Source organism: Engraulis encrasicolus, chromosome 3 (genome assembly GCF_034702125.1).
Source record: "Engraulis encrasicolus isolate BLACKSEA-1 chromosome 3, IST_EnEncr_1.0, whole genome shotgun sequence".
Taxonomy (NCBI): domain Eukaryota; kingdom Metazoa; phylum Chordata; class Actinopteri; order Clupeiformes; family Engraulidae; genus Engraulis; species Engraulis encrasicolus.
The window spans coordinates 46,326,052-46,388,382 of NC_085859.1; the positions used below are offsets into that span (position 1 = coordinate 46,326,052).

At 40.6% G+C, this 62,331-nt stretch overlaps 1 long non-coding RNA gene across 1 annotated transcript; it reads left to right on the forward strand.

The window, feature by feature from the left end:
• The first annotated feature begins 35,570 nt into the window (after positions 1 to 35,570).
• Positions 35,571 to 37,851, forward strand: LOC134445461 (uncharacterized). Its single transcript, XR_010034264.1, has 2 exons — positions 35,571 to 36,264; positions 37,392 to 37,851. It is a non-coding gene; the product is annotated as an uncharacterized LOC134445461 (long non-coding RNA).
• The last annotated feature ends 24,480 nt before the right edge of the window (positions 37,852 to 62,331 follow it).

Here is a 62,331-nt window from a genome sequence, read left to right on the forward strand (position 1 = left end):
AAGCCCGCCTGGGAAACAGGCCCAGAACTACTGTGCTGCAATAACTAAAGCATCACATTGCATACAACCTTACAGCCCTGACACAAACAGCTTGTCAGGGGAAGGATATTTACTCTTTGCCTTTGGACATAATTCATGCTCTAGGATGACCTTAACAGTCGAGTTTCGTTACCCACAGAGAAAGAAGACTTACAATGGGCGGTTTGCTGAGCAGACAGACATTTTGAAGGGGGAGAAGACATATTGGATGGCTGATAGAGGCGGTGGTGTCTCACAAGCCTAGAATAAGATGACCTTAAGCTGTTTACCCGTCTTTTTTTTTAGTAAAAGCTGGACATGGCATTTTTTCTATCAAGAGAGCGTTTGCTTACATGGCACAAAGGGCTTGAATCCTTGACACAGGCAAGACAGTCGGGCCAACAGGAAATGGACATACAGAGAGAGAGAGAGAGGGGGGGGGGGGGTGTTGAATGCTGGAAAATGCACTCAAGAAAAGTTACAAAATTTTACCTTAACATTTGAGCATTTTAAATAATTCAGAAAACATTACAGTCATTTGCTTCTACAGTACATGGACACAGATTCTGCAGCAGAGGTCTGAGCAATGGTTGCGAGGGAAGAGACATGAAAGAGCTTTAACTGGAAGCTGAGTCTCCGGTGTGCAGATTTTCATTTGGTCTGTTCTCGAGATATGAGGACACGTAGCCATTTGCTAACTAATTATTTTGGTAGAGCTCCATCTCACATAAAGTCCATGAAATTCTTGGCCTCGTAGAGCTTTATGGTTCTTACAAGAAAAACTCATTTGGCAGAAGAATACTAAACGGCGCTGATGTATAATTCAAAAAGGACAAAACCCTATTCTTAGACTTGTATATCACACGCCATAATCCATTTGAATCTTTATCGGTTGAGTTTGCTGTAGCATCTTTAAGATTCTTCCATGAACAGAATCTGTAAGACGCATTTAATGTCTGTTTTTCCCTTATTGGCTTCATACCTGCAGCCCCAGTGTCTGTGAGGCAACCAAACACACAGCAACCGATAATCGAGCCATTCTTCATCTTTGCAACCAAAATTGCTATCTGTGGTAGCAGTGGCAGACCTTTGCAACTAAAGGAGCATTATTGTCTTTTTGGCATGAGCTCATGTGAAATATTTATCTCACCAGGAGCCAAGTTTTAATGCCCTGCTTTAGTGCCGGAAGACCACGCACTCAGTCAAGTAAACACTATAAGCCTTTCATCACGACGTCGTACACACATGCTTGTACACACACAGAGTACAATTCTTTTGCAGCTTACCCTTACACTTCTTGCAGAGACAAATATGTGAGGATGCTGGTTGAAGTCAGGGATATTCGCTTACTCTATATGACAACATTAAAATTATGTTGCAGTAGTTTTAATTTACATAAAAATTCTACTGGATTTAATTGTCAACATTTAAATTTTACTGTAACACTACATTCCTCTCTCTCTCTCTCTCTCTCTCTATCCCTGTCTCTGTCTCTGTCTCTCTCTCTCTCTCTCTCTCTCTCTCTCTCTCTCTCTCTCTCTCTCTCTCTCTCTCTCTCTCCGTCTGTCCCTCCCTCTGGGTCCTGCAACTTCACTTCAGGAAAATATAATATATGTCATTAATTAATAGATAGGCCCATTACCTATACAATCACCTTTCAGAGAGGTGCATACATCTCCTTTACAGTCTTTCTCCATGGCTTAGATAGGGAGACGACATGCTTGTTAGTATTTTCTCTCCCTCTCTCTTTGCACGTGTGCATGATTTGTGTTCATGCTATGATATGCTATTCAGTGTGTGTGTGTTTGAGAGATCGGGAGATGAAGTGTGCATGCCGGTCCATCAGTGTGGGAGTCAGTCAGTGTGTGTGTGTGTGTATGTGTGTGTGTGTGTGTGTGTGTGTGTGTAGGCCTACGCTGTAAAAGTAGTTTACTATAATACTGTGGACTAAATCTCCCCCCTGTCTGATTGGAGTTTCCTATTATGTGTGTGAGCCAATCTATCACAGCAGTCCACTGTGGAGGAGGCACTGAGAGAGAGGAGAGGGCGGGGCTGGACTGGCACACACACACACACACACACACACACACACACACACACACACACACACACACACACACACACACACACACACACAAACGACCTGGTGATTTTTACCATAGACCAGGGACGTTAAACTCAGGCCCGGGGGGCAATCTGGTCTGCAGAGTCATCTTATTCTGCTCACGAGATCATTTTAAATAAGTATTTCAGTTGGCCCACATACTGTATACCATTAATGTATAGCATAACAAGACTTGAATAGGATATTCAGTGTGTCATTGGAATATGAGCACACATATCACACTCCTATGCAGCACTATTTTATGTGCAGACACATTTGAACTACCATATGTGATGGGAAAGAGTGAAATTTACTATGAGCATTGTGCAGGCACGCACAAATTTAGTCTATTTTTTTTAAATACATTTTGAGTTCGGCCCTCGACTTCGTTCCACATTTTGATTTTGGCCCGCAATCATTTTGAGTTTGACACCCCTGCCATAGACCAGCTCCTCACACAGCCCCGCTGATTTTCTATGATATCGTCATTGGCTCATGCAACTGTCTGTTAATGACAGACCAATGGGCTGCCCCGTCTTATTAGTGGACCAGTCTCTAAGGAAACAAAAACCCAACAGCATCAGCCCTTGAGGACTGTGGGCCCACCGGGGAAAATGCCCTGTATGCCAGATGACCAGTCCAGGGCCTGGGGAGAGTAGAGGAAGGGCGGCAGGCTTGTGAGATACTAGGTAGGGCAGGGCGGGGAGATGGTGACAAAGAGGCCAGTTGTCCCCGGGACAGGGTAAGGAGGGGGCCCAGACTTCGGCACTTATTGCATTGTATGCAAAGGGTGGGGGGTCCTTCATTCAGATGACTTGGTCCTGGGCCAGTTTCCGGATCTAGTTCCACCCGCCGCCGTTGCTTTTCTTCAGAATAGAACACATGCCGTCTCCTCTATTCTGTGTCAATGGTGGGGGGCCCTTTCAGATGACTTGGTCCTGGGCCCTGGGTCACAGCTGTCAGTGGCCCTGATTTAGGAATAGGCAGGGTAGGGCTGGGCAGGAGGATGGAGGCGACAGGAGGATGGAGGAAGCAGGAGGATGGAGGATGGAGGAGGCAGGAGGATGGAGGCGGCGGCGTTGTTTCACAGCAGGAGTCTCACTCCCTCTGGCCATCATTTGTCTGCCCAGCATTCACCACATACTGCCTGCCTGCCGGTGTGTGTGTGTGTGTGTGTGTGTGTGTGTGTGTGTGTGTGTGTGTGTGTGTGTGTGTGTGCGTGTGTGTGCGTGCGTGCATGTGTGTGTGCGTGCGTGCGTGCGTGAGTGTGTGTGTGTGTGTGTATGTGAGAGTGACAGTGAGAGTGAGAGTGAGTGTGTATGTGAGAGTGAGAGTGATTGTGTGTGTGTGTGTGTGTGTGTGTGTGTGTGTGTGTGTGTGTGTGTGTGTGTGTGTGTGTGTGTGTGTCTGTGTCTGTGTGTGTGTGTGTGTGCGCGTGTGTGTGTGTGTGTGTCCTTGTGTGTGTGTGTCTGTGCGTATGAATGCTGCATGTGGTGGCTGCAGTTGGAGCCTAGCCTCAGGGCCCAACCCAGCCGGTCTCCACTGGTGGTGCCTTGCCCTCCGGTCACAGAGACCGCTTGTTTACCTGGAAGGTTTATTTTAGGAACCATACCGTATCTCCTCCACATTTAGGAACCATACCGTATCTCACCCACATTTAGGAACCATACAGTATCTCACCTACATTTACATGTATACATAGTATGTATCTCCTCCACATTTAGGAATCATACAGTATCATCTCCTCCATGTTTAGGAACAAAAGGAACTCCCCTACATTCAGGACATTTTCTATATCGCCATATCACCATATCACCATATCGCCATATTGCCATATTGCCATTGTATCATTGAACCATTGTCCTCTCCATTTAGGAGGATCAGGAAGCACGCTCAACACCTTGTAGTCTAACGCTCTACACTGGGTGCTTAACTTTGTCAATGAATTAACTCAAATCTCAAAAATAAATGAATAAAGAAGCACTGTATTATTTTTGAGAGTTGTCTTCTCCATTTAGGAACCATGTCTCCTCCATGTTTAGGTATCACAGTATCTTCTTCATGTTTAGGAACAGAACTCCCCACATTTAGGAAACTGCCATATTGCTATCGTATCGTGTCAGTGGGTCTGAGTCACCAAGGTCCCTCGTATGAGGAGGCCCTAGAGACAGTCCGATTTTTCACATCAATATATAATCATACTCATATCATATATGGGGCTCCATGGGAGCTGGCTGTGCATAGGACCCAGAATTTGATGCTGTTGGTGGTTGTTGAATACCACACATTGTGACCACCACAGTTGAATAATTAATTTCTGAAATAATTTTGTTATTCTGTTGTGAAATACCCACATGGGTATCTTTGCTTTCGCAGGTCTGAGCAGCACTGGCGTAGTAGGGTAAAGTAGTCTGGTCAATGTTATCTATTGGGAGCCGGGCGCTGTATCTTTCAAAGAAATGTTTGTTTTCTGTTTCAACCCGTGTAGGCCCTGGCCGGTGTTATTTGAAAAATTGGTGAAGAGAACTCTGTTTTCACAGACACTTTTAACTTACAATAAACAAGTTGCATTTTTGTAACTGAACCTGAGGAATTCTACCACCGTCTATTGCATCACACTGCTGCCACTGCCCAATGTTTTCAAATCTCTGTGGAATGAATGTGCTCGTAACAGTGTGTGTAACAATGTGTGTAACAGTCACCCTTCTCAGTTGTTCCCTTAGAAAAATGCAGTTCAATGTGCTATAAAAAATGAAAGTGAAGAAATCAAGAAAACAAGAAACAGAGAACGAAAACAGTGAATAATTAGAATCAAATAAAAAAGCTTTAAAAGCATTAGAATTAAGTTGATAAAGCACCAAAATTAATTCAGGATTTCATAGACTGGGTGTGTCAGTGCCTACTTTTGAAGCCAGCATGACATTAATTTTATGGTGCATCCTTGATGAACAATTAATGGATATGGAATTCATCCATTGATGTTATTAAGGATTTGAAACAAATGTAATGATGTTATTAAAATAGTTCACTCATTCCACTCATTCCACATGTTCACTCAAAGGTTATCTTAAACTTACAGTTAAATGAGCGGAAAACAAGTCCCCCGCCCCCATTAACCTGAGTCTGCTCCCATGATCATTTCAATTATTGTGAACAGTTCAATAAAGACGCCTTTGCACACCTCTGTAGTTGGGCAGGTGCGTAGGATGTTATCCCAGCCGGGTTGTCAGTCAAGTGAAAAGAAATCCCGCACACTGTCCATTCCACCAACAAACTTTAATACAACGTTTCGGTCATCCGACCTTCTTCAGGTAAAGTTATTATAAAATTATTGTGAACAGGACATCTTTTTCTTTTTCCAACAAATTGTATATATTTTTTATTTTGCCTTTGTTCTCCATGCTTGTCTTTCTGTTCTCGTAGTAATTCCATTTGATAGGTATTCCTGTCATGAGCCATGCCGAGTTCACTTTGTCAGCCATTATCCGGCTACTTCTGACTTCGAGTCTTCAGAGTCAGTTAATGAGACACAGACGCAGGCTGAGGAGTATCAGGAATCCAGTGAAAATCAATAAGACAGGGACCACAAGCCGAGCTGAGTGTTCTCTCGCTCTGCAAAACAACCACTCCACTCAATCCACACTCCCCACTCCACCTGAAAGCCCCTGACTAGTTGTCTGTCTATATCCGAGAATGTGTTAGCAGCCAGATAATAGGAAAACTCTTTTTGATTCTGCAAGAAATGAATAAGTCATTTAGGGGGCACGAACGCAAAAGCTAAAGGCTATCCTTGCATCAGGAGAAGAAGCGTAGGCTGATCTGACTGCAAAAATAAATAAAAAACTTCAGGCACATATAGCAAAACAATGCACTGCAATGAAGAGGTTGTGCCGAATATTACTGGGGTATATTCTATGCACTGTGCGATGGGAGGAATGTGTGAGAATGGAGGATGAGGAGGACCTGGCTGTCAGAGTAAATAAAATATCATCTGCATGATGCATATGGGGTTCAGACTTGGGCCATATTCTATTCCTTTCTTTGCATGAGCACACAATCTGTTCATCTCAGGAGTGTGCATACTAGCGCCCAGCCTTAGATACAACATAAATTATAAATACTGTATTATATACGGTAAAAAAAATGCTCTGTTAAGTGTCAAAGACTCTGTGACCAAATACCATCTAGTGTTAAATTGACTCTCTAAGTGTTGAAAGAGAACTCAGCATTTTTTTACTGTGTTATAACTGTCTGCAATATCTTACAAAATGTTACCTAATGATTACCAAAAAAAGCCACAAGAGTTTGGATGTAGAACTGACACACGCTGACACAGATTTGTCTATCAAGAGCATCATGTTGGCGATGATGATTATAAGCATTTATTTGTTCCAGGGTTATGCTCACCACGTTAGTCGGCACTTCCGTGATGCAACTTCATGCTTCACATGTAGCCCTCTGGCGAAGCGGCTTATGTAACCACCTAAACATCCTTGTTTGGAGTGGGAGGGGCCATGTTTTATTAATGATACGCGTTAGCAGGGAAACTGACAGAGGGGGACAAACGGGTCAGTTGTCCGGGCCCAGAGAGAGAAGGGGCCCAGAAATGGGTCCCAATTACATCAGGTGGGGGCCCCGTTCAGAGGAGTTTGCCCGTGCCCGGGAAAACCTGTCAGCCGCTCTGCACGTTAGGTCAGAGTTGGCTTGGATTCCTTGGGAGCTGATGTACTGTAAAGGGCACTGGAGTCAAGCAAGCTCGCACCAAACATGGCAAACCTCAAGTTAGAGCGCTGGCCTTTAGATCAGAGGGTTGCAGGCTCAAGTCCCACCCTTACCTAACCAGAACCTTCATACATGGCTGGCTTGAGCAAGGCACGTGTTCCCACTGCTCCAGAGCTTGTAACTAATACCCTGTACCTAAATAACTGTAAGTTGCTTTGGATAAAGTAAAGCGTCTGCTAAGTGTAAAATAATGTAATGTAATGTAGAGGAGGAGGTCCCTGTGGTGGTGACACATCTCTGTTAACACTTAACATCCCAGGCACCCACATGAATATTTCACAAATAGCAGTTAAAAATGTATCAATGCTACAACGTTTATCCAGAAGGAAACAGCACAGAGTGGCTACGTTTACATGACGATTGAAATTCAGAATTAATAATTCAGAATTAAATAGTTCCGTTGAGACTACTTTGATCTTTCATCTAATTCCGAATTTTGAAGTGTTTACATGACATTTTCAGAGCGGAATAAAGCTTTAAAGTGACTTAATTCTGAATTGAATGTCTCATGTAAACAAGGCCAGTGTTTTATCTAGAAGAGAACAGCTGTTCAGGCTGTGAAAGTAAGAAGTCAGTAATATGAAGATGAAGGATGCCTCGTCATTGTTGTTGCTGTTGTTTTTGTTGTTGTTAATCTCCGTTACATCACATGTTGCTATTTTAAATTTTAAAAATACAGATTTCAAGGTGACTTTATTCAGTATCTCTCTAAATACTTTTCAGGTAAACATCCCAGTATATATTTCACTAATACATGCAGGTGAATCCCAATATAGGGATCACAAATTTCACAGAGGGTTTGGCTAAAAACCTACAACCCAATTGTTCATGCAGCAGCCAGCGATACAATTAGAATTTTATTTAAATCTCCCGAAAGCAATAATACGGCACGACTTGGAAGGGCAACAGTAAAGAGGATCACCTGCTCTCATCCCCCATTCATGACTAATCCGCACCAACAATATAAATGTTATTACTCACGCGCATAAACATCAACTGCCTGACATTCAGATCACTGTAAGAGAAATCCTTGAACCTATTTAATGTCCCCCCCCCCATCTAAACTTTCCACTTTACTTAGGAGAGAGAGAGAGAGAGAGAACGGAAATTCAACAACTGACTTGGAGAGCATGTTGATGCTACACAGCGATCATCACCTTGGAAAAGCTGAAGGCAATATCAAGGTCATGATGGTCCTGAGCGAATAAACAAGTCACTCACAGAAATCATGAAGGACAATGTTGAGCCCCTTGAAAAATGGTCCTTTCCTGCAAGCCTCTCCTCCAACCCTTGTATCTATTTTCTTACTGTGTGGGTGATGGGGGAGTTGCTGCTATTAAGGAAGTTCAAAAACTCTATTCACTTCCACTCAAGCTCCAAGGCTGAGGAGAAAAATAAAATTGGAGACAAAAAAGTACACAAACTGCAGCGTGGGTTTGGGAAAGAGGATCATTGTGCAGGCTCTTCTATGATGATTTAGAAAAGGGCTACAGTAAGACGGATGTTCGTGGTAACAGTAATGTAAGACCAATGTTTGTCCTAACTCCTTTTCAAAGGCATCTCTATATCCAGATATCAAGGCCAACATTTGCTATATGCAGTTTGGTCAGGCCCTCTATTATGTGTGCACACAATGCATTTTCCTTTGCATCCCAGTTTACATTCTGTATTTGTATAGGCTACAGTAACCTGGCTCCCAACAGATGACAGGATTCCGCCAGGGCTGGACTGGCCATCTGGCATAGCGGGCATAAAATAGGGGTCCACTAGGGTGCGGGGCCCACCGGTGAGTCAGATCTGTGCTGCTAATTAGAAGGGGCCCCTTTAAGCCAGAAGTGCCCGGGCCCTATTTCTCCCCCAGACCAGCCCTGGATACTGGAAACACGTAGATCTGGTCGAGGTTAAGGGTACAATGTGTGCACCAAAGCTTTGCCTTTATGATTGAAAACTGGAAATGAATGTGTACCTAACGTAGTCTATCTAGTGCTGCAGAATTCATCGGGGGTGGTGGAAGTCGTGCTGAGGGGAGAGAGAGAGAGAGAGAGAGAGAGAGAGAGAGAGAGAGAGAGAGAGAGAGAGAGAGAGAGAGAGAGAGAGAGAGAGAGAGAGAGAGAGAATGCTCCGGGACAACAGATGAAATTTAGCAACTACTCTGACATATTTATATTGATGTTTTTTTGTTGTTGCTAATATATAGATTCATTTGAATTGTCCAAATCCAATTAATGTAATGAAATGGGAGTACCAGGAGAGAGAGAGAGAGAGAGAGAGAGAGAGAGAGAGAGAGAGAGAGAGAGAGAGAGAGAGAGAGAGAGAGAGAGAGAGAGAGAGAGAGAGATGAAGATGAAGACTGCTCTTGTGGTCTTTTTAAAAAACTACTCTGTAAAAACTGTTGTATGCAGAAAATGATAATTGCTACCATTATTTGTTTCCTTCAGTTGTTCTAACAGGCGGTCCATGAGAAATCTCAGCACCTGTTTCGTTGTCACCTCTTTGTTCTTTAGGTTTCCTTCCTTGTTTTGCAGTCAAGCCCCCTCAGCGTAGGAGCTAATTGAAAATCACAAAATAAGCATTACGATACACAAGGAATTTTTGTATGACTTAGAAACAGACTCCTTGTGCATTTTCTGTTGGTGAACCCCTGTATGTGTCATCATACTACCAGCCTGCGCTATCTTGTACATGCCGATTCATGTGGGCAGATCGAGAGATGTAAAACACACAGAATAAATGCATAGGGGCTAATTGAAAATCACAGATAAACATAATGATACACGAGGATTTTTTATACGTATGAAAAAGATTCATTGTGCATATTTTGATGATGAACCCCTATATTTGTCATCTTGTACATGCCGACATGTGGGCGGGTTGAGAGATGTAAAACACTCGGAAAATTAAAAAAAACTAACACTGACTTACTAAGGCTGTAACGATACACCCAACCCACGATTCGGTTTGTATCACGATATATGACCCACGGTTCGATACGCCCCACGATTTTATTATTTTTTTTAAAGGAAAAAAAAGAAGAAAATAAATTATAGGCCTATATAGTCTATATAGGCCTACATGCTTTCTTTTTGCATTTAGGCCTACCTGCCTACATTAATTTTGTAGGTGTACTAAATGATGTTGCAGATATAGGCTACCACTGCAACCTGTTCCCCAGGTGTTGACATCAAAGCACAACACAGAGAAATAAGGGATATTAGTTCACCAAGGAAAAGTAGGCTTCTTATTAATAGCCTTAGATCATATCATGCTGAGATGCTGACCGTGTGTGAGAGAGACAGAGACGGAGAGAGAAGGGTCAGGGTTCCAGTAGGTAGCCTACTGTTTCACATTATCAAACATTATGCAATTAATATCCAAACATTAACTGAAAACAACAGTGGTCATATTTCGTTTGGAAACATGTTGTATACAGTTACTTAAAAAATGCAACACTTAATTTTGATGTTTAATATTCTTGTAACATTTTTGATCGTGCAGCAGCGCGCGCACGCTTATACAAACAAATCTCTAAATGAACCTCAGTTAGCCTATGTTCTCACGATGCAACACGCACCTTGTCCTTTGTTTGGTTTTGTGATTTGACATTTTGTCAAGAGCGGGAATGGATGCAGGCTGAAATGGAGCATGTTTTCGCTAGGCAGGCGGTCAATGCTGGGAATAAATAATGCTCCCTATTAATATCCACATCGACCTCAACATTCGCCCGACTTCAGACACTTCCCTTACAGAGCGTGGCTAATGAATTTGGGCAGGCGGAGCATCTCGCTCTCTCGCTCTCTTTCTCTCTCTCCTCTCAATGTCTCTCTCTCCACTCAACAGCATCGGGGCATGCATGAATCTAAACACCTTCACACGTTTGATAAAGCCTTCTTGGTCTGTTGTTCATTTCTGTGCTTTACCTTCCGACGTTTCCAAGTTTTTCGTCTCGCGGAGGTTGCTCAGGCAATTGACAACAAATGCACGTGCTGGTTGGACGGAACATTTTATAAGAGAGGGGTGAATGGAAGTGTTACTCGCACATGTGCGCCCCTTTTCTACTTGTCTTTTTAAAGCGCATATGCAAACATTCGCCTGTATCCTGCTGTTTTCTAGACTGAGGGTAACAACAGAGATTTTGTTAGGGAAGAACTTTGGTAACAACTTTTAAAGGGCGCATCGCGATTCTGCGAGGAAGGTTCGCGATAGGGGTTCGTGGGTCTGCGTACCGCGATCCCTCGGTTCGATGCAATATCGTTACAGCCTTATCACATACCATTTGCATAAAACTCGAAGACATTCTTGACATGCTTATGTTTGCAATACAATTGAAAACCCATTTCAGGGCATCATACTAGTATCCTGTGACATATTGTTCACAAAAAAACTAACACTGATTTATCAATTTGCATAAAACTAGAAGACAAAATGTATCCTTGTCATGCTTACGTTCACAATACAAATGAAACAGCCATTTTAGGCCGGCAAACGCTTTGTCAGTTACCAGCGCGGGCATGTGACATGGTCCGAATTATTGGACTTCACAACGATTTTGTGTAATGGTCCTTACTGAGTCGTTTATTACTTCAGTAAACACGAAGGGCCTCTTATTGCCACTAAATTCACTTGTCATCATGGCTACAGTTTGTTGGGTAATGAATTCCAATCTCTCCTTCTGTTTTACTGGAATGATATTCAGCAAATTAATATTCATTTTCATTGGATCAATTTTCTCTCAGGACAGGAGAGGGATTATTGTAATTGGCTGTCTTTTCACACATGCACACAGCGATTGGTGGTTTATAACAGAATGTTGAGTGGCTGCACATGGGCAAGTAGTGGCTACTGTGTGTAGGCTACTGTTCACTATCAACAAAACTTTTGCGGGATTTGCAGTAGACCATATGAAGCAGGATAGGAGCAAAATCAGGCACAACCAGGCCTTCAACTTAGAGCATAGTGCATTTGTGCACACACACAAACACACACACAGACACGCACACACACACACACACACACACACACACACACACACACACACACACACACACACACACACACACACACACACACACACACACACACACACACATTTATAAATGTGCAACTGTCTCTATAATTGTTCAAGAGAGTCCTTGTGCACAAGCCCTCAGCAACACAGGTACAGGTGTGAAAACTTGATCAAAAGTTCAGAAAACACAGCACACAGCATACTGTTCTTTTTTTCTTATTGTATTTCTTGGAGCGAACAACGCGTTTCACCTAGTGCATCATCAATTGTATTATTAGTACAAACAGAAAAGCACAGATCATTTTGGAAACTACTGTAATGTCATCTTAAAAGTGTCATGGTGATAAGTGGCTAAACCAGGGGTGTCAAACTCAAATTGACCAAGGGCCAAAATCTAAATCTGGGATGAAGTTGCGGGCCGAATTCATTTTAAAATACACTACTATTATGCAACAGTAGACTTAAAGCTAGGCAAATAACACATTCCCATCATACTATCGTATACTTCTAGTGCTAGTATGTGCTTACATTCTGGACCCACTCATAATTACTGTGATGCACGAAATGTTGCCTTCAAGTCATATTTTTTCTAGATAAATGGTGTATGTGGGCCAATTGCAATACACATTTGAAAAATGATCTCGAGGGCCAAATAAAATGGCTCCGCGGGCCAAATTTGGCCCCCGGGCCTGAGTTTGACATCCCTGGGCTAAACATACAGCCCAAAAACGTTAAGGACACCTCAATCTGTGAGTATGATGACGCCTTCAGAAGTTGGAATAAAAAAATGTTTATTAAGTTCGAAAACAGGTATTAGTCTTAAAATCTAATCTCTGAGCTGTCAGGGTCTCCATCTGCCTCTCGAATCTCCGCTAACCAATTAAAAAATCCACATCTGCTCACATCAGCAAATCATGAGCTCATCCATCTTAACTGTCGATCTCATCTAGTGTTATCCATCACCGGTTATCTGACTGCCTGTGCAGATTAATTATTATCATGCCTTGTGGAGCCAATTTAGCAAAGAACTGAATTTTTGGTGGATGACAAAAAAAAGTCTGATTGGCAGAATGTGAAGGTTAAACATCATGGCTGGCGTTGACACATGAGGGCAAAGTTTTCAAATAAGTTTTTTAATCTTTTTTATCTTTCGTTGTTGACAAAAGTAAAGCAATGACTGTGAGCATTGATAGTCCATTAAATCATGGCCATTGTCCTCCTATATGAGATCCTATATATCTCGTAAGGAGCATTATACACCCGGACCAGATTTTATGGACCAAAGTTAGTGACACTCACAACTCATATCCTGGGAGAGGGCTGAGGCTGAGACAGAGGAGGTACCTGTAGGGGAGCAGAGAAAAAGAGAGACACAGATAAAGTCTGTTTGATATCTCATAGGCTATACAGCCACATGCACCAGAGGAACCAATAGTTGCATTGTCTCATGTACTGTATTGTCATGGTGTAGTGGTGTATGGTGGAGTGATTTTTTATGGAGGATCATGGGGGCAATTACTAACGGTTCAAATGTAATGTTAAATTGATTGATTGACTGATTGATTGACTGATTGATTGATTAATTAATTGATCGATTGAGCAACATGATTAATACTGGGAACTCACATTGTCAAATTTTGAATTTCATGACCTTCATTTCATGTTTGTTGTATACATAAACATGGTTCGGGAGGAGGCCTGCAATTGATTGACAGTGGCCATTATTTGCTCCCACCTTCACAGAGATTTAAATCCCTCTCCCTTTCACCTGTCATGCTTTCTGAATTGCCCCCCCCTACTTCTCTGTTTAACTAGAGCACCCTGCTACATTCCTCTATACACATACAGTAGGGGGTAGAAGTGGCTCTCATCTCGCATGATCTCCACGTACTGTTAAGTATCCCGGGACCGAGGCTGGCTATGCCACAAATGCCTGTTGCACACCAAGCACTCAAGGGCAAAGTAGTGAATCATAGTTTTAAATTGGGATCCATCTCATGACAACACCACAGCACAGCGCCACTGACCCCTGCAGACAGAGAGGCCTACTTTTTAATTAAAATAAAACATGATAAATATTACCCAGTGTCTTTGCAATGGCCTTGTGTACTGCGGTAATGATCAATAAGCCCCTATCAAAGTGTGTATTTGCTATGCTATTAGCCCCTTAATCCAAACTCCACTCAAGCGGTGTTTAGTCTCAAGAGCGATACTTGTTCTGTAATAGAGTTCCGACATACTTCTCTCGCCAAGTAAACTGAGGTTACATTTTGTTTCTTATTTGTTTACGCCAGATTAATCCTGAGACGAAGTGGGATGATGCTGCTGTCTGCTAATGTGCACTGTCTGCCCGGCATAATCCTGTGAGCTGGGAAGCCGATAAGGGCGGACAAAGGGATCAGTTGTCTCGGGCCCAGGAAGATCGGGGGCCCATAATTGGGTCCTCAAGGCATTGGGTAGGGGGCCCTATCGGATGACTTTGTCCTGGGCCTAGCCAAAGCTGTCAGTAGCCCTGCCTGTGAGTCATGGCAGTTTTTAGATATAAACTTATTTATTACCAGACATGCTTATTAAGATAATACCAAGCTATATATATTTTTCATAACAGAAGCTAATAAAACCATCATAACATTTCTCACTTATCTTCAGGGGTGAGAGAGGGTAATTGCATTCCGTTGCATTGCAACTAAAAAATATTTAAATAAATTGTATTTCTTTCCAGTCTTTACCATAGTGACCGGTGTATGTTTCAATAATTATAAACACGGTTGAAAGTAAGGATGGTAAACGTCTGGAAGTCAGTAACACAGTCTAAATATGCACATCCTATCTCACTAAGTCACGAAGTAAAGCTCACTGATAAGATTAACCTTCTGTGTGAGATTCAGTATGCAGACGTCTATCTTATGAAGTTCTGGAACTTAAGCTTCATCATCACACATGCACACATGTTTATTGTTTCATGTGTATGTTAATATGTTTTGATGGTTTTGCTATATTACTATATTTTATTTTATTTTATTTCATTTTATTTTCATGTTTTACGTCCTTTCAGGGACTATAGATGTCAATTAGCCTAAGGCTAACTCTGTTACAATGCATGAAATGGCAACATGTATGTTTTAATTGTACATAGCCCCCTATAATAAACTGAATTAAAATTGAAATCATTAAAGGCCAACTTCCGATAAAACACAGTTTTACTCACTCCTCTTGTAAATCTGACAGTCACCCCAAGTTAAACTCACATGCAAGGCTCTCACAGCTGTGCGTCACCTCACCTGACTGTATTTCCCGGTGTTTCCCAATTAACATAAACAATGCATTGAAACGAGCGAATCACGAAAGCCTTTCTGTGTTGCGTCACATTGAAAGAAGGCATTGCCCACAAAGGTTTATGTCGACCCATTTTTCTAAAGACATGTCGAGTCATTTTTTTTCTGCTTGTTTTCAAAACCAGCAACGCCTGGTGGCCCGAAACCTAGCTTACTTTCTCTATCAGCTGGTTGCTACTCTCAGATACACAGAGCACAAAGCCTCATACATACAGCCGTCTCACTCTGCTCGGTCCATGCCTGCAGTTCGCCTATGGGTCGCTGTCGAAAGAGCACAGCCCTGAATGGAGCTTGCACGCCTCCGTTGGCGCCCCTATAGTGCAGTACCACCCGGGGAAGTGGCAACTCTAACTTTAGATGATCTCTCTGTGGAGCAGGAGGGAGGGAGCCAATAAGAGACGGAAATATACGAGAAACCCGGAAGACCCTCTCGTTTCTCCACAAGCCACCTTGCTAGCTTGCAAAAACGGCTTGAAACTAGATTGCATTCTCACAGAAAATGCTGGAAGTGGGCTTGCCTTTTGGGACAGAGATGAGCAGTTCTATTTTTGATATCTCTATACCTTGGATTCAGCCATTTTCAGCCAAAGTGTTGTAGCTCCGCGTTTTGGGGATATACTAAATGACATACATGCTATTTTAAGTTGGCTAAGGAACACTGCATATGATATAATTTTGAAAATCAACATGGGTCCAAGTGGGATTCGGACTCACAACCTCCATATCTCTAATCCAGCACCTTTGCCATTGACACTAAATGACATACATTCTATTTTAAGTTGGTCAAGGAACACTGCATATGATATAATTTAGAAAATCAACATGGGTCCGAGTGGGATTCGAACTCACAACCTCCATATATCTAATCCAGCACCTTTGCCATTGATACTAAATGACATACATGCTATTTTAAGTTGGCTAAGGAACACTGCATATGATAGAATTTTGAAATCAATATGGGTCCAAGTGGGATTCGAACTCACAACCTCCATATCGCTTATCCAGCACCTTTACCGTTGAGCCAAGCAGCTGGCTGTCATGTGCATTCTAGCAAGACAATATCATATTGCATATTGAAGAGCTGAACACTAGACTTCTAGAGTGGTAGTGCAGCTGCTCGTTAAGAATAGATGGTTGAGAGAAAGTGACAGTTGAGATGGAACTATGTATTGGCAGCACCTGTTCTGATTGACTGTATGGCAGTTAGTATTGTGCTCTAAGGCAGAGGGCAGAATCAAAAACAGTTTCTAGTTTTTAGATCGGTGTTGTTAAAAAACTAAAAAGAATTGGCACATGTCCTGCTCACAGATTGGACTCATACAAGTGATCTTTCTAACAGTCCTTGAATGAAGTTTATAAGTTAAACGGTTCAGTCACAAATGGACCTCTTGTTGCAGATGACTTGACCTCTTCAGAAAGGCACTTCAAGAATCAATAGGACACAGCCATTGGGGGGTTTTACACACCTGCCATTTAAAAAGTAATGGGAGTTGGGACATGATATTTTCAACTTTTGGAGTCATCTCATAGAGCTCGCTAACAATGCGTCAACTAAACATCTAGGTAAAAGTGTTGATGTTTTATGACCAAAAAAGCCTCCTACACTCTGATCTGTAGAGTGGCGGAACCTTCGTTCCTGTACATACTGTACAAATAACACTAGTACCACATGGAGTACCACCCGGAGTGCACTGAAATGGCCAAAGCATTAAAGCATTAGAATGCTTCCACCATGTGACCCCTGACCGCCCATTTAGACCTGATTTTTTTTACAGAGAGAATTATGTCTGAACGCTGTCGTTTTACTTTGAAAGCAGAAGAGCTCTGAATCACTAAACTACAGTACACACTGCACTCGGATTGCTAATCCTTTATGACACAGCTGCCGCAGCCTACTTAGACGGAGCATAACTACAAATCTCAAGGACATCAAGATCATAAAAACTTTAACTGCCTTCCAGTTGAACACGTTGCGAATGTGGAACATTGTCAGTGGGTTTGCGGCAAGTGACATCCTTAAATATTTAAACAAGAGAGTAGACAAGAGGCGTCAGAGCTGTCTCACCTGGTTGTACAAGGAAGGCGCTTTTTGTATTTTGTGTGTTTGACTTGATTCTTCAAGCCTAATCTAATTCCAGTAATCCTCGACACATTCTCTTCTCATTTTGATTAGAATTTATGAATGTACCATGAACATGAACAGTCATACTAAATTTGGATTAATAGGCCTATCATGTGTTCTCCTGAATATCGCTATTATCCTGTTTGTGATAGTTTTATGTCTTCTCACGGTAGGGCTTATGTCTTCTTGATGCTTGTATTTGTGTTTGTCTTGTCACCTACTTTCTTTATATTTTTTACAAAAATGGCTGACTATGCTGTAAAAAATATGGGTAGGCCTACATGACTGACTTCTCCTCTCAACATAACACCTCAGGAAACATTGAAAGTGTCTTCAAGGATCCAAGGACTTCAAGGACCCTGGGCCAGGATCTGACTTGAATCAGAACATATCCAGGCTATGTATAAAACATCAAAGTCCCCCTCCTACAAATCAGCAAGATAAAGTAATATAAATGAATAGTGGTATGGGAGTGGTGGCCATCAAATGCAGTGTTATGAGTCTGTCCTGTTTTATTGTGTGTTTATCAAATGCTGAATTGAGTAGAATTTTCAAATAATATTTAGTTTGGGTTACCAACCATGCACTGTAAAAAAATATATATTTCTCAAAGAACTTTCAGTTGCCATTGTGGCGGGACCTCTAAAGGTTCTATGATGAACCTATCTATAGGCTTGGAAGAACCAAGATTCAAGATTCAAGATTCAAGATTCAGGACTTCCATTCTATTCTATTCTATTCTATTCTATTCTATTCTATTCTATTCATTTGTATTGTATTGTATTGTATTGTATTGTATTGTATTGTATTGTATTGTATTGTATTCTATCCAATTCTATTCTATTCTATATTTATATATTATATGTAATATAGTGTAATATAATGAGAGAGAGATGTGAGGCCTGAAGCACAGACCCAGCCATGAAATCCATAGCCCCCATTTCCTTTGTGTAAAAAAAGAAGAAGAGATTAGTGACACCATTTAACAGACAGGTGATCAAAGGTTCACAGAAGGCCATTTGAGATTGGGCAGCAGGTACAGAGTAAACTTTTTTGTAGCTTTGAAAAGAGCAAGAGATTGTTGAACCAAAATAAAATCCTCTTTTTTCTTCTTGTCTGCCCTTGCCTGGGCAGGTGACGAGACACTGCTCATATCCATCATCAATAGGACACAGAAGGAAGAGAAGCACTCTGTCCATGTTATCCTCCAAGAAAATAAATATTTCATTAGAAGTAAAAGCATCAATCTGTCGCTCAGTTGAATTTGTCAATGTATGTGGATATGCGCACATGATATATTGTCTAATTGATTGCCTATATGATTTTATACAGAATATAAACATACTGACAAAAACAAAATAAAAAATCAGACAAAAAAAAGAGAAAAATGTCAAAAAGGAACTAGATTGCATTCTCACAGAAAATGCTGGAAGCGGGCTTGCCTTTTGGGGCAGAGCTGAGCAGTTTTATTGTTGATATCTATACATAAAAAAATGAAAAACAAACTACTATTGTGAAAACAAAGCTAAAAAATGTGGGAAAAATCCATCCACCCAGTTAGAAGTTATGGGTCAAACAATTCAGCCATCTTGGATTCAGCCATCTTGAAAGTGTTGTAGCTCCGCGTTTTGGGGATATACTAAATGACATACATGCTATTTTGAGTTGGCTAAGGAACACTGCATATGATATAATTTGAAAATCAACATGGGTCCGAGTAGGATACGAACTCACAACCTCCATATCTCTAATCCAGCACCTTTGCCATTGAGCCAAGTACTGTCATAAGCATCCCAGCAAGACAATATCACATTGCATTGAAGAGCTGTACAATAGAATTCTAGAATTGTAGTGCAGGGGCTCATTAAGAAAAGAATGTTGAGAGAATGTGACAGTTGAGATGGAACCCTTTATTGGCAGCACCTGTTCGGATTGTCTGTATTTCAGTTAGTATTGTACTCTAAGGGAGATGGCAGAATCACATCAGTTTTCAGATTGCTGTTGTTAGAAAACTAAAAAGAATGGGCACATGCCCTTTTCACAAATTGGAGTCATATCCGTGATCTTCCTAACAGTCCTTGAATGAAGTTCATAGGTTAAACGGTTCAGTCACAAATGGACCTCTTGTGGCAGATTTTTACACACCTGCCATTTTAAAAGTAATGGGAGTTGGGACATGATCTTTTCACCATTTGGAGTAATCTTCCAGAGCTTGTTAACAACGCTTGTTGAACTAAACTTCTAGGTGAAAGTGTTTTCTAGGTGAAAATGTTTTATGAACAAAAAAGCTTCCTACACTCTGATCTCTAGAGTGGTGGAATGCTTGGCATGAAGGTTCTGTCCATTGTTTTCTATGGGGACCCAAACTTGCAAAAAATTGCCTAAAACGAAAAAACGACAAGAGACACGGACACGCTATAGCAGAACAAATGATCCCCAAGCCGAGCCGGTCGTTTTAGTGTTTGAACGGTGTCTCTATCTCGAAAGGCCAATGAGAAGATCCATTTTCTATTTTTTACTGACCTACACAAGAGAAGCAAGCAAGAAACTGGACTTAGAGATTACTATAAGTGTGGCAAGCCTGCTTAATAAAATGTGAAAACGTGAGAAATATATGACTAACATGACTGAACCGGCATTCTTTGTGTTTTCTTTATAATCTTTTGATACATTTCAAATCGATATTTCACTAATCCATAATCATCAATCAACTTTAATGAACAAAGTCTTACGGGCATCCTAATCAGTTTCTGGGGCTTGTATCTGTAACTTAATAACTGTGCTCTTTAGTTCTACGTCTTCAAGATGTCCAGAGGGACGGCAATATCTGCTGTTGCTTTTCTGACATTGTCATTGGGACAACCTTGAGTATCCCAGGACTCCTGCTGTGGGCTCTTTTGTTGTTGTGAAAGCCATTTTTGAACATGACTCCAATACAGCAGTATCCCCATTCTTCTCTCTCGGGCACTCATGCTGTCCATTTTCTGTTCTGTCAACGGTGGGTGTTCTGTGTGCAAGGCAAGCCCACAAGATTAAGTTTCAGCACATCTCTCCAATCTGTCTGCACATTTATAGTATGGATCAAACAGACCTGTTGAGGTGAGGGGAGGCTTACTCCTTTCTCACTGGCTGATTTAGTTGGAACATGAACCATTACTTAACGATTATTAGATCTTCGCCTGCCATTTAAGGGCAAGTCAATATTTTTTCCCATCTCAGAAATAGGCTATTTTTTGCAGTTGACATGGCAGACAGAGGCATGAATGTTTCTAAGAACCGTCCACAGAGCTGGGATATGTGTATGTCTTCAGAAAAAAGAACATCACGTGTCGATTTCCCCTACAGCAAAGTAAGTTATATACTATTTACAAAAAATATTCAGCATGAAGGTTTAACAGCTACAATTAACACAATTACAATTGGCATTGTGAATGAAAACAAACACACATGGCTTGTCTCACAGTATACCACCAGAGATTCAGTTGTTAGGTAATAAACCTGTGGTTGTATTTAACAACCCATCAGTAATTGTTTAAAATAGGCCACTTAATGTCAATTTTAGACAAACAAACACATATAAGATAATCTTCAGTGAGCAGGTCAACATTGTGGAATAAACATGGTGACTGACAATATTTATGAAGATCCTTGGAGCGGAGGGGTTTAACCACCAATATGGTAAATAACCACACATTGACCCACATAAAACACTGTTGCCACATATAATGGCATAAGAATGCAGAATAGAATAGCAGGCAAGAATACCCCATGTAGGATCAAAGGAAATTGTGAAGATACTGTATACATAACATAAATGTACTTAAAGTGATACTGTCCCATTTTTTGGGGAAAAAACTCATATTAAACTTCTCCTTGAGTTGAATGATTGGGTTTTATATTTCCCCTGTACTTTCAACCCCTCTCCGAGTATGGCAGTGCAAATTTTACCTCCATGGTAGCAGTTAACATTGAGCCCTATGAGACCAGCTGGCAGCTAGCTGGTCTCATAGGACTCAATGTTAACTGCTAGTTTAGAGATAAAGTTTACACTGACGTACTCAGAGAACAGTTGAAAGTACAGGCAAAATGTAAAACTTAAATCAAGGTGGGAGGAGTAATTTAAATCAAGGTGGGAGGAGTTTATTTCCAGAAATGGGACAGTATCACTTTAAATTGAATTCCTCAAACTTTTCTCCTCAACACCCTTTTATATGATTTGTGTCAATAATATAGCCTAGTCTAAAATAGTCCTTTAAATTAAAGTGGTTTAAAACAAGATAGGCCTAATAAAGATCTGGAATATTAAAGATATTAATAAAATATCTTTAACTAGCCAACCATCCCCATTGGAGGCTCTACTCATTTTTGGGCCCTTGACGAAATATAATGTAGACATGGGGCCCTGTTGAGTTATTTTTGCTGACATTTACAATTAGGGCTGGGTAAAATAATCGAGTTAATCGATAATCGATTGAATCGAATCGAAATTCACATAATCGATTCACAGGGCACAAAATCGATTTTTTTGGTTCTTTTTCTTTTTGTTCTTTTGGTTTATTTTAGTTAAATACCCAGTAGGTATTAGCCAATTAGGCCTAGGCCCAGGGCTGGACTGGGATCTGAAAAGGGCCCGGGCAATTTTTGACTCCTGAGGGCCCAGTGCCTCTATCGGTATATCGGTATCGGTATATGATGACATTGTCTCTGCGTATATATACAGACATATAATGTATGTATAATGTATAGGCCTTTATATGGTAGTCATGTTTTTGTTACACAGAAGATATTCTTGCCCACTGGACCTGGGCTGAAAGGAAGAAAAAAGCTGCTGTGCACCATGTTCCCTTCATACTGCTTCTGAAGTTCTGAGTAGCCTATGTTTGAGGGTAGGAGATAGAGAGAGGAGGACAACTAACTTTATTTTCCTGATTATGAGCCCTGGCCATTGAATATCAATATAAAAAAGTATCCATATCATTTTCCTTAAACAAAAACTGAAAATGGGTCCCACAGACCCAAACACATTAAGAGTGGAGTGTCACAACGGGAGTTTCCCAGGTGGACTTTCAAAGCAATATTTCACTAACATGCGCGCACACACACACACACACACACACACACACACACACACACACACACACACACACACACACACACACACACACACACACACACACACACACACATACACACACGCCAAATCTAATAATAATAAAATCTCGTAAAAATAATAATTTCCTAGGTTGAATGTTTTTATACTTCCGCTTCGAATTGCTCCAGTTCATACAGTCAGTGAGCCTGCTTACTAAATGGCATGTTGACAACACTCCCCCCTTCCCCAACGCGCCCCAAAACCAAAAGTTGTTATCTAGGCATGAACTGTAATGCAGCTTGAGACAATTCAAAAGAGGCTCAGATTGTCAACGTCTGACAAGTGGGTTTTTTTTCGGACACTCGCCATTTTTTCACCACAGCAAAACCAAGCGGTATCGCTTAGACTTCCAACATAACCTACACACTGCAATGGCAACAACAACACAAATAGCTAGAGCGTTCACAGCAGGTCAAGTGAGCGCGTATAGCGATTCCCTAACAATGGCACGGCTGGTCGGCGTCTTACTTATCCATCTAAGAGGCAGATATAGTCAAGATAAAACCAGATGTCTTGATAATGACGTGACATGACATTAGGGGAAAGATTACAAAAATGCATTTTGATCGTAGTTGCACAACACGAAAATCGTAGTTTCACAACACGGCGACAAACAGAAGAGTAAAAAAGATATTGTAGGATTTGAGGAAGGGAAAGGGCGGGGATGCACCATTGCGCCGTAATTAACATGCAATTACAAGACACAGTACACATGTCGTCCGTGTGACAGCCGACACATTAAAAGAAATGGCTACAAGAAGTTCGTGAAAATAAATCTACATATTTGTTACTGATTTCAGCGAGTGAAGAGGGACGACAACTTAAGTTTCATGGGGAAAAACGCCGAAGCCAGCTACATCTAGAGTAGGCCTACAGGACAGGGCACGATGCATAACCAATACACAGCACCCGTCACGGCCTTGTGACAAGAGTAAGATTTCTATGCTGGCATTACACCATTACAAGACAAGGGCAGGGAAAGGCATCAAAATGAGTACCCCGGTAGGCCCTACGTGTTTGCGAGTGATTTGATTAAGTCAGGATGACAACTTTGTCTCAGGAAAGGGAAACGAAACAAGCAGCGCATAGCTATCACCAGACGGTATGGGTGATAGGGGTAGCCAAACTTGGCTACATTGCATTAGCTAGAGGGTGTGCTGGGGTGAAGACTAACCTCAATATCCCTGAGTCACGTCTCGTCTCCCGTCTCCTCGTCTTTTCTTCCCCTGCTCGAACCCTCTCCTACACTACACCTCCTCCTCCTCCTCTTCATTATCCAGCACCACCTGTCTGCTCGCGGCCCCAGTGTCCCAACCTATCGAGCCGTCCAGCAGTGGTTCCCCAATCCCCATCTCCGACGGGCCGAACCACATTAGCTCGGGCTTATGTTTTTAGTTTTAAACAACATGTCAGTGATTTTAGCACATTTTGCCGCGTCCAATTTAGGGTATGCGTTATCTTTTCTTGTGCTTGTCATGTAGCCAGTCTTCTTTCTCCATTTTGCGTCCTATCGTTCACCAGATTTTTAAGCCAGGTGGTCGTCAACTACTATCGAGGTGATGGGTAGTTTTGTTAAGTGGGGGTCTGTAGGGAGGGGTGGGCCTTAGAGAACCTAAGTGTTTCATTGGACTAGCCCAATGTGCATCAGAAGAAGCATCCAATGGGCGCCGATGTGTCATTTTTTACGGGCGCAGACAATAAAATATAATTGATATATATTTTTATTATTATTTCGGGCCCTGGGAGGGCCCGAGACGCGCGAGGGCCCACCGGGATTTGCCCGGTAAGCCAGATGGCCAGTCCAGCCCTGCCTAGGCCTACTTATTACAAATGAGTAATCTGTTAACACTGTGAATCCACAGCCCTTTGACATTTTCGAATGGATCGAAATCGAATGGATACAGGAACATGGTTGCGATACCCAGCCCTATTTACAATGACTGAGTTCTGTTAGTGTTAGAGGCCTCGGCAGTGGATAGTTGCCTAGCTTACCACTTGGTAAAATTCTGACCGGCCCACCTCTACCACCCCCCTCCCCACTTCCAGCTCCCCACTGGGACGTGGATGTACTGCTCGGAGCTGAGCAATCTCAGACCAGTCAGAGGCTGAGAGGCTGGCACCACTGCTGGCAGCCCCCAGAGAGCCAATCAAGCGCTCTACGGGCCGTTTGGCATTCCTGCCGTGTTTCGTCCTCGCTGCAAAAACTATATTCAATTCCTCAGTTACGCCGACTGTCTGAGGAAACATGTCTTGCAATGTCTCTGGCCACAGTCTCGTCTCCCCCCTCACTGGGATCACAGACGTGTCCTGCTGGCACACCCACCCATCCTGATTTATCCACACACAAGCACCTTCATATCCTGTCTGAAGGGCGAATTATGAGACAATAACACTAGAGGTTCACACTTTGTCTGTTGGTAGGCTGTCTGTCGAAATATAATATTTTGCTCTTAGCCGAGCAGCTTTTTTTGCTCTCAGTGACTGGTGGTTTGAGTGAAGAGAGCATATCCATGTATGTGGGAATAATGCAGCACTAAGCCCCTTAACATGTACTCCATTCAAACACCATATCAATCAATCAATCTATCTATCAATCAATCTATCGATCAACCAGTCAGTCAATCAGTCAGTCAGTCAATCAGTCAGTCAATCAATCACAAATATTTATATAGCACATTGACATACATAATTGCCTTTCAATATGCTTGAGAAAGAGAAAGAGAAAAATATGGAAACTAGCTAAATGTAAATAAATAAGACCTATAGCTCATATTTACGTATAAAGCTCATATATAGTTTATCCTCTTTGGTAACTAGCTAGAGGATAAACAACTGGATGTGGTTTCCCCTCATGTGTTATCCTCCCTTAATAAACATTGGCATGTTATGTGAATGCACATTTCACAGATCAGATTTTACCATTTCATTTCCTTCTTCTGATATGCAGCCATGGGTTATAGACCAATAATTTGCTAAACAAATGGAGAAAAGGCAGAGCATCATTTTCAGTCATATTATATTGCTTGTCTGAAAATATCATATCAGCATTACTAACGACCAGTCATGAAAGGAGCTTTATGAAGCCTTATGTTAAATTTAATCTATACGTCTTTCAGCGGCTTTAGATAATTTAGTCCATTCGTCTCCCCCAATGCCTTTTCATACACTAACGTATGTCTAGCCATTTGTTTAATCTATTTGACTGATGTATGTATAGCTCATTTCCTCAGTCTAACCCAGGGGTGCATTTCTGGAAAGCGGAGTTGTTAGCAGTTAGCAACTTCAGTAGTTGCCAATGGGAAATTGCATTGCAACCAACAAAGTAGTGAACATAGTTAGCAACTACGCTTTCCAGAAATGCACCCCAGAGCAGCAAACTGGGCCATGGAGTTAGGGTAGAAGATTTTCTGGTAAAACCAGTAGTTCATCCATTAAGACTCAGAGAGAAGAATTAGATTTTATGACTGAATGTTAACATAGTTGACAATGAATTTGACAGAAGGTAGATGGTCTTTGGCGTAAGTCCAATCATCAGCACTAGAGATGGGATTTATGGCTCTTTTTCGGGATCCGGATCTTAGTGGCTCGTTCCTTTCAAAGAGCCGTTCAAAAAACTGGATCTTTTGGCTCTTTTTTAAATGATTTATTCAGTGTTAAGAATGTAATATTTTGACTCCTCCTCAAGGTAATTTTGTCCAAACAACAACTGATTATTCTCCTGCTTCTAAAGACCGTTTTTGCCTCTATTTGGGGCAAACAATTGTGTTTTTTCCCAAATTTTATTACTCTGGTCGAGGTCACGTGCTTAAAATGAATGAGAAATGAACTAAATAACGGTCGAGTGGCTCCCCCAGCTGTGATCCGGTTCCCATCGTTCACTTCAGGGAGCCGTTCAAAAGAACCGGCTCGTTCATGAACGACACACCTCTAATCAGCACTGGTTAGGTGCTGAAGGGGCGGTGTTGGAGGCATGTGGAACTTCCAGCTGCCTTAGTAGGCTACACAGTATGTTGGGGCATTATTGTAACATGGTTTTGATTGTAAAGCACTTGTGGATTATCATGTCAACTTGGACCACTGTACATTGTAACAAAACAAAAAATCAAAAAAGGAGGGCAAAGGGGTAGGTGTTTAGCCTCGTCCCTATCTGTGCACGCCAATGGCCTTCACAAAGGTAGTGCTTTACTTCAGAATGACACTGAATATGTCTAAGCAATACTAAGTACTGTTGTTTATAAAACAACACATTTTATAACCATTTGGTACCATTGGTAGACATTGTCAGTAAAGAGTATAATAGACTGATGTATGAGTTATAGTTTACATACTGTACAGCAGCTTATTAGGTTGCTGTGATCTTGAAATCTGGCTTTATGCATTTTAAAAGTGCTGTTGGCATAGCTAGGAAAGGTACGGTACACCCCAGTTGAGGATCACAGTGTTACTGTGGAAATAAAATAAACACTTGTACAGCAAATGTAGTACGTTGAGAGGGGTTAAACTGGTTCAAACAAGAACTTCCAAATTGCGTACGGTCACTAGGTGCTTGTCGTGCTCTTTGGGAGAGTTGTTTCCGAATCCTTTCCTTGTAAGGTACTCAAATAAGTGAGAAAATATTGGTTAAGTGGAAGCCCACACAATATATGAGACTCCTCCACACAAGATACTTCAGAAATCTCTATTTACTTGACTGTAGTCCGCAGTGTTAAAAGAGGCCACTTGGACATCATAACATATTGGTGGCCTTGAAAGACAGTACTTTTGGCTTCCACACTAATCTAACCAGTGTAAAACTATTGAAGTTCTCTAGAGTGACAAATAAAAGAGCTGCATCTCTGCTTTTGCTTTGGTTACTACGTATATCCTTCAGCTACAGTGCTCTGGCTTGTATTCATTCATTGATTATCTCATTTCTTTCTCTTGGTTTGCCTTTGTATGACTCACCTCACAGTGCTGAACGTTTTGCAGACTACTTCCAGCTGCGTTTTGAAGTCGACAGCGTGCAGACTGAGGAAACCTACAATACAGTGATGTGCTGCTGTGATAATCCCCTGTGGACGTTGACCTGCCATCATCATCTCAATAGCAAGGGGGAGAAGAGTTGACCGGCTTGGACGCAACCTGGATTTACTGGTGTACCAAACTGGGTCTCTGAACAGTACACAAAAATAGTCAGGCTCATTGGTGTGACAGTCAGAACACACCCATATTGGTCACTCCATTACACTGCCTTCTTCTTCGGGAAGCGCACCCATGCGCTTCGTATACTCATGGTACCCCTCATGCTACTGCCCATCATGCTTCTTCCATCTCCATCATCTATGCTTCATCTATTATTGGGGGCCCTCGCACCTAGGTCATCTATCCTGGTGGTCCCTCCCAGCTTACATGCAATGGGCCCATTTCTGATGGCCTCAGGATAATCATCCCACCGCTGACACCACTTGTAGTGAAAGAAAGTGAAAGCCCATTGGGAAACTCCAACTTCCATTGTCATTGTGACACAGCACTCCACAGCACACAAGTGAACACTGCACACTGCACACAACGAAACTGCATTTATGCCTCACCCGTGCAAGGGGGCAGCCCTCAGTGGCGCCCCATGGGGAGCAGTGCGGTGGGACGGTACCATGCTCAGGGTACCTCAGTCATGGAGGAGGATGGGGGAGAGCACTGGTTGATTACTCCCCCCACCAACCTGGCGGGTCGGGAGTCGAACCGGCAACCTCTGGGATGCAAGTCTGCAAGTACCAAACTGGGACTCTGACCACTCCACCAGGCTCATTGGTGCGACAGTTAGAACACACACCCACAAGCTTAGCGATGGTCAATCCATCACAATCCCCTTATGGGCCCTTTGCCAGCTGGACAGACCAAGTTCTGGTCCTCCATGTTCCCTCCTGGTACAGGATGTCACACAATGTCTAATAAGTACACAGTTACACATGCAGTTACACAGTCTTCTAGAATATAGAATGTATTTGGTCCCAGAGTACTCTGTAAGTCAGAGCTAGTTGATTTCTTGTGGACCGAGGGCCACGTTAGATTTAGAATTATCGACTGTAGGGACAGATATTGCAGGCCACATATATGTGCCAATAATAAGAAATACATTTCAGAATACTGTTGTACAGTGCTATAATAGCTATTTCTCTCTGGCATGTTGTAATATTTAGATGTAATATTGATTAATGTCACACCTCCAAGACCCCAAGCTGCTTTAAGAATGTTAGGTCAGAATATTACTTTTGACTTAAAAGTTGTCTTCTGAAGGCTCTGCGGGCCAGGTGAAATGCATGTGGCCCCCAGACATCAGTTTGCCAACCTTTTGCTCAATCTATTAAATTAAAACTGTGTATTTTACTGTGTACTCTTCATGGCCTCTTTGTGCTCTCTTAGAAACAGTTTCTTACAGTTTTTTTTACTGCCACCACCAGTACAATAGATCTGCTCCATTATTCCATTCTCCAGTAGAGTATAATATTATTCAGATTCAAATTCAAAAGGAATTGATTCTCAAGATTCCAAAAAGTTGTGAAGGCCGGACCACACAAAGATTTTTAAGCCATTTTTTCCCCTCAGTGAAATACCAGAATGCTTGAAAAGCAGAATAAAAACTTCCACAGTTGCCCGATTTATTTCAATGAGGTCAGAAAATTCCACTTCTTGTTATACATCTGTCTCTATGAATTAGATCTGGACAAATGGTAACAACTCTGCAGCAGAGAGGAAGATACCGCACACTCTTGTCCATCGTGCAACTCTCCAGCACCCATGGATTGTGAGAACAGGCCACAATGTGAACTAAGCTGAACTATTACAGTACACACACACGCAGCCACTACCCCCACTCCCCCCCACCACACACACACACACACACACACACACACACACACACACACACACACACACACACACACACACACACACACACACACACACACACACACACAATAAACACAGGGTATCTATTTGCGTCCAAAATGAATTCCATAACTGGTGACTGCAAAGCTTGTCAGTAATTAATGAAAATGCAGTACAGTAATTAGAAATACATATTATGCGATAGCACAGTAATCCTTCTGCACACACATAGTGTTTTTTACTCTGAAAATTATGCCTGGCTCAAAATGTCAAGTGCCTCTATGAAGCTTCTTTCACATTCACAGTTCCTTGGTGAATTAAATATTGCAGCCTCGGAGCTGAAACATTGATCCCTAGCATATCCTCTCTTTACCACCACTGTCAAAGGTACAGTAATTGTGTGTGTGTTTTGAGTTCTGGCTGATATCATTAATTGGGTTGGAATGTCATTCAGCTGGAATTCCCCCATTTGAACTTTCCGCCACTCTTTGCTCTCCTCCTCTCTGCTGGCACTTTTCTAACAAAGGAAATCATTTGGTTCAGGAAAGTCATGGTAGGCCATGATTCCAAATTGAATTGAGTCAGTTGATTCTAATTAACACAACCCTCCAATTAGGTACAATAGATAGGCTAGTTGATCAAAGCACACATTAGTTAGCCTGTTATAAATTTGGTGTTACCAGAATGGCAATGACCAAGTCATAGGGCATTACTACTGTAAAGGCCCTGTATGATATCATGGTAGTTTAGTACTATGGTGGTTAACTTTTCACATATTATTACAGCGTACATTGTGCAGCTACCAGAACAAGCAAGTTTATATGGCAAGTAAAATGATGGCATTCAAGGATACTAAACCTCCTTGGTTGGTATACTCTCCATTCCCTTTCATTCTGCTGCCCCGTCCCTCTGCCTCCTCCTCCCATTGTTGCCAGTTTAGACAGTTTCACACCTGGTTGGGCTGCTTAGGATGCCCATCTATGGGTAAAAAATGGCATTTTGGCAGGTTTTTCTTGCATATTATGCCCATAGAAATCAATAGAATTTAGGTCAAATTGAGCAGGGTTTAGTAGCGGGTTCCAGGCAGGTTTTGAGCACTTTTTTCATGAATGAATGAAGGATGCAGATTTTTGGGCGATTTGATCCAATTCTCGCCATTAGACACTGAAGAAGGGGCTCTACCCAAAACTTTCGTAGGCGAATAAACAAGGAAAAAATCTTAAGACTGCTGTCCTTCGCTTCCTTCATTCATTTATGTTTGATGTGGGATTCAGCACGTTACAAGGCGATAGTGTGAGCGCGTCTCCTCCATTTTTGCTCTTTTCATCAACACATCTGGCAACTCTGCCTCTTCCATCTTCTTCATCACCAACATTAAGATGGGATACTGCCAGTGTTGCCAGATTGGGCTACTTGTGATGGGTGTCCGCGGGTAAAAACGGGAAAAATTGGCCATTTGGCGTTTTTTCAGCCGTTTTGGGCCCCCATTGGTCAATGTAATTTGTTGAATTTGGGCGGAATTTAGCACATTTTGGCGGTTTTTGATAACCTTTTGGGCGGGATTTGTTCAGACACATCTGGCAACACTGGATACTGCCTCTCTTCTGCACTACATTGAGATGGGATACTGTCTCTCTTCTGTTCTTCACTATTGAGATGGGATACTGTCTCTCTTCAGTCCTTCACTATCCCTCTCCCAGGCATCCATTATGCCATTCACTCATTGATTTTGATTGGGTTTTTTTCTCTCAAGACTTGTTTGGTTTCCTGGCAAAAGATATTAAACCACTTATATTTTAAATGACTTACCTTGATCTATTCTGTCTTTGTCTTTGTTTTTTTACCCCAATGTTCTGGTGAGTATGGATTCGATTTTGGGCATCGTTAACACCTTAACCCTATCGCGCCGGATGCATCAAATTCAAAGCCCTCTCCACGCTGACACAAAAAAAAATCCATCTCAAAAACATCCTGCGTGTCATTTCCAAACGTCCTGCAGTACACGGAAACCGCCACAAGAGAGCAGCGGTCAACAACAAGTTGATCACAGCTCGGCGAAAAATGCAAAAATGGAGTAGAAGCGGTTTCCCTGACCGACGCTGAGATATCGTCAAATTGCAAAAGGTTTGTGTACAAATTTCCGAAATATAACTCTACATCCTTTAATTTGAACACTTGCTTTGTGCAATTAATCAAGGAAGAGTTTATATTTTTACACCGTGTTGCAGAGAGATCGTGCTAAAACTGATGAAACATATAAGCACCATCCGGCGGTGGCAGGAAGTCAGCCATCAATGCATTTGCTCCATAGGGAAACTTACAAAGTATACCACGACGATCGTTTAACAAAACACACAAGTTGTTTTACTTCAAGACAAAGATATTGCCTTAAGAAACAGGTTTTACTTGCAATTTTGAAAATGTAATGCAAAATCTTGAAATTATGATCTCGTAAAAAATGCATTGAAGTGAATGGAGAAATGGACCCATATATTCAAATTACACATCAAAAATGAATAATGATCTATATTACACTCATAAATAGGTTGTTAAGCATTCGATCAGCTATGTTTTTACATAGATTTTAAAAAATACCCAACCAGGCTGTGGGAAATGTAAAATATGGTCCTGCTAAAACAAGGATAGGCTTAAAAAAAATGGCAGGATCTCACTAAATATTTAAAGATAATCCTCAAATTAAATTGTCTGACAACTTTTTTAAATAAAAAAAAGTTGTAAATGCATTAAAAGTCATTTTTCAATGGTCATGAAATTGGAATTTCCATTCATTTAAAGCCTGATGCATCATATATGATGCATTAAATATCTCAGTGATCTTAACAAAATTTTGAAAACATGTTTAACATTTCTTATAAGGGACCAATATTGAGGCAAATTCCAAGAAATTTGAATTTTCTGTCATTGCTTTCATGTTTCAGGTTTCACTGGGTTAAATGCCAATAAATGTCATAGATTACAGTTTCCATTTTAATATGCCCATCGAATGCCTATTTAATTGTTTACAGATTGCCTGTAGTATGCTGTATTTTTGACATTGTTCACACCTTAAATGCCAATAAAAGTCATAGATTACAGTTTTCATTTTAACCACTTAACTGTCACACACATTTTATACATTTTTGGCTTCTTTTACGCCAGGGGTTGCAGTCATATCCCAGTTTGTGCTACACTAACATCCGTGCTGTTGTTTGAAAGCTACGAGTCTGGAGTTTGTCACTAGATAGTCAAAAGAGCACTCTTATGTGAGTGATTCTACGATTCGACTGCGCTTTTAAGTCCATGGATTTTATTTGCCAATTCCACTAACTATTAACTGCATCCAGTGATGTTTTGGACAATAGCACACATTTATCTTTCATGTAATACAGAAAGTGTAGACATGGCATTATTTCCCTCAGCAAGAATGAATATTTAATACTGGCTTTGAGCGTTTTCATGCCGTCCTGTTTTCCAAATGTCAGATTCAGTCTTCATATTAGCATGTAAAGAAACGTGTTCTGCCCAAGACGATTGCAAATGTTGATTCACAGTAATCATCACAATATCAAGTCAAGTCAAGTCAAGTCAAGTTTATTGTCAATTTCTTTATGACAAAACTGTCAGAAAGACCACTGTCCTTTCCATTTTACATGACATTTGCCATTTTGTGTGTGTCCACGAAAACTGTGTTAACCGCGTCATGGTCTGAAAACCCCTCCATGAATCAGTAATGGTTTGGTCTTGGGCCATGCGAATAACATCATGTGATGTCATAACCTCTTTGGCAGGATATGGGAAGACTTTTTGGTAAGTTTTGAGCTCCATCCTTCCATAATTTAATCCATTCTTTTTCATGTTCTCATAGTGGGAAAATTGCCTGTCAACTGTGTTATCAACATATTCATAAGAATCTGAATTAGAAATCACATGTAGAAAAAACACAGATAAAGCATACAAATACATTAATTAACTAGAATGGGCACTCGGTAGAGCGAAAACCTTCGCCTACGCCACTTATTTTTTTCTGGCCATCTTCAGAGTGTGGGGCATAACATTCTCCAAATTTTGGTGTTAGTTTCATTTAAATCGGACCGGAATATCGTAATATAAAATTTTTGGCCCAGTCTTGACCTCTTATTCAATTCAGCATGCACACGTTGTTCTGGCATATAGTGCTTGGCAAAGAAAAACGTTTTTGACCTTTTCGTGACCTTGACCTTGACCTTTGACCCAATCACTCCCAAAAAGTATTAATGGTAACGCTTTATTTTACGGTACAGTATTTACTATGTACTTTCTGGGTAACAACTGGGTAACAGAGGGAAATTACATGGTACCTAGAATGTAAAAAGAGGGTAATTACGATGTAAATACTGTGTAATTACAGGGGGAAAAAAACTCAAAAGTTACCATGAAACTACACTGTGTATTTTCTGGGTAACAAATGGGTAACAGAGAGAAATTACCCAATTGTTATCCAGAAAATACAAAGTGTAGTTTCTTGGTAAGTTTTGAGTTTTCCCCTGTAATTACATAGTATTTACATCGTAATTACCTCCCTTTTTTTCCATTCTAGGTACCATGTAACTTCTCTCTACAGTACAGTATTTACTATGTACTTTCTGGGTGACAACTGGGTAACAGAGAGAAGTTACATGGTACCTAGAATGTAAAAAGGGGGTAATTACGATGTAAATACTATGTAATTACAGGGAAAAACCTCAAAACTTACCATGAAACTTACACTGTGTATTTTCTGGGTAACAATTGGGTCACAGAGAGGAATTAGATGGTATCTAAAATTTAAAAGGGGGGTTACTACTAAGTAGATGCTATGTAATTGAGAAGAAAATATCTTGTGAATTACTACGAAAGCACGCTGTAATTTCTGGGTAATTATTGTTTGATGGCAATTTAACAAAGGATGAAAGTAGGCCTACTACCTATTTGCCTGTTTGTTTTACAGCAATACCACATTTAATTACTAGGTTAATGTGATGCTCTGGATGGTAATTACACAACTCCAAAGTCAGAACTTACAAGGAACAGTATTTCATTGTAGTTACTGTGTTTATCACCATACATACCCATTTATTGCATGGGTAAATGTGGTAGGCCTACCTGACAAAACAATTGCTGGTGTCACACATTGCCATTGGGCTTTATCTTCATTCTTGTAGCCGTTGAGTCAAAAGTGTTTGGTAAGTACATGGTAGGTTTCTGCACTGTTACCAAGTAACATATATTTATTTACCAGGTAAAGAAGGGGAAACTGTACCGTAAAGTAAAGCGAATGTTCTTACCAAAGTATTACCAATTTCTTACCAAGCAATTAAACTTGTTTCATAAATCATGTAAGTAGCCTACATGGTAAGTTTCTGCACTGTTACCGAGTTACAGATATTCAGTTACTAGGTAAAGAAGGGGAAACTGTACTGTAAAGTAAAGCGAACGCTCTTACCAAAGTATTGCCAATTTCTTACCAAGAAAATAAAATTGCTATATATCATGTAAGTACATGGTAAGTATCTGCACTGTTACCAAGTAACAGATATTCAGTTACCAGGTAAAGAAGGGGAAACTGTACTGTAAAGTAAAGCGAACGCTCTTACCAAAGTATTACCAATTTCTTACCAAGCAATTAAACTTATTTCATGTATCATGTAAGTACATGGTAGGTTTCTGCACTGTTACCGAGTTACAGATATTCAGTTAGGCTACCAGGTAAAGAAGGGGAAACTGTACTGTAAAATAAAGCGAACGCTCTTACCAAAGTATTACCAATTTCTTACCACACAATTAAACTTCATATCATGTAAGTACATCTACACTGTTACCAAATTACAGATATTCAGTTACCAGGTAAAGAAGGGGAAACTGTTCTCATAGGACTCAGTGTTAATTGCTAGCATGGAGATAAAATTTTCACTGCTGTAGTCAGAGAACGGCAGGAAGTACAGGAGAAAGGTAAAACCCAATAACAATAATTCCCCCTCAAGGGGAAGTGTAATACGAGCTCATTTCCAAACATGGGACAGTATCACTTTAACATCCGAGTTGGCAGCAGATATAAAGACTCATCAGACCAGGCCTACATTTTTTACAATACAAGACTAGAGAAAGTATTGCCTGGACTGATGAGTGTATTTCTGCTGCCAACTCGGATGGCTGCCTTGTTCCACATACACACACAGATGCACTGTATTTTATTAGGCTATTATTAGGCCTATTTCATTCCAGAATTCCTGCTGCCCATTCTTCATTTCCATTTTCATGAATAGCACTTTTCAATTTCTAGGTATTATGACAGCAAACATTGCATTTTTCATCAATGAAAAAATGAAAAGGGGGATTTTCTCCATGATCCTCAATTTTTAATTTCCAGAAACAGGCATTTTTAGCTGCAAAACTTACTATGTTCATGTAACCCAGTTGACAAATGCATATTAAAAAGGTATTAGTTGATTAAATAGCATAAATAGTCAAATGGGATAATAAATAGTGATAATACTGATAAGGCAATTCGTGAATGATGGGTTGTTATTGTTAAAAACACGATTAACACATATTTGATATAGCCTAACTTTTACTGTGACAGTTACGTTATGGGACTTTTATTTTGACATGCGTTTCCATGCATTCAGCTTTCCGTGGAGCCGTTCTAGTCAGTTGAGCTGAGAAGAGCTCCAAAGCTGAATTGAAGACTCCGTTTCTTCTGCTCCACCTTGGAGCTAGATATTGATAGAAAAGTAATTCTAAGTTAATGATAACTACTTCTAAGTTTCCTTTTGGACCACCGAGCGACCTGCTCTGTAAATCTTTTGTGTTTTGAAGAGAAAGAAGCTGCGCTTCGTCGTGTATTGTTTCTGTTGAATCGTCTCGGTAAGGCAACCACCTGTAACTTATTTTCCCTACTGATGTAACTTGAGTGTTATTGCTTATCACTGTGAAATACTTCGGTGAAACTTCAGGATTGTAGTTTGTTTTGTTAATACTTGTTGTGTTTAGTGTGAAAAGGGTATATTTTGGTTGAATTGAGTAAGTTTAAAGCTTGGAATGAGCTGCCTGTAATTCACATGCTTGTGATCACGCACCCATCACGTGCGAGGGGAGAGGTCTGAACGAGTCCTCCTTATCATTGCTGTGCTCGGCAATATCTGTGTGTAATTCCCGCGGTTTCAGTACCGAGTGATGTTTTTCATAGTATTCATCCTGTTATTTGATAATGGTTATGTAACTGAATGGTAGCCTATGCCATGCTTTTCAGTATAAATGAAGTGTAAGCTTATGCGGTTTCCATATAGGCTATTTTCCTTTGAGAAGATTGATATTAATGTTGTACAACCAGAGGTGGAAAGAGTAGGCTACAGAAAATTTGTACTCAAGTAAAAGTATCTTTACTTTGCCTAAATCCTACTCGAGTAAAAGTAAAAGTAGGCCTACCTATCTAAACATCTACTCAAGTAAAAGTAAAAAGTACTTCACTTAAAAATGCAATTTGAGTAAAAGTACTTAGTTACATTTAATTAGCTTTCCTCTCGACAATTTAATGTTTCTTTTTCTTGAATATCGTCCTCCATAACCTCTATCTCTTGCTTGGCACCAGCCATCATCCAATACATTGATCCAAGATAGTACAATCGTGGAAATGCTGTGTGCCATCCTGCATAATCTTTCATTTCCGGCAGATTGTGGCATTATTTTGCGTGGCATTTTGTCTATTTTTTACTCAGTACTCAGGCCAGGTTCCAGTGTAATTGAGTTAACTACTTGGGTCAAATGTATTCAAATACTAGTAAAAGTATTCATTTTAAAAACTACTTAAAAAGTACAACGTAGGCCTACTCATAAATGCTACTCAAGTACAGTACTTGAGTAAATGTAATTAGTTACTTTCCACCCCTGTGTACAACTACTTTAAGTTTAAACTGTTTGAACTGATATTTGATAAGAAATGTGAACATTGTCCTGTGTACATGTGTAGCTTAACTAAGGGTATGGTTACACAGGTGACGTTTTTTGGACCTGGATTCCGCTGTGGATTGATGACTGCGTTTGATGGCGAGCCACCCACCCCATTGAGTCGGATCCTGTCCTGTGTCATTGTACATGGCGCATATGTGGACAGGTTGTGACCTGCCTGTGTCACAACAACACTGACTGACTGACTTGAGTTGTTACTTTAACGGTTTACAAACTGAACTAAGGCCTTGAACTGAACGGAACTACTATAAAGGAACTACTTTTTCTTTTTTTTTTCTTGAACAACTGAAAGGAACTCTTTTCTCTTTGAGGATTCAAAGGACTGATTTAAAGGACTGTTCCCAACTTTTGGAAAATAGACAATTACTCACTTTTGAAGGACAATTCATTTTATTTTATTTTAAAGGGTCAATTCTTTTCTTTTATTTTGGGAATATGTACATATTTTCTACCTTGCAATTCATAACTAAAGAAAGAAAAAAAGTATATCCTTGTGTGGTGTCTTTTAATTGCACTTATCTTTTTGCACTCTCCCAGAGCCTAGTGTCTTTATTCTCTAGCTATTGAACCTGGCCTATCATCGACGTGTACATACCTAGTAGTGGGTTACATTCATACTAGTATATATTAGTTTATTACCTAAACATAATACAATTTGGCAATAAGCAGCACAGTTCCAATGAGCAGCATAGTTGCAATACTGTTGTTTGCCACAATATACAATTAAAAAAAAATGATTTCCACAATAATGCTTTGATTTGCTTTTGATGTATTTTTTTCCCTTCTTTACCTGGTAAATGAATATCTGTAACTCGGTAACAGTGCAGAAACCTACCATGTACTTACATGATATATGAAACACGTTTACTTTCTTGGTAAGAAATTGGTAATACTTTGGTAAGAGCGTTCACTTTACTTTACAGTACAGTTTCTCCTTCTTTACCTGGTAACTGAATATCTGTAACTCGGTAACAGTGCAGAAACTTACCATGTACTTACATGATACATGAAATAAGTATAATTGCTTGGTAAGAAATTGGTAATACTTTGGTAAGAGCGTTCGCTTTACTTTACAGTACAGTTTCCCCTTCTTTACCTGGTAACTGAATATCTGTTACTTGGTAACAGTGCAGATACTTACCATGTACTTACATGATATATAACAAGTTTATTTTCTTGGTAAGAAATTGGTAATACTTTGGTTAGAGCGTTCGCTTTACTTTACAGTACAGTTTCCCCTTCTTTACCTAGTAACTGAATATCTGTAACTCGGTAACAGTGCAGAAACTTACCATGTACTTACATGATTTATGAAACAAGTTTAATTACTTGGCAAGAAATTGGTAATACTTTGGTAAGAGCGTTCACTTTACTTTACAGTACAGTTTCCTCTTCTTTACCTGGTAACTGAATATCTGTAACTCGGTAACAGTGCAGAAACTTACCATGTACTTACATGATACATGAAATAAGTATAATTGCTTGGTAAGAAATTGGTAATACTTTGGTAAGAGCGTTCGCTTTACTTTACAGTACAGTTTCCCCTTCTTTACCTAGTAACTGAATATCTGTAACTCGGTAACAGTGCAGAAACTTACCATGTACTTACATGATTTATGAAACAAGTTTAATTACTTGGTAAGAAATTGGTAATACTTTGGTATGAGCATTCGCTTTACTTTACAGTACAGTTTCCCCTTCTTTACCTGGTAAATAAATATATGTTACTTGGTAACAGTGCAGAAACCTACCATGTACTTACCAAACACTTTTGACTCAACGGCTACAAGAATGAAGATAGAGCCCATGGCAATGTGTGACATCAGCAATTGTTTTGTCAGGTAAGTACCACATTTACCCATGCAATAAATGGGTATGTATGGTGATAAACACAGTAACTACAATGAAATACTGTTCCTTGTAAGTTCTGACTTTGGAGTTGTGTAATTACCATCCAGAGCAGCACATCAACCTAGTAATTAAATGTGGTATTGCTGTAAAACAAACAGGTAAATAGGTAGTACTTTCATCCTTTTTTAAATTGCCATCAAACAATAATTACCCAGAAAATACACAGTGTAGTGTCATGGTAAGTTTTGAGGTTTTTCCCTCTAATTAGGCTACATAGTATTTACATCGTAATAACCCCCTTTTTACATTCTAGGTAGGCCTACCATGTAACTTCTCTCTGTTACCTAGTTGTCACCCAGAAAGTACATAGTAAATACTGTACCGTAGAGAGAAGTTACATGGTACCTAGAATGGAAAAAAAGGGAGGTAGTTACGATGTAAATACTATGTAATTACAGGGGAAAACTCAAAACTTACCAAGAAACTACACTGTGTATTTTCTGGATAACAATTGGGTAATTTCTCTCTGTTACCCAATTGTTACCCAGAAAATACACAGTGTAGTTTCACGGTAACTTTTGAGTTTTTTCCTCTGTAATTACACAGTATTTACATCGTATTTACCCCCTTTTTACATTCTAGGTACCATGTAATTTCCCTCTGTTACCCAGTTGTTACCCAGAAAGTACATAGTAAATACTGTACCGTAAAATAAAGCGTTACCAAAGACTAATCGATTGTTCCTTGGGTCATGACCAATCATCCCAGTAAATGTCATAAAAATCGGCTCAATTTACGTGTTTGACCTTTTCGTGACCTTGACCTTGACCTTTGACCCAATCACTCCCAAAAAGTAATCGATTGTTCCTTGGGTCATGACCAATCATCCCACTAAATTTCATAAAAATCGGCTCAATTTACGTTTTTGACCTTTTCGTGACCTTGACCTTTGACCCAATCACTCCCAAAAAGTAATCGATTGTTCCTTGGGTCATAACCAATCATCCAACTAAATTTCATAAAAATCGTCTCAATGTACATTTTTAACCTTTTCGTGACCTTGACCTTGACCTTTGACCTTTGACCCAATCACTCCCAAAAACTAATCAATTGTTCCTTTGGTCATGACCAATCATCTCACTAAATTTAATGAAAATCGGCTCAGTTCTGTCTGAGTTATACAAAGTACAAACAAACATTTTGACCTTGACCTTTGACCCAATCACTCCCAAAAACGAATGGATTCTTCCTTGGGTCATGACAAATCATCCCACAAATTTTCATAAAAATCGGCTCAGTTTTGACTGAGTTAGACGAAGTACAAACAAACAGACATATTCACAAATAAATAAATACACGGCGGGCAAAACATAACCTTCTGGCGAAGGTAATAAATACACGGCGGGCAAAACATAACCTTCTGGCGAAGGTAATAATAATTAAGGTGTTGTGTTGGAATTTCTGAGGTCCTCAGTTAGCACAACACCATAAAATGGCTGAAATGTCAAGCCAAAGAGGTTGGATATATAATAAGAGGAATCGAAACACGCCCACTCAATGCAAAAGCGTGTGCTCAAAATCTGGTCTCCTAAGGGGGCGTTGTCCCTCCTTCTTCTTCTCTTTTCATGATTTTTCGTGCGCTACCGCCGTCTACAGCGCTAAGGGGACTCCATTTACTCTCTACCTCAAGACTCCGAAGGTCTCCTAATCGAAGGTCTCCTAAAGGGGCGTTCACCCGACGTAAAGTGGATACCGGAAAAGAATCCGCCTGCTTTATCTCACTCTCATATACGATTCTCTGGTCAAGCCGTGTTACCGTCAATGGTGTTACAATTAGCTATGACAGTTGAGGAGGAGTATGTTTTTGCCAATTTATCTCCATATTGACAGACAAACAAACAAAATAATTTGTGTTCTAGGGAGATGGGTTTGTCTGCTTGTTTTTTCTCCTAAAAAAGTGCCGACGTGTTCCCCTGCACTGTTGACCGTAACACAGTTGAGTAACACGGTTGACTGTTTGAAAGTGTTTTTGTGCTATTGATCCCTGAACAGACACTAAGGGTTATCTTTGGAGATTGAAGTCTTGTGTAAGGAGGGTGACTAAATTCAAATCAGACGTTACAGGGATTTATAATGAAAAATGTGTCAGTCTGTATCACAGTGAATCATAAAATCCTACTTATGAAGCTCAACAATCACATTTTCTATATCAGTTGCACAGATTAATGACAACATTATTGCTAAGGGACATAAGCACTTTCAAGCGTATGTTGTTTCAACTCTGTAGTATTTTTATGTATGTTTCAAATGACATAGTATTTGTCCATAACACTGTTGACAAAATAATCAAGCAAATGTTCGCTTTCATTGGAGTTCTTATCAAATGATTTAAGATTAGGCTTGGCAATTTGTTTGGAAACTTAAATATATACACTGTTGGAGCTATAATCTTTTCTTTTGAGTAATGCTAAAGTTAATGGTTAATTTGTTTATTGTTTTTAGAGATGCACCGGATCCTGATTTTTAGGATCCTGACGGATACCGGATCCACTACTTAAGATCTTGCCGGATCCTGAACCGGATACCGAATCCTACGAAAGGGTTGAAACACATAGCCAACTCGCACATGTGGGCCTTTTTATTACAGTGGCACAAACTGTTTTTAAGACTCATTGGCTTACTGCCACACTGCCTTCAACGGCTGCTTACAAAGTGCTTTCACTCCATGCAGCAATTGGGGTTGTGAAAGACTGACTGAAAAGCCTAGGCTACGTAAAAAGTAGAGATGCCCCAGATCCTGATTTTTAGGTAACTGCTGGATACCGGATCCACTGCTTAAGATCCTGCCGGATCCGGATAGTCTGAAAAACCCTATTATCCTGCCGGATCCGGAACCGGATCTTGGATCCTGTACATCTCTAATTGTTTTTAATGATTATTTTGCTAGATTAATTATTAGTATTTAAGTATTGTCGTAATTTTAATAAAAGATCATTCTTGTTACTTGTTAAGTTAATTGCTTTGCTTTAGTCATTTTCTTTGATTTATTTGCAGATATATTACTTGAACACTTGGGGGCAGCAGTGGGCACAGGTACACCTGTATATAGGAAGGAAGTAGGTAGTGATCTGTGTTGGCACCTGGGTGATGGGCATATGGTTTTTTACCAGAGCGAGAGATGCCATGTGTTTGCTCAACTGGAATAAAATAAATCACCATCAACTCAAGAACTTTGCCTGGAAATTGGACTTTGTCTTGCCTGCGTACATTACCTGCCCATGGTGCCTGAAGTGTTCCGTTTGATTTAAGTGTAATTTGATTTTGTTTGACAAACGGCCACTACATACACTATGTAAGCATTTAGGTCATTTAGTTGAAAAAAATACTGATAATTGACATTTTGCTTTTGCCAAAAGCGCAGGCGAATCGTAGAATCACTCATGAATTGTTGCAACAAATCTACTTGAAAAAAAAGAGGAGAAAATGAATGTTAATCCAAATAAATGTCACTCTGAATGAAAGCAGTTCTCCCAATGAAACAGTAAAAAAAAAAACTTGCCTCAAGTCTTATTAAAAGTCCAGGACAAAGGATCCACTGAAAACACGTAAAAACAGGAAAAATGTGGATGTCTTGCATCCTACCGAGACCAGTCACATCACCAGGCCGATCTAAAGCACACATTTTCGGGCTGACGGTCCGTTGGTTGACAACCTGTCCTGGCTCTGGTGGTCATCAGAGCTGGAGCTATTGTGCTTTTTACCGAGGTGTTGTGGCTGTTCAAGCCCAGGCAATGTGCTTTTCGCTGGGGCACCCTGTGGACACATGTGGGAATTATCAGGTACTTATCATCAACTTTTTTTTTTAAATCAGAAATGACTACAGCCCGGAGACTACACCCCCCCGCCCCCCTCATGGAGGTCAATATACTCACCTTATTCCCCGTTAGTCTGGCCTTTTATATGCCAGGACTTGTAGCAGTTCCTCGTGGGTACCATACACAGGGCAACGTCGCATGTGGTGCATAGAAGTGGTGTCTTCTGCTTACAATTCACACACTGTCGCCGTCCTTCTGTGCCATCTTCCCTGAAGTGTGCGGGCATATGCAAGACATCAAGTGGTGGTGGTGGTGGTGGTGGTGCTCGTGTAGGAGAGGGGACAATTTCACCATCTCCAGCACACCAGAGCTCCAGAACCAGCTTCTCACGGAAGGCCTTCTGACACAAGGGCTTTCCCCCCTGTTTTCCATCATTTATGGAGGACGAACGCGTTCACTATGGCAATGTCAATAAAGTGGTAAAAGAAAGATCTGTATCACCTCCTCGTCTTGTGCAGAATGGAATAGTAACTGATAAGAGAGTCAGACCAATCAACGGCTCCCATGTTAAAATTGTAGTCTTGTACTGCAGGAGGGACCGGCAATTGTTCCACATTCCATATGCCATCTATCTTCAACCTCCACTGTATCGTGCTGCCTTCGCTGTGGGCTTGATGAATGCTGGAAAACATCCGAACCAGACGAGTGTCTTTCCATTGTACGAACAGCAGACTTTCCTCCCGTATCCAACGTATCGTACCCCTTGGGTGGCGACTGTTAATGGCCCCAGATCTGTCTTGGGAACCCGATCCTGTGTTTGTAAATGGTGCTGCATGCCCATATCTTGTTATCATCCAGCAGTTGCTGGATCAGCATTGGGCTTGTATAAAAATTGTCCACAAAGAGCTTGTACCCAGTCCCCAAAACTGGGGAGGACACCAACTCCATGACTATGTCAAAGCTCGGCCCAGCTTTGTTTTCCCCCTCATAAACAATGAAGTCCCAGGTGTTCCCAGATTGTGAGTCTGCTAGCACAAACAATTTGTACCCCCATTTCGATGGCTTATCTTTGCAGTATTGCCGGATTCCTATCCTGGCACGGGAGGCGACAATTCGTTCGTCAATGGCAATGTTCTGGCCTGGCTGTAAGTTACTGAGGACCTTTTGTAAAACTGCATCGGAGATGAATAGGCGAAAGAGATCCAAGATGGAATAATTTCCCCCAGTAATAACTTGCGGACCAGGCGTACGAGTTGGTCTAAACACTGGTTGTTGTGGAAGTATATCTTGTACCTCTGTGTTCTGCCATCCACGTCCATCTTCAGTTTGGGGCAAGTCTCTCCCCCTTCCTCCTGGCCTTCCAGGCTGGCGGCCTACTCCTCGTCCTCTGCCTCCGCCTCTGCCCTTGCTTCCCCTCCCCCTGCCACGTCCAGGAGGCCTACCCCGCGGCCGGCCTACTCCTCTCCCCCCAATCTTCTTCACTGGGGGTATGTATTAATAGAAAACAATGCACAGAGACTTTCAAAACATGTTACCCTGACCAAACAGCTCTTGGCCCTGTCTGACTCATTAATACACTCAGTAATACACAGAAGCGCTGTCCATGGTACTTAACCAGATGAATTCAAAAGTGTTGTGTCTGTGTCCTCGGTGTTGTCAGGCTCCCATTCAACATCTGTTTTGTCCCCGTCAGTGGATACTGTTGGTTCAGCGCTTGCCTCAGCCATGTTGCTGTTGTTGTTCTGCGGAAAAACGCCAAAAAATATGGCGAATATTGGGCAGCATGTACACTTTTACACTTCAGCTTCAATAACAAGCTGCACCTGTGAAGTACAGAATGCTGATTGGATGTTGCACCAACCCGCCCGTGGCTGTCTGATTGTTAATTGGAACCCGCCCGCGAGGTTCATTGCTTGTTAATTGAAACCCGCGGGCGGGTGTAATCACTCGCCCTTAGCTGGCAGCGGCAGCTGGGTGTTACACATGCAGCTGCAAACCCCGGCTGCATGGGCCTGGTACTGTCGGGGTGTCTATTGATGCTTAGTGCCCATGGAATGTGGTATCTGGGCAAGCTGGGTGGTATCAGCTCAGCCCTGTGCAGTGGTAGTGGGGCCTGGCAGAGTGGGGTGTATAATGTACCCTGATTACCCATAGCAAGTAGCAGTCATGGTGGTGTGGACATGGTGGTGGAGAAAGCTCATTGATTTGTAACCGCCGTCTGCTGGTGAATGTTAACTGGTTAATATGCCTATCATATATATTTTTTACAGCTTGTCTCTAGTATACTGTAAACAGATGTACTATCTACTGTGAATGGATGTATTATCATGACACAACACAGCTTTTTTCTGCCAGGCGATGAGACTGATAAATACATCCTGAACACTATCAAAGCCTTGCACTACAATACGGCAATACATTTTTTTACCCTCACATACATTGTCTTTGCCAACTTGAGGGTTCTTTTCTCCATTTGATTTAACCTGATCCTTCCTTTTAATTATTTTTCTTATTTGCTTTACTGATAGTATATGTAATATTACTCAACTAACAAGTCATTCTGGTGAGATCTACTGTTGGTTTGTGAAAAGATCAAGAAAGCAAGACCTGGACTAAAGGAGACTGGATCATAGGATTGCAGGTTCGAATCATACCCTTTCCATTCCCCACCACACTCCATGGCTGAGGTGCCCTTGAGCAAGGCACCTAACCCCACACTGCTCCAGGGACCGTAACATATACCCTGTACTTAGAATTAGTGTAGTCGCTTCGGATAAAAAAAAGTCAGCGAAGCTTGTAATGTAATGTAGTGGCTTGGGTAATCATTCACAAACCGTTGAATTAACGATACATGTTGATTCCGTTAGCAAGCCTGTGGAGTGATTGACAGCTGTTTTACCTGCCAGATGTAATCACTATGTTAATGTGTTATTTGGTATTATTAATACTGGCAATTTGTAGTTGTTTATAGGAATTTCCTTCCCTTAACGATCAATCACTCAGCGTCACACATTCCCATTGGTGGTATTCAAAACGCAAAGTTTCACATGAGAGAAAAGTGATATGTGTAAATAGGTTTGTGTACCACCGTGACAAATTAACACATCTCACTTTTCTGTCACGTGAAACTTTGACGAGAGAGAAAAAATACAACAAAGTCAAGGCATTTTTTACACGAAAAATCAAAACTATATGACAGCAGAAATACATTTGTTTATGCTATATGAACATTTCATCCACTGACTCCTAATGAGAGTAAAATTAAAAGGTAAATAATAAAGTTTATAAAGGACCAAATATATGATAAAGCATCAGAATGATCACCTGTGATGGCTGCGAGTGCGAAGGCAGGACAATTTGGCAGGTGGGCATTAGCATATAGGCCTACATGTATTATGGGCTAGATCAAACAAGAGAAAAAAAGACCTGACCACAGTAGGCCTATAAGTCAGTTTAAATGATTATACTCTTAGCATGAAAGTCTCTGAAGTTGGAATTGGACAAGCAGAGAAGCTGTAGGCCAGGCCCTATTGGAATTTCAATTTAGGCAAGATAAATAGCCTAATTAAGAGTCAACAAAGCAGTAAACATGTTTTAAAAAAAGTTATTTGTGGGAGTAGTGGTTGTGGTGATTCGCTGGCTGTTTTTAAGAATGAAGCAAGATGTTCACCTCATCTTGTTATTGCCTTATTCACTCAATGGTGCTGGAATGGGTGTCGAGGCAGAGAGAGAGAATGTAATCCGCTTAGTACATGAATATAAAACAAGCCACGGTCCTAACATTTTGAAAGATTGCAAGGTGTAATGTCGGGATTTGGGGAGCGCGCTGTTATGTTTCCTGCTGGAGAAAGCAAGGATGATGTCGATCTTCTGGGATGAAATTCTTTTTTGTATTTGATGTAAAATAGGGGATTACATAAGTAAATGTTAATATAAGGAAACAGGTTATTCAGATAAAATGAGGCACATAGAAGCATAGCACACTACATGAAAGTTGCTCTGCAATGCCAATGTGCAGTAGTTTGAAGGATTGAGTATTTCATCTTTTATCTTCTGTTCAGAAGCAGAAACCTTCAGGTGCAATAAACCCTATGGTACACATCTGCCAACCTTAATAACAGTGTTTGCCTTCCCTGCAGTAGGACCATCACATCTACGTAACAGTTTGGCCTTGAGCTCTCATTCCTCTCAAACCACTCTCTTCACATCTCCTCTTTTCTGCTCTCCTCTCTTTACCTACTAGGGATGGCTGGAATTCATAGGGGGGGGAGACAAAACAAAGCAAAAGATATTGATGTGTCATGGTGGAGGTTTTTACACCTGTGAAATGCTAATGTGGATGGCCAAGGCATGCAGACAAAAAGGCCCTCACAGGCAGTCCAGCATGCAAATGAAGTTATCGAGCGATACAGTCCAAACAAAACCCTGAGTTCTGATAATGAAAATAGACCATTTGTATTCAAATGTTCCTCTCTGTAGAGACTGGACATAAGTGCAAGGATAATTTAACACATCTGGTTTGAATATTAATGTGCAGCCACACAACCTTGGGGAAAAAACAGAAAACATGCATGTGCATAAAAAAACACATAATTATTGCTTCATGTCCTACCCACCTACTAAGTATTTTGAAAGTGGAAAAACACTACTGTACATTATACCACAATGAAGTCTGAGTGAATACTTATGATGCATGACACATTTCCTCCTATCATATGTGAGTGCATAAGACAAGAATTTAACAACAAAAGAAGTCTTGTGTCCCAAACTTGAAAAGGCATGCCGTGCTCTGCCCTCAGTGTGAAATCGATGACCACCCAGCGTCCGGTGCATTATGCCAGATTGGTTCTGACAAGCTGCCGCCTTGCAGGATTTTGTAGTACAGCGCTGGGTGAATATTGACATGGGTCATGAGATTTGTGTGTGCCTGTGTCCGTGGGCGAACAACGGTACACTCCAGATGTGGGCGGGCTGGTTGGGTGGAGTTCCATTTCGGTGGATATTGTGGGTACATTTAGGGTTGTTCATTCACTTTTGGTCACGTCGGGGAAAAAAACCCTGTATTTGTGTGGAATGGAGTTTCATTTTCAAGCAATAACAAATGTTTGGCTGTAGTTCATAGTGGATTTTTGCAAAGTTGTATGGTAGTTTTAAATGAATTTTTAAATGTATGTATGTATATATTGTATCTTACACTATCTTCCTATCTATTCTATTCTATTCTATTCTATTCTATTCTATTCTATTCTATTCTATTCTATTCTATTCTATTCTATTCTATTCTATTCTATTCTATTCTATTCTATTCCACACCTCCACTTTCAAATATGCAGAAACTTCAACATTGTTTTGCAAATCTTCACAATGATGAACTGTTGAACACTAAGGCTTTAAAAATTCCATTATGTTGAAATACTGCCATTCTTACACAGGTGGCTGCTACAGTCTATTATGGCGATGTATTATGTGGAAATGTGTAATAATTTTAATTTCAAGGCTACATAATTTCAAGGCTACATATTGTGTTACATATTGTGTGTGCTACATCCAAAGGCTGATGGAATGTGTATGATACACCCCCAAAAAATATTCTTTCAAAAGTCAGCCTTGAGGTTGAGGTTGTAAGGGTTCGACATTCTAAGAATAATATTCTTTAAAAACATGTTTTTTCCCTATCTTACCTTCTTCCTGTCCTTGAACCAAAAGCCCATTCTTCAAAGGAATGTGAAAGCTGTGTGCTTGAAATGGTTTTTCATTTCATTTCTATTGATGGCCATTCATTGTGAATTTGTCAGCAATGTGGAGATGTGCGCCATCTCCAGAGGGAAAGCATAAACTATGTAGACACCTTCAACTGGAGAGAGAACGAGATCAAAGGGCCTTCTTCACCCATGTGCCAGTATGTCACATGGCACAATGGGCATACGAGATACCATTGGTCAGGTGTCAACAATTATCTATTCAGTAATGCATGGCAGTGCAGGGCAGGGCAATTCAATAATCGATTCGGCAAATGCTATAATCGATGCAGCAATTTTTTTTCAAGTTTAAATTCAGAGGGCATTTCCGGAGCAAATTAACTGATATTAAATTATTAGAGCACTTGAAAGCATTGAAAACTGCAGGACTGATACACACAACAGCCAATAAAATGTTGTTCAGTGTCTGACTGCTTGTATTGCCTCATGACTGATGAAAAATGTGCCTTGCTTTCAGTAGAAATGTAATGCATTGCAATGCATCGTACAATCGGACTGAATAGTAATCTAATCGAATCGTTACCTCCCGAATCGTTTTTGAATCGAATCGTAAGGGGAAGTGCCAATGCACACCACTACGAGATACCCTCATTCATCCCTTTAAAGATTGTTGGCCATGATGATTTGTTTCGTTTAATAAAAGCATAGACTATTTGATTCCCTGAAACTGTGATGTTGTATTCCACAAGCAAATTACATGGTCTGATTCAAAGGGGAGACATGGTTCAGTGATTAGATTTTACAAAACAGAACAACAAAATGAAAGAAATGCTTATTTGCTAATCTCCAGATGTTCCCTCTGCTCATTTTAATTTCTGAAACACAGATGCTGAAATCCTGTTCCCAGAATATCTAATCACTGCCCAACAACCATTGTTCCAACCATTGTTAATGAAAAAGGCTCAATTGACTCTGAAAGATGGCATTTCACAATTACTACTACAGGCCCTGCCTAATGTGATTCCTTCTCTGTGCATGGCTGCCGTAGCAGTTGAAGCTCATATTGCATTTCAGGGCAGTGGTGTGTTTCTCGAAAGCGTAGATGTTAACCAGCCAGCAACTATAGTTGCCAATGGGTGATTGCATTGCAAACATCAAAGTAGCTAAGATAGTTAACAACTATATTTTCGAGAAATGCACCCCTGGGTTGGCCTGGTAATATGGCATACAGGGCATTTTCCCGGTGGGCTGACAGGAATCAGGGGCCGATGCTTTGGGTTTTTTGTTCGTTTATTTCAAAATTTCCCCAAGAGACTGGCCCTCAATTTAGATAAAGCAGCCCATCGGTGTCTCCTTAATATACAGTGGACTGAGTCCATCATATTTGTAGTATGGGGGTGGGATTGAAGGGCTGATCTCTGGGTATGGCTATTGCTGCAAGTGTAGGCTGCAGGCCCCAACAGATGAATGTGTCTGCAAGCGGACTTGCTGTTCAGCAAGTTCTTCTGTTATGTTCTATATAGTACTTCTGTAGCAATGTAGCAAAACCCCACTAGCCACTAGCTCAGGGGTGGGGAGCCTTTTTCATTTGAAGGGCCACTTCAAATTACTCTGAGGGCCGTAAAAGTCCTCCAAGGGCCGGACAATGAACACATACTAGGATTTCCCCCTGCACTTTCGGCCTAATAGTATATTGAAGGCAGCCACTTTTAAAAGAGACCCCACCTTCTATAGGTCCCCTAACTACAACTTTAATTGTATTGCAAATGTTATTGCTAAGGTTCCTTTACAAAACATGTAATATTTCATGTGAAGCTGCATAACATTAAAATGGTCAAGGGGGGCGGATTAAACGGTCTCGAGGGCCGCAAATGGCCCTCCAGACATAGGTTCCCCACCCCTGCACTAGCGTCTCCAAAGGATAAGCAATTCTGCAACTTGCTTACAGTCCTACCACATTTACAGGGGTGTTCATTAGTAGACGAGAGAACTTCTGGAACTTTTGTTTTGTCTTAGTGCCTCCACAGTGGTAACCTAATAATAATGAAATCTGGAATGTAATGTAAAATATCCTTGCCTTCTGGACTAGGGCTCACTTGGAAAAGAGGCAGCAGCCTCCATGTGACTACCCTAGTAAAATGAAGTACAATAAAGGAGAAATAAAACTGAAATAAATAAATCTTTAACACACAACGTGAGATTTTATTCTTCTACAGTACCTCCAACCTGTACATGGAGTCAAAGCAACTCAACCTAACTCAACATCTTGTTGATTTGAAAGAGGAAAGTTGAGTCAATTTATAACATGACAAGGACTGTCATGTGTACAGTCTGGAGTCTGTGTGTACAGGCATGTCTTCTTCTTGAAATGCCACTTCAGAGCCCTAGGCCTAGGGGATGTAGGAATCATCCCTCAAAACACCACAATGGTCAAATGTTACAGTAGTGATGTGTTTTATATGTTTGAGAGGAGGGGAGTCAGTGCCTGGTGTACTATGACTTAGGCCAGTTCCCAACCTTTCTTGAACAAACGATCCCTTCACCTCATCATAAGTTTCCCAGCGCCCCCTTGACTTCATCATAAGCCTCCCAAACGCCCCGTTGACCTCATCATAAGCCTGCATTATTATTGAAAAATAAATAGACTTCTACCCCCCAATGGGAAATAAGCTCTGCCCCCACTCAGTTGTATCCTTCTTAACACCCCACCCCACCCCTAGGGCCTCCAAACGCTGCCAGTGGGGGCTGTAGCGCCCTCGTTGAGAAACGCTAACTTGGACCATAGCAGATCTTGTGATGTTCTCTCCCTTCCTAACTACACCAACAGGCATTAATATGGATGCAGTGTCCATATTAGGCCTACTTGTCATTCTCTGTGGGTACCACGAAGGCTCGTAAGTCCGGTGTCTTCATGTTCTTATTCCCGGGGGTCACTGTCCTATCAGATCAAATTAGTGTCCTTAACCCAACCATGGTGCTTGGCATTTTGCTGTGTGAAAATGTGATGTTTGAACATTTCCATAAGTTTTTATTGTTGAGGGGATCAATTATTTTTTTCCAGAAAGAGGGATCTGATTGAAACTGGTCCCATAACATAAACACACCATCGAGGGCCGTTTCTGACCCTTGAGGCCATTTCATCCGGCCCCCGACATAATTTTAATGATATGCAGTTCAAATGAAATAAGACATGTTTTGAAAGGAATCTTAAAAATGGCATATGTAATTAATTTATATTTCTGAAGACATAGTGAAGGTACGGTCTGTGGTAAAGGTCGCCACCGTCCATATAGGCCTAATGTGCAGGGGGATATCCTTGTTTGTGTTCAGAGCCCTTGGAGGACTTTATAAAATTTGAATGAAAATGGTTCCCCACCCCTGTTGTAGACTATCCCATTTCCACCCCCCACCTCTCCCTGACCATCTGGAACACATGTTGCTTTCCATAGCAATATTGAGGTGTCGTTAAGGTCGTTAAGACCGTTTATCTGTTTGGCCTAGTAATTTTTTTTTTTTCACAAATGCAACAGATGACCAACCGTATGGTATAATCCGTGTCTACAATTAAATGACTGCAAAACCTTCTATTATTGTTCGTTATACACCAGCCCACTTGTCCGTTCCACAGCACTTGTAACTTGTAAAGGTGTAGTAGGATTTCTGCAATGCATCGTGCCTAACAGCACCTTTGAGCTGTTCTGTAATCACACAGTATTACTGCCTCCAGGGGCTTATTGCCTCAATATAATGTAACCTAGCTCTGGCCACGCACTTTGTTCTTTTATCTTATCCACTCCAGTCTCTCTCTCTCTCTCTCTCTCTCTCTCTCTCTCTCTCTCTCTCTCTCTCTCTCTCTCTCTCTCTCTCTCTCATTCTCTCTCCGGCACGTAGTTCCTACATTCTTCTTTCACTTGATCTCCTTTCCAGAAATCCTTCGCTCCCTTCACAGCTGCCCATTCCTACCAAGCTGACATATATCCCGCTCCCTCCGCTAATGATACATCTGCATACTGCGTGCCAGCCCATCCACCACTCCTTTGAACTCTACCAGTAGCCATTTTTATCCACTATATGATTGATGTACGTACATAGCATGTGTACTTTACACATCTTTTATCCTTTCACGTGTCATGGACCATGGACACATTCCAGAGTTTTTAAGCTCCAGGCAACGTGAAGTGCCTTCATTTTTAAAAAAAGAAAGAGAGGGAGAAAGACGGGAAATCAGCTCTGTTTGAATTGCCGGAAAACCATTACTGGCGAGCAAATATTTGAGGAAATATTTCCTTGACATTCGTTGCTCTCATGTACGTCAGTTTGCTATAATGTGTCACTCAGTCTGTCTTCATCGGAACATGCCAGATTGCACAATGTCAGTCATGACATTGGCAAAAAATAAGAATTAAATGGGTGAAAAAAGGCGTTTGTAGTAAGAGGAGGTCTTTCCATAAGGGCAGACCTAGGCAATTGCCTGGGGCTCGACTAAATCTGTCCTCCAAAGGGGCCTCAACTGTCACACCAGCCGTGGCGGTAAACACACAAAAAAATAGGTTTCATCTTAATTTGTCACTTACAGTTTGTAAAGTAATCGAAGATAGACAAGACAAAACTCTTAAAATAGCACCAAACACAAAATTGTATGTCTATATAATGACTTTTGAGGGCCCCATGCTTATATTTCGCCTAGGGCCCCAAAATGGCTAGATCCACCCCTGGTTGTAGTGTACAACTGCAGACAAGAAGGTATTGCACTGAGGAGCCAAAGCAACTTGCTGGCATTCATTACGGATAATAATTTGTGTGGAATTGTCATGCTATATTCTAGATTATGTAGGGCCTATTTTTATTAAGCGGGCTTGCGGAGCAAGGACCATGCAGAGCATGGCCCTTGCAGAGCAAGGCCCGTTTATAGTAATCTCTAAGTCCTGTTTCTTATTAAGCGGGCTTGCGGAGCAAGAGCAGAGCTCTTGCAGAGCAAGGCCCGTTTATAGTAATCTCTAAGTCCTGTTTCTTATTATCGTTCTTGTGCAGGGGGACAGCAAAAATAGAAAATGGATCTCCTCCTAGGCCTTTCGAGATAGAGACACCGTTCAAACACTAAAACGACCGGCTCGGCTTGGAGATCGCGTTTCGTTATAGGCTTCTCCGTGTCTCTTATCGTTTTTCACTTCCCCCGTTTTTTGGCGATTTAGTGAAAGCCTGGGTCCCCATTGAAAACTATGGTGGAACCCTCATGAACTAAAGTTCCGCCACTCTAGAGATTAGAGTGTAGGAGGCTTTTTCGGTCATAAAACACAAACACTTTCACCTAGAAGTTTAGTTGACGCGTTGTTAGCGAGCTCTATGGGATGTCTCCAAATTGTGAAAGTTTCATCTCCCAACTCCCAATACTTTTTAAATGGCAGGTTTGTAAAAAAAAACAGGCCTGGCTCTATGGAGAATCCCATTCTTTCGAAAAGTGCATTTTTCAAGAGATCAGCGCATGTCCCACACGGAGGTCCATTTGTGCCTGAAAAATTTAACCTATAAACTTCATTCAAAGACTGTTAGAGAGATCACAAGCATGACTCCGATCTGTGAAAAGGACACGTGCCAACTCCTTTTAGTTTTTTTACAACGATGTTGTAAAGACAAAAAACTCATTCTCATTCTCTCCCCTTTTTAAGGCTCAATACTAACTGTCAGTTTAGTATCAGAACAGGTGCTCTCAATGAAGTGTTCCATCTTAACTGCCACTGTCTCAAGATTCTATTCTTAACGAGCAGGTGCGAGCAGCCATTCTAGAAGGCCATTGTTCAGCTCTGCAATGCAATGTAATATAGTCTTGCTGGACTATGCATGACAAGTAGCTGCTTGGCTTAGTGGTAATGCATGCCGCTGCATTAGAGATATGGAGGTTGAGAGTTTGAATCCCACCCGAAGCCATGTTGATTTTCTAAATTATATCATATGCAGCGTTCCTTGGCCGACTTAAAATGCCATGTATATCATTTAGTATGGATGGCAAATGTGCTGAATTACAGATATTGAGGTTTGGGGGTTCGAAACCCAGTCAAAGCCATGTTGATTTTCAAAATTATATCATATGCAGTGTTCCTTGGCCAACTTAAAATGCCATGTATGTCATTTAGTATGCATGGCAAATGTGCTGGATTACAGATATGGAGGTTGGGGGTTCGAATCCCAGTCAAAGCCATGTTGATTTTCAAAATTATATCATATGCAGTGTTCCTTGGCCAACTTAAAATGCCATGTATATCATTTAGTATGAATGGCAAATGTGCTGAATTAGGGATATGGGGGTTGGAGGTTCGAACCCCAGTCGAAGCCATGTTGATTTTCAAAATGATATCATATGCAGTGTTCCTTAGCCAACTTCAAATATCATGTATTGTATGTCATTTAATATCAATGGCAAAGGGGTTGGATTACAGATATGGAGGTTGTGAGTTCTAATCCCGCTCGAAGCCATGTTGATTTTCAAAATTTTTATCATATGCAGTGTTCCTTAGCCAACTTAAAATACCATGTATGTCTCATTTAGTAGCGAGCTGCAACACTTTCAAGATGGCTGAATCCAAGATGGCTGAATTGTTTTGCCCATAACTTCTGACTGGGGTGGAATGGAGTTTTTTCCAAGATTTCTTTTAGCTTTGTTTTCTCAATAGTACTTTGTTTCATCTCTGCCCCAAAAGGCAAGCCCGCTTTCCAGCATTTTTCTGTGAGAATGCATTTTCTAGTTATTTATTATCGTTCTCTTGTGCAGGGATCTCCTCCTAGACCTTTCGAGATAGAGACACCGTTTCAAACACTAAAACGACCGGCTCGTCTTGGAGATCGCGTATCGTTATAGGCTTCTCCGTGTCTCTTGTCGTTTTCCCTCCCGTTTTTGGCGATTTTGTGAAAGCCTGGGTCTCCATTGAAAACAGTGGTGGAACCTCCATGAACCAAAGTTCCGCCCACTCTAAAAGATTAGAGTGTAGGAGGCTTTTTTTCGGTCATAAAACATCAACACTTTCACCTAGAAGTTTAGTTGACGCGTTTGTTAGCGAGCTCTATGGGATGTCTCCAAATTGTGAAAGTTTCATCTCCAACTCCCAATACTTTTTAAATGGCAGGTTTGTAAAAAAACAGACCTGGCTCTATGGAGAATCCCAGTCTTTGGAAAAGTGCATTTTTCAAGAGATCAGCGCATGTCCCACACGGAGGTCCATTTGTGCCTGAAAAAATTAACCTATAAACTTCATTCAAAGACTGTTAGAGAGATCACAAGCATGACTCCGATCTGTGAAAAGGACACGTGCCAACTCCTTTTAGTTTTTTTACAACGATGTTGTAAAGACAAAAAACTCATTCTCATTTTCTCCCCTGTTAAAGGCTCAATACTAACTGTCTTTCAGTCAATCACAACAGGTGCAGCCAGTGAAGGATTCCATTTCAACTGTAACTGTCTCAAGATTCCATTCTTAACGAGCAGGTGCGAGCAAGCATTCTAGAAGTCTATTCTTCAGCTCTGCAATGCAATGTAATATAGTCTTGCTGGACTATGCATGACAATTACCTGCTTGGCTTAGTGGTAATGCATGCCGCTGCATTAGAGATATGGAGGTTGAGGGTTCAAAGCCCACCCGAAGCCGTGTTGATTTTCAAAATTATATCATATGCAGTGTTCCTTGGCCAACTTAAAATGCCATGTATGTCATTTATTATCAATGGCAAATGTGCTGGATTAGAGATATGGAGGTTGAGAGTTCGAATCCCACTTGAAGCGATGCTGATTTTCAAAATTATATCATATGCAGTGTTCCTTAGCCAAGTTAAAATACCATGTATGTCATTAAGTATCGATGGCAAATGTGCTGAATTACAGATATGGAGGTTGGGGGTTCGAACCCCAGTCGAAGCCATGTTGATTTTCAAAATTATATCATATGCAGCGTTCCTTGGCCGACTTAAAATGCCATGTATGTCATTTAGTATGAATGGCAAATGTGCTGAATTACAGATATGGAGTTTGGGGGTTCGAACCCCAGTCGAAGCCATGTTGATTTTCAAAATTATATCATATGCAGTGTTCCTTGGCCAACTTAAAATGCCATGTATGTCAATTAGTATGGATGGCAAATGTGCTGAATTACAGATATGGAGGTTGGGGGTTCGAACACCAGTCAAAGCCATGTTGATTTTCAAAATTATATCATATGCAGTGTTCCTTAGCCAACTTCAAATATCATGTATTGTATGTCATTTAATATCAATCGCAAAGGGGCTGTATTACAGATATGGAGGTTGTGAGTTCGAATCCCGCTCGAAGCCATGTTGATTTTCAAAATTATATCATACGCAGTGTTCCTTAGCCAACTTAAAATACCATGTATGTCATTTAGTATATCCCCAAAACGCAGAGCTACAACACTTTCAAGATGGCTGAATCCAAGATGGCTGAATTGTTTGGCCCATAACTTCTGACTGGGTGGATGGAGTTTTTCCAAGATTTCTTTTAGCTTTGTTTTCTCAATAGTACTTTGTTTCATCTCTGCCCCAAAAGGCAAGCCCGCTTCCAGCATTTTCTGTGAGAATGCATTTCTAGTTATTATATGTAGGTCTACCTTGTTAAAATGTCCCTTCTTTCTTTCTTTCTTTCTTTCTTTCTTTCTTTCTTTCTTTCTTTCTTTCTTTCTTTCTTTCTTTCTTTCTTTCTTTCTTTCTTTCTTTCTTTCTTTCTGTCTTCATGTCTCATTAGTTAATAGAAGGTGGTAGAAGATCAGAATGGATTCATATGTTGGCTCACTAATTCCTCAAAGTAACCTCCACTGCATACAATACATTCTGCATGTTTGCCTGTGAATGACAATGGAACCAAGTAAACCTTCATAAACGTCTTTGTTGCATTATTTAAAACGTTCTCAGCACTTTTGATCTCACACAGAGACACCATCTGGATGGGAGAGATTTGACAACATACCTAGATGGCTCTATGCATTTTCTGTTCCAGATGACACGTGTTAATTAATTAAGTTCAATTTAAATGAATTGACATTTCAAAGACGCTGCTGCTCTGCTGTCACCCATTAGTAAGTCTTATGATGAGATACAGTAACCATGTCAGCAGGTGGGGTTTTCATGGGGCCGACGTGAACTTTAAAGCTGCACTGTGTAGGATTGTGGCCAGATTAGGTATTGCAACTGTGCTGCCTATTGCCAAATTTGATCTTTTCATGAATAGGCCTATGAATAACTATGAGGGAAGCCAATAGGGGGGACAAAGGGATCACTTGTCCCGGGCCCAGAAAAAGAGGGGACCCAGTATTGGATCCTCATTACATTGTATGTATGGGATTTGGGGCCCTTTCAGATGTCTTTGTCCAGGGCCCAGCTAAAGCTGTCAGCGGCCCTGACTATGAATATGAATAACTTAGAATGTGATGGTGGTTATAAGCATTTCTGGAAAAGGCAACCTACTAAAAAGATTACACAGTGTACTTTTAAGCAGAAAAGGCTTACTCATAGTGGATTGGCTCAGTCAGTGCTTTCTTTCTAGAGAACTGTACCCCTGTTCCCTGTTGTGCTTCATCACTACCTACAGTATGGTTGACCTCAACTGAATGCAGCCAGGTGATGGAATTACCCCGCACCCTAATGATACCTTTTGGGACGGTTACACCTGAGAAGGGCCCAAAACTTTTGTATTGGTTTTCGGTGCATTTGTTTTTCACCACAGAAATAATTCTATCTCGGCAGCAGTTGACAGGCCCATTCACGTAATGGATATACAGCATACTACAGAGTTCGAAAAGTTCCAGTGCAGTCGTTGTAGGTTGCAGCCAAAGCTAAAAGGGTGCCAGCCAGGCACTGACTGAGCAGTAACATGACATATTCTTGTGATGGAAATGTTTAAATTATCCTGCTTGCACCACCGAACTGTCATTTTTACCTTCCCTGTGATATGTTAAGAGTCAGACATCAAGTGGACATTATAGAAGTGGCACGGGAATAAGAACAGTAGTAGAGTAGGCTACAGTAGATTACTTTTTTTAATCCTGAGGGAAATTGAGGCGTCTGACAGTTAACATAAATACACAAATACAAAACACACACAAAGAGCTAATACACATTAGTACACATCGCAGTAAACATACAGCACACACTTGAGTACAGCAATCAGCCTTACATCAGTTCACACACACACACACACACACACACACACACACACACACACACACACACACACACACACACACACACACACACACACACACACACACACACACACACACACACACACACACACACACACACACACAAGGTAGGGTAGTGTGTTGCACAAAAAAACAGACCCCACCTCAGATTCAAGCCCAGGTCCTTGGAAGTATGCAGTCCCCACATGTACTGTATGTACTCCAAATACCACCACATTTTCTGTCATTTGGCGGTTATTATGGCAATCTTTAGTAAATTTGGTGATGTAGCCTGTACTGCATCTCTTCACAGCACACCAAGTGAAGGACAGAGGCTTAGAAAAACATCAAGGTGACTTTCACATCGCAACCCACCAGTAAGAGTGGAAAATAAGAAAATAAGACTCCCATATCATCCCACACGTCCAATCACTTGGAATAAAAAGAAAATGGGACCTCTGTGAACCATATGAGTCATCACACACTCGCCGGCATTGATTGGTAAGATATGGGCACAGCACACACACAGCCTGCTAACAGACTGCCCTTCAGTACAGGGCTGGACTGGCCATCTGGCATAGCGGGAATTTCTCGGTAGGCCCTGCACCCTCGTGGGCCCCTTACCCTCGTGGGCCCCTACTTTCAGATTTGTTTTAAAATTTAAAAACACCCACGGGTCAGTCAGTTCTGAGCCACTATGATGGGCCCCTTTAAGTCAAAAGTGCCTGGACCGCATTTCTCCCCCAGTCCAGCCCTGCTTCAGTGCTGTTATATTCAATATCGAAATCAGGGAATCATCTGTTAGAGGGAGCGCGTTTGATATGTCTGTTATAAAAAGCAGGGGTGGAAAAGTAACTTATTACTTTTACTCAATATTGTACTTGAGTAGCTTTTATGAATACTTTGTACTTTTTAAGTATTTTTTTAAATTAATACTTTTACTTGTACTTGAGTACATTTTGACCCAAGTACTTTACTCAATTACACTGGAACCTGGCCTGAGTACTGAGTAAAAAAAATGACTGAGAGACAAAATGCCATGCACAATAATGCCACAATCCGCCGGAAATGAAAAATTGTGCAGGATGGCACACAGCATTTCCACTATTTTACTATCTTGTATCAATGTATTGGATGATGGCTGGTGCCAAGCAAGAGATAGAGGTTATGGAGGACGATATTCAAGAAAAATAAACATGACATTCTCAAGAGGAAAGCTAATTAAAAGTAACTAAGTACTTTTTACTCAAATTACATTTTAAGTGAAGTATTTTTTACTTTTACTTGAGTAGATTTTTAGATGGGTACTTTTACTTGTACTTGAGTAGAATTTAGGCAAAGTAAAGATACTTTTACTTGAGTACACATTTTCTGTACTCTTTCCACCTCTGTTAAAAAGCAGTGGTAACACTTCCAAATAAGGGGCCATAATTAACCGTAAAGTAGCTACAAAATAATACTTAAGTAAGTGTTAATAATCATTACTTAATGCCACATTAGACACATATTAATTGTTATTAATGCATTAGTAAGCAGTTACTTAACTATTAGATAAATATTACGTTGTGTTACAAGTTAATTGCATATTATTATTTAACTAATAGATAAGTAATGGCACAGTTAATAGTTAAGTAGCTATCATGTCGTACTTAACTAAGGGCCAAAATTAACACTTACTTAATACAAAAGTAAGGCATAACTAATGGTTAATTAATACATAAATATTGGGTTTTGGGACCCTTATATTGGAGTTGGCTGAGGATAACTAATGGTTAATTAATAGATAGATATTGGTGTTTGGGACCCTTATATTAGAGTTGGCTGCAGATAACTAATGGTTAATTAATCGATAGATATTGGTGTTTGGGACCCTTACAATAGAGTTGGCTGAGCATACCTAATAGTTAAGTAATTAATCTACTGTGACATCTAGTTTTCACTCATTCAAATCACTGTAATTGTGGCAACAGGAGCCATTATATAGCAAGGATTGGACGTACATTTCTCAATGATGGTGGGGTGATGAGATGTAATTTTATCATGTACCACTTATTAATTTTAATGGTAAAAACCCTACAATAAATGCAGAATATTATGAAGAGTAATATTTTTGAAGCGAAACTTAACCATTCCTTTGTGATAATGAAGTTAATGTTTGAGAATATTAGCTCAAAGAAGTGCAGTGCATGATGGGTACGAAATCTACAGACAACAATATTTCGGTATTATTTAATCATTAGATATGCCTTGCTTTTGTATTAAGAAATTTTTAATTAAGGTCCTTAGTTAAGTATTACCTAATAGCTACTTAACTATTAACTGTACCCTTAACTTAACTATTAGTTAACACTTACTTAATGCAAAAGCAAGGCATATCTAATGATTAAATAATATCGAAATATTGTTGTCTCTAGATTGCGTACCCATCATGCACTGCTCTTCTTGGAGCTAATATTCTCAAACATTAATCTATTATCACAAAGGATTGGTTTAGTTTCGCTTCAAAACTATTACTCTTCATAATATTCTGCATTTATTGAAGGGTTTTTAGTGTTTTAGTGGTGCATGAAAAAATGACATCTCATCACCCCACCATCATTGAGAAGAGTACATCCAATCCTTGCTATATAATGGCTCCTGTTGCCACTATTACAGTGATTTGAACGAGTGAAAACTAGATGTCACAGTAGATTAATTACTTAACTATTAGGTATGCTCAGCCAACTCTATTATAAGGGTCCCAAACACCAATATCTATCGATTAATTAACCATTAGTTATCTGCAGCCAACTCTAATATAAGGGTCCCAAACACCAATATCTATCTATTAATTAACCATTAGTTATCCTCAGCCAACTCTAATATAAGGGTCCCAAAACCCAATATTTATGTATTAATTAACCATTAGTTATGCCTTACTTTTGTATTAAGTAAGTGTTAATTTTGGTCCTTAGTTAAGTATAACCTGATAGCTACTTAACTATTAACTGTGCCCTTACTTATCTATTAGTTAAATAATAATATGCTATTTACTTGTAACACAAGGTAATAGTTATCTAATAGTTAAGTAACTGCTTACTAATGCTCAACATATGCATTAATAACAATTAATATGTGTCTAATGTGGCATTAAGTAATGATTATTAACCCTTACTTGAGTATTAGGTTGTAGCTACTTTACTGTTAATTATGGCCCCTTATTTGGAAGTGTTACCAAAGCAGTAAATTGATTTAGTTCCCATTTCGATGGATCTCCATCTTGGTGCCCCTTTCCTTGAAGAAAATATATATTATAGCTCGCAGATTTTTGTTTATGTTTGCTGCAACTAAAATAACTCAGTATACTGAGCGGCATGAGATTGGAGCAAAGAACAGTATTTTTAAAGAATGTTTTGTCTGTACATGTAAAGTTACATACATGTA